Source organism: Bos mutus, chromosome 29 (assembly GCF_027580195.1).
Source record: "Bos mutus isolate GX-2022 chromosome 29, NWIPB_WYAK_1.1, whole genome shotgun sequence".
NCBI lineage: Eukaryota > Metazoa > Chordata > Mammalia > Artiodactyla > Bovidae > Bos > Bos mutus.
Window position 1 is genome coordinate 27,037,488 of NC_091645.1, and position 72,089 is coordinate 27,109,576.

The following is a 72,089-nucleotide window of genomic DNA, read 5'->3' on the forward strand; positions in this document are numbered from 1 at the left end:
GAACCACTTACTGAAGAGACTGTCTTATCTTTACTGTGTATTTTTATCTTCTTGTCATAGATTAATTGGTCAAAGGAATGTGGGTTTATTTCTTAATCACCTATTCTGTTCCACTTATCTATGTATTGGTTTTTTGTGCCTGGGCCATGCTGTTTTGATTGTTGTAGCTTTATGGTGTAATCTGAAGTTTGGGCATGTGATACATCCACCTTTGTTATTTTTTTCTCAATATTGCTTTGGAAAATTGGGGTCTTCTGTGATTCCATATAAATTTTAGGATTGTGAGCTCTATTTTTGTTGGAAATGCCATGGGTATTTTCTTAGGAATTGCATTAAAACTGTAGATTGCTATAGACTTTTAACAATATTGATTCTTTCAATCCATAAACACAGGAAATCTTTCCATTTAATTTTTTTAAAATTTTCAGAGTATAGGTTTTTCACTTCTTTGACTAAGTAAGTTTATTCTTAGGTATTTTATTCTTTCTGATGCCTCATTAAACAGGACTGTTTTCCTGCTGTCTCTTCCTGATAGTTCATTACTACTGTACGGAAAAATAACAGATTTCAGTATATCAATCTTGTATCCTTCAATGATACTGAATTCGTTTATTAGTTCTAAGAGTTTTTTTGGTGGCGACATTAGGTTTTTTTATATATAGTATTATGTCATCTGCAAAGAGGGACAATGTTACTTCTTCCCTTCCAATTTGGGTGATTTTATTTCTTTTTCTTGTATGATTGCTGTGACTAGGATCTGCAATACTATGTAAAATAGAAATGGTGAGAGTGGGCATCCATATCTTGTTCCTGACTTTAAAGGAAAGTCTTTCAGTTTTTCATTTTTGAATACGATGGTATCTGTGGGTTTCTCATACATGGCCTTTATTAAGTTATATTTTCTCTATACAAACATTGATAAGAAATTTTATCATGAATGGGTGTTGCTGCTGCTGCTGCTACTAAGTCGCAGTCATGTCCAATTCTGTGCGACCCCAGAGATGGCAGCCCACCAGGCTCCCACGTCCCTGGGATTCTCCAAGCAAGAACACTGGAGGGGGTTACCTTTGCCTTCTACAGATTGGATGTTAAATTTCATCAAAAATGTTTGCATCTATGTAGATATCATTTGATTTTTATTCTTCCTTTTCTTAATGTTCAGTTCAGTTCAGTTCAGTCGCTCAGTCGTGTCCGAGTCTTTGTGACCCCATGAATTGCAGCACGCCAGGCCTCCCTGTCCATCACCAACTCCCGGAGTTCACTCAGACTCACATCCATAGAGTCAGTGATGCCATCCAGGCATCTCATCCTTTGTCGTCCCCTTCTCCTCCTGCCACCAATCCCTCCCAGCATCAGAGTCTTTTCCAGTGAATCAACTCTTCGCATGAGGTGGCCAAAGTGCTGGAGTTTCAGCTTTAGCATCAAACCTTCCAAAGAAATCCCAGGGCTGATCTCCTTCAGAATGGACTTGTTGGATCTCCTTGCAGTCCAAGGGACTCTCAAGAGTCTTCTCCAACACCACAGTTCTTAATGTAGTGCATCCCATTAACTGATTTCTGGATATTGAATCATCCTAGCAGTCCTGGAATTAATCCCACTTGGTCATGATTTATGATCCATTGCTTTAGTTTAAGAATATTTTGTTGAATATTTTTCGGATCTATATTATCAGAAATATTGGCCTGTAATATTCTTTTTCTTGTAGTGTCTTCCCATGGTTTTGGAATCGGGAGGTGCTTGTCTTGTTGAACGAACCTGGGGTTGTTCTCTGTTCTTCAATATTTTGGAATAGTTTGAGAAGTTAGGTTTTAGCTCTTATTTATATGCTTGGTAGAACTCCCATTTGAATCTGTCCAATCCTAAACTTTTTTTCCTTTGCTGGCATTTTTTTTAATTACAAATTCAAAATTATCAATCAGTTGGTTCAGATTGCCTCTTTCTTCCTGATTCAGTCTCCGGAGTTTCTATGCTTCAAAATGTTGTCCATTTTTCTGGGCTGCCAAATTGCAGGCATATAACTACTTTTTGTATATATACCTTTATGATTTTGGGTATCTCTGTTGTTGGTTGTTATTTCTATTTCATTTTCTCATTTTACTTGGGTGCTCTCTCTTTTTTTCTTGATGAGCCTGGGTAAAAGTTTATTAAATTTTTTATCTTTTAAAAAAACAACTCTTGGTTTCATTGCTTTTTATATATTTTTAATCTCTAATTTATTTAGTTTCAGAATTTTATTATTTCCTTCCTTCCCCTGACTTTGAACTTTATTTGTTCTTTTTTTCTTATTTCTAGGTTGTTGTCTGAGATTCTTCTTCATTTTAAGGCATACCTGTATAGCTATAAACTTACCCCTTAGAACTACTTTTGTTATATCCAAAGAACTGCAAAAAAAAAAAAAAAAAAAAGTTGCACTTTTATTTGCATTTGTCTCAAAGTATTTTCTGATTTCCTATTTGATTTCTTCTTTGACCCATTATGTTTTTTAGTAGCAGGTTGTTTAGTCTGCATGTGTTTGTGGTTTTCCCATTTTTCTTCCTGTAGTTTTGTACTGGAGTGCTCAAAATAGATGTTTGATATAATTTTTTTATATAATTATAATTTAAGATATCCTCTTAAATTTGTTAAGATTTGTCCTGAGGCTTAGCATGTGATGTATCCTGGAGAAAGTTCCATTGGTACTTGAAGATAGGGTGTGACTTCCCCTGAAGTGTGATGGCAGCCAGTGCATTGGTGGGATGTAGGGCTGGAGTCGGTGGGGTTAGAGCCAGAGCCAGGGGTGAGCAAGAGCTTCAATTTTCAGTGGCTTTCACCACTGAGGTGCTGGAATAAGAGCCTTGAGAAACTGGGTTTCTCCTGTCTGTAATGGCAGTCTCTGATTTATTCTGGGACAGGACCAAGCCCTGAGAGCTTGGGGCTGTGCTTCTGGGCTGGTTTCTCGTTTTCCCCAGTGTGTATGTCTCAGTGAGACTCTGGGAAGGACTGGGGGGTTGGTGCCATACCACTGAACTGGCCCTGCTCCCTCCTAAGTACACAGAGGGATATACACTCTGTTGATAATGTTCTCTTCTCTGGAGCTAACTTCACTCCTCCTGGAGTGTGTGCAGAGACATATGAGTTGACAATGGCTCCGTTGCAGGACCAGTGTCCAAGTTACCTCTGTTGTGTCTAAGAGTGCACACTTTCTTTAGCAATGGTGGCCTCCCCCTTAGGGGGCAGCAGCCACAGGAACAAGAGGGACTGGAGCAGAAGCTCAGTTAAGCCTTGGTGGGAGTGTTGGAGTGGTCCCTACCAGCTGCCCAGAGTCCCAGGCAGTTTTCAATCTGCTGCCTTCATGCTATGACTGGGAGTGAGCAGTTCTGGTGCATACCCTTCAAGAGCAGAGTCTCAGTTTCTTACAAACTCAGGTAAACCTTCACTGGTTGTCAAACCAGATAAAGCAGCTCATTTTCCTGTTAAACCCCAGGGCTGGTGTGCCTAAAATCTGGACCAAAATCTTTCCTCCTCTGGGAGGATTCCCTAGCCTGTGATATCCCCTTCCTCTTCTCTGTCCCAGGCTAGGTGTATATGCTCTGACCTGATGACTTCCCTCCACTTCCTGCAGATTCCATGTGGATCATTCATTACAGCCTTGGTTGTAGAACAGCTGTTCTGCTAGTGCCTAGGTTAATATCAGCGAGAGTTGCTCCATATGTAGTTGTACTTTGGTGTGTTCCTGAAGAGGGGTGAGCTTAGCATCCTGCCACTCTGCCATTTTGACCTCCTTTCTTATTTTTTATAGTTTCGATTGTTATAGGCTACCTCTGTGTGGAAGATCAGGCTAAGGTAAAAATTTAAGTTCTTCCCTGGTCTTTCTGAGTCTGCATTTTGTACAAGCATGGTGTACAAGCATGGGGACTTTCTAATTATCTCTGGACGTGCTTCTTGCTTTTTAAAAGCCTTGGTCTTTGTGTCTGACTCCCACAAGACAAAAAAGAGAAAAATAAAGATAAGAAGGATAAAGGATAATGGCCTTTAAATCCCCTGGAAATCACTTCAGCTGTATCAGGAGGGGATTATAGCCACGGTGGGGAGGTGCACCAACAGTGGCTGCTCCCTCTGTGTCTGCATGTCTGATTCAGAAGCAACAATTAGGAGGCAGTCCTAAGATGGTGGAGGAATAGGACGGGGAGGCCACTTTCTCCCCCACAAATTCATCAAAAGAACATTTAAAAGCTGAGTAAAATCCACAAAACAACTTCTGAATGCCAGCAGAGGACATCAGGCACCCAGAAAAGCAGCCCATTGTCTTTGAAAGGAGGTAGGAAAAATATAAAAGACAGAAAAAGAGACAAAAGAGGGAGGGACAGAGCTCTGTCCCGGAAAGGGAGTTTTAAAAAGAGAGAAGTTTCCAAACACCAGGAAACACTCTCACTGCCGAGTCTGTGCTGAGCCTTGGAAGCACAGAGGGCAACATAATAGGGAGGAAAAATAAGTAAATAATTAAAACCCACAGATTACGAGCCCAACGATAACTCCCCCAGCAGAGAAGCAGCGCAGACGCCTGCGCCCGCCACTAGCAAGTGGGGACTGGGCAGGGAGGCATGGGCTGCACTGCTTAGAGTAAGGATCCGACCTGAATGCCCCCGAGGGTAATCAGAGCGAACTAATTTGAGCTAGCAAACCAGACTGTGGGATAGCTACCACGCGAAAAGCCCTAAGACACCGCCAGGCCCGCACACAGAACAAAGGGTGGAACAGAACTAGCTGGCTGCAGACCATCCCCCTCCGGTGACAGGCAGCCAGAGCTGGAAGGGGGCAATCGCAGCCCCAGAGAGACATTATCTACCAAACTGCAAGCAGGCGTCTTTGCTTACTAAGACTTCTTGGGGTTCTGGACAGTCATCCACCTGAGAGGGTGCGCCGATTGTACACGCAGAAAACCGAGCGGCAGGGACAGGAGAGGCGATAAGTCACAGTGACCCCGCGCTCGCCAAACACCTCATCACCAGAGCTGCTCGGAGCTAGGAAGGGCACAAAACGCAGGCCCAACAGAGTCTGCGCCTCTGAGGACTACTCGAGTGCCTGAACCTGAGCGGCTTAGACTGGGAGGCGCATGAAGCCCAGGGCCGGCCTCAGACGGTTCCCGGGGGAGCAACCTAGAGCCTGAGCTGTGTGGGCAGGAAGGGTGCACGCGCCGTGAGCAGGGGCCGGCCCAGTGTAGCTGAGACAGTATGAGCACACGCCAGTGTTACTTGTTTGTAGTGTCCCTCCCTCCCCACAGCGCGACTGAACAAGTGAGCCTAAAAAAGTGCCCACCACCGCCCCCTTGTGTCAGGGCGGAAATCAGACACTGAAGAGACCAGCAAACAGAAGCTAAAACTGAGGGAACCACCTTGGAAGAGACAGGTGCAATAGGTTAAAACCTGTAGTTTTACCGTACTAACTACAGTACTAACCTGTAGTTAGTACCGACTACATAAGAAGGGGCCTATAGAACTTGAGAAATATAAGCTGGACCAAGAAACTATACGAAAATGAACTGACCCCACACTGCCCACAACAATACCAGAGAAAGTCCTAGATATATTTTTACTATTTTTACGATCATTCTTTTCTTTTTCTCTTCTTCTTTTTTTTTCTTTTCTTTTTCTTTTTATATTTTTTCTTTTCTTTTCTTTTCTTTCTTTTTTAAACTTTTTAAAAATTTTTAAGTCCTCTATTACTCCTTTAATTTTCATTTTTATAACCTACTATTACTTTTCAAAAAAAAAGACTATTTTTTAAAGCAAACTTCATATATATTTTTAATAACTTTTGTAACTTTGTTTTTTTCTTCTTCTTCTTTTTCTTTTCTTTAATATTGTATTTTCAAAAATCCAACCTCTATTCTAGAATTTTAATCTTTGCTTTTTGGTATTTGTTATCAATTTTGTACCTTTAAGAACCCAACATTCAGTACCCATATTTACTTGGGAGCGAGATTACTGGATTGACTGCTCTCTCTCCCTTTGGACTCTCCTTGCTCTCCACTAGGTCACCTCTGTCTCCTTCCTCCCCCTTCTCTTCTCTATCCAACTCTCTGAATCTCTGTGTATTCCAGATGGTGGAGGACACTTAGGGAACTGATTACTGGCTGGATCTGTCTCTCTCCTTTTCATTCCCCCCTTTTATCCTCCTGGCCACCTGTCTCCTTCCTCCCGCTTCTCTTCTCTGTATAACTCCATGAACATCTCTGAGAGGTCCAGACTGTGGAGCGCACATAAGGAAATGATTACTGGCTAGCTTACTCTCTCCTCTTTTGATTCCACCTCATCTCATTCGAGTCACCTCTAACTCCCTCCTCCCTCTTCTCTTCTCCATGTATCTCTGTGAACCTCTCTGAGTGTCCTTCACTGTGGAGAAACTATTCATCTTTAACCTAGATGTTTTATCAATGGTGCTGCACAGAAGGAGAAGTCTTGAGACTACTGTAAAAATAAGACTGAAAACCAGAAGCAGGAGGCTTAAGTCCAAATCCTGAGAACATCATAGAACACCTGACTCCAGGGAACATTAAGTGATAGGAGCTCATCAAACGCCTCCATACCTACACTGAAACCAAGTGCCACCCAAGGGCCAACAAGTTCCAGAGCAAGACATACCAAGCAAATTCTCCAGCAACCCAGGAACACAGCCCTGAGCTTCAACATACAGGCTGCCCAAAGTCACTCCAAACCCACTGACATCTCATAACTCATTACTGGACACTTCATTGCACTCCAGAGAGAAGAAATCCAGCTCTACACACCAGAACAACACAAGCTTCCATAAACAGAAATCCAGCTCTACACACCAGAACAACACAAGCTTCCCTAAACAGGAAACCTTGACAAGCCACCCTTACAACCCCACCCACAGCAAGGAAATGCCACAATAAAGAGAACTCCACAAACTGCCAGAATACAGAAAGGGCACCCCAAACTCAGCAATATAAACAAGATGAAGAGACAGAGGAATACCCAGCAGGTAAAGGAACAGGATAAATGCCCACCAAACCAAACAAAAGAGGAAGAGATAGGGAATCTACCTGATAATGAATTCCAAATAATGATAGTGAAAATGATCCAAAATCTTGAAATAAAAATGGAATCACAGATATATAGCCTGGAGGCAAGGATTGAGAAAATGCAAAAAAGGTTTAACAAGGACCTAGAGAAAATAAAAAAGAGTCACTATATAATGAATAATGCAATAAATGATATCAAAAACACTCTGGAGACAACAAATAGTAGAATAATGGAGGCAGAAGATAGGATTAGTGAAATAGAAGATAGAATGGTAGAAATAAATGAATCAGAGAGGAAAAAAGAAAAACGAATTAAAAGAAATGAGGACAATCTCAGAGAACTCCAGGACAATATTAAACACCACAACATTCAAATTATAGAAGTCCCAGAAGAAGAAGACAAAAAGAAAGACCATGAGAAAATACCTGAGGAGATAATAGTTGAAAACTTCCCTAAAATGGGGAAGGAAATAATCACCCAAGTTCAAGAAACCCAGACAGTCCCAAACAGGATAAACCCAAGGTGAAATACCTCAAGACACATATTAATCAAATTAACAAAGATCAAACACAAAGAACAAATATTACAAGCAGCAAGGGAAAAACAACAGATAACACACAAGGGGATTCCCATAAGGATAACAGCTGATCTTTCAATAGAAACTCTTCAGGCCAGGAGGGAATGGCAAGACATACTTAAAGTGATGAAAGAAAATAACCTACAGCCCAGATTACTGTACCCAACAAAGATCTCATTCAAATATGAAGGAGAAATCAAAAGCTTTACAGATAAGCAAAAACTGAGAGAATTCAGCACCACCAAACCAGCTCTCCAACAAATGCTAAATGATATTCTCTAGACAAGAGACACAAAAAGGGTGTATAAACTCGAACCCAAAACAATAAACTAAATGGCAATGGAATCATACTTATCAATAATTACCTTAAACGTAAATGGGTTGAATGCCCCCAACCAAAAGACAAAGACTGGCTGAATGGATACAAAAACAAGACCCCTATATATGTTGTCTACAAAAGACCCACCTCAAAACAGGGGACACATACAGACTGAAAGCGAAGAGCTGGAAAAAGATATTCCATGCAAATACAGATCAAAAGAAAGCAGGAGTAGCAATACTCATATCAGACAAAATAGACTTTAAAACAAAGGCTGTAAAAAGAGACAAAGAAGGACACTACATAATGATCAAAGGATCAATCCAAGAAGAAGATATAACAATTATAAATATATATGCACCCAACATAGGAGCACCGCAATATGTAAGACAAATGCTAACAAGTATGAAAGGGGAAATTAACAATAACACAATAATAGTGGGAGACTTTATACCCCACTCACACCTATGGATAGATCAACTAAACAGAAAATTAACAAAGAAACACAAACTTTAAATGATACAATAGACCAGTTAGACCTAATTGATATCTATAGGACATTTCACCCAAAAACAATGAATTTCACCTTTTTATAAAGCGCACATGGAACCTTCTTCAGGATAGATCACATCCTGGCCCATAAATCTAGCCTTGGTAAATTCAAAAAAATTGAAATCATTCCAAGCATGTTTTCTGACCACAATGCAGTAAGATTAGATCTCAATTACAGGAGTAAAACTATTAAAAATCAACATATGGAGGCTGAACAACACGCTGCTGAATAACCAACAAATCACAGAAGAAATCAAAAAAGAAATCAACTTATGCATAGAAATGAATGAAAATGAAAACACAACAACCCAAAACCTGTGGGACACTGTAAAAGCAGTGCTAAGGGGAGAGTTCATAGCGATACAGGTATACCTCAAGAAACAAGAAAAAAGTCAAATAAATAACCTAACTCTACACCTAAAGCAACTAGAAAAGGAAGAAATGAAGAACCCCAGGGTTAGTAGAAGGAAAGAAATCTTAAAAATTAGGGCAGAAATAAATGAAAAAAAAAAAAAAAAGGAGACCATAGCAAAAATCAACAAAGCCAAAAGCTGGTTCTTCGAAAGGATAAATAAAATTGACAAACCATTAGCCAGACTCATCAAGAAACAAAGGGAGAAAATGAAATCAACAAAATTAGAAATGAAAATGGAGAGATCACAACAGACAACACAGAAATACAAAGGATCGTAAGAGACTACTATCAACAATTATATGCCAACAAAATGGACAACGTGGAAGAAATGGACAAATTCTTAGAAAAGTACAACTTTCCAAAACTGAACCAGGAAGAAATAGAAAATCTTAACAGACCCATCACAAGCACGGAAATTGAAACTATAATCAGAAATCTTCCAGCAAATAGAAGCCCAGGTCCAGATGGCTTCACAGCTGAATTCTATCAAAAATTTAGAGAAGAGCTAACACCTATCCTACTCAAACTCTTCCAGAAAATTGCAGAGGAAGGTAGACTTCCAAACTCATTCTATGAGGCCACCATCACCCTAATACCAAAACCTGACAAAGATCCCACAAAAAAAGAAAACTACAGGCCAATATCATTGATGAACATCGATGCAAAAATCCTTCACAAAATTCTAGCAATCAGAATCCAACAACACATTAAAAAGATCATACACCATGACCAAGTGGGCTTTATCCCAGGGATGCAAGGATTCTTCAATATCCACAAATCAATCAATGTAATATACACCACATTAACAAACCATACACAAAAATAAACTCAAAATGGATTAAAGATCTAAATGTAAGACCAGAAACTATAAAACTCCTAGAGGAGAGTAGGCAAAACACTCTCCAAACATACATCACAGCAGGATCCTCTATGACCCACCTCCCAGGATATTGGAAATAAAAGCACAAATAAACAAATGGGACCTAATTAAAATTAAAAGATTCTGCACAACAAAATAAACTATAAGCAAGGTGAAAAGACAGCCTTCAGAATGGGAGAAAATAATAGCAAATGAAGCAACTGACAAACAACTAATCTCAAAAATATACAAGCAACTCCTACAGCTCAACTCCAGAAAAATAAATGACCCAATCAAAAAATGGGCCAAAGAACTAAATAGACATTTCACCAAAGAAGACATACAGATGGCTAACAAACACATGAAAAGATGCTCAACATCACTCATTATCAGAGAAATGCAAATCAAAACCACTATGAGGTACCTTTTCGTGCCAGTCAGAATGGCTGTGATTCAAAAGTCTACAAGCAATAAATGCTGGAGAGGATGTGGAGAAAAGGGAACCCTCTGACACTGTTGGTGGGAATGCAAACTAGTCCAGCCACTATGGAGAACAGTGTGGAGATTCCTTAAAAAACTGGAAATAGAACTGCCATATGACCCAGTAATCCCACTGCTGGGCATACACACTGAGGAAACCAGAATTGAAAGAGACACATGTACCCCAATGTTCATCGCAGCACTGTTTATAATAACCAGGACATGGAAGCAACCTAGATGTCCATCAGCAGATGAATGGATAAGCAAGCAGTGGTACATATACACAATGGAGTATTACTCAGCCATTAAAAAGAATACATTTGAATCAGTTCTAATGAGGTGGATGAAACTGGAGCCGATTATACAGAGTGAAGTAAGCCAGAAAGAAAAACACCAATACAGTATACTAACACATATATACGGAATTTAGAAAGATGGTAACAATAACCCTATATATGAGACAGCAAAAGAGACACTGATGTATAGAACAGTCTTTTGGACTCTGTGGGAGAGGGAGAGGGTGGGATGATTTGGGAAAATGGCATTGAAATATGTATAATATCATATATGAAACGAGTCACCAGTCCAGGTTTGATGCACGATACTGGATGCTTGGGGCTGGTGCACTGGGACGACCCAGAGGGATGGTACAGGGAGGGAGGAGGGTTCAGGATGGGGAACACATGTATACCTGTGGCATATTCATGTTGATATATGGCAAAACCAATACAATATAAAAAATAAAAAAGAATCCAACAACACATTAAAAAGATCATACAACATGATCAAATGGGCTTTATCCCAGGGATGCAAGGATTCTTCAATATCTGCAAATCAATCAGTGTAATACACCACATTAACAAATTGAAAAATAAAAGCCACATAATTATCTCAATAGATGCAGAGAAAGCCTTTGATAAAATTCAACATCCATTTATGATAAAAACTCTCCAGAAAGCAGGAATGGAAGGAACATACCTCAACATAATAAAAGCTATATATGACAAACCCACAACAAACATTATCCTCAATGGTGAAAAATTGAAAGCATTTCCCCTTAAGTCAGGAACAAGACAAGGGTGCCCACTCTCACTTCTACTATTCAAGATAGTTTTGGAAGTTTTAGCCACAGCAATCAGAGCAGGAAAAGAAATAAAAAGAATCCAAATTGGAAAAGAAGAAGTAAAACTCTCACTGTTTGCAGATGACATGATCCTCTACATAGAAAACCCTAAAGACTCCACCAGAAAATCACTAGAGCTAATCAATGAATATAGTAAAGTTGCAGGATATAAAATCAACACACAGAAAACCCTTGCATTCCTATACACTAATAATGAGGAAATAGAAAGAAATTAAGGAAACAATTCCATCCCCCATTGCAATGAAAAGAATAAAATAATTAGAAATATATCTACCTAAAGAAACTAAAGACCTATAAATCAGAGCAGATCAGATCAGATCAGTCGCTCATTCGTGTCCCATTCTTTGCGACCCCATGAATCGCAGCATGCCAGGCCTCCCTGTCCATCACCAACTCCCGGAGTTCACTCAGACTCATGTCCATCAAGTCAGTGATGCCATCCAGCCATCTCATCCTCTGTCGTCCCCTTCTCCTCCTGCCCCCAATCCCTCCCAGCATCAGAGCCTTTTCCAATGAGTCAACTCTTCGCATGAGGTGGCCAAAGTACTGGAGTTTCAGCTTTAGCATCATTCCTTCCAAAGAAATCCCAGGGCTGATCGCCTTCAGAATGGACTGGTTGGATGTCCTTGCAGTCCAAGGGACTCTCAAGAGTCTTCTCCAACACTACAGTTCAAAAGCATCAATTCTTCAGTGCTCAGCCTTCTTCACAGTCCAACTCTCACATCCATACATGACCACAGGAAAAACCATAGCCTTTACTAGACAAACCTTTGTTGACAAAACAGTGTCTCTGCTTTTGAATATGCTATCTAGGTTGGTCATAACTTTCCTTCCAAGGAGCAAGTGTCTTTTAATATCATGGCTGAAGTCACCATCTGTAGTGATTTTGGAGCCTAAAAAATAAAGTCTGACACTGTTTCCACTGTTTCCCTATCTATTTCCCATGAAGTGGTGGACCGGATGCCATGATCTTCGTTTACTGAATGTTGAGCTTTAAGCCAACTTTTTCACTCTCCACTTTCACTTTCATCAAGAGGCTTTCCTATAAATAGAAAACTATAAAACACTGATGAAAGAAATCAAAGAGGACACTAATAGATGGAGAAATATACCATGTTCATGGATCGGAAGAATCAATATAGTGTAAATGAGTATACTGCCCAAAGCAAGCTATAGATTCAGTGCAATCCCTATCAAGCTACCAATGGTATTTTTCACAGCGCTAAAACAAATAATTTCACAATTTGTATGGAAATACAAAAAAACCTTGAATAGCCAAAGCAATCTTGAGAAAGAAGAACGGAAATGGAGGAATCAACCTGCCTGACTTCAGGCTCTACTACTAAGCCACAGTCATCGAGACAGTGGCACAAAGACAGAAATATAGATCAATGGAACAAAATAGAAAGCCCAGAGATAAACCCAAGCACCTATGGACACCTTATCTTTGACAAAGGAGGCAAGAATATACAATGGATTAAAGACAATCTCTTTAACAAGTGGTGCTGGGAAAACTGGTCAATCACTTGTAAAAGAATGAAACTAGAACACCTTCTAACACCATACACAAAAATAAACTCAAAATGGATTAAAGATCTAAACATAAGACCAGAAACTATAAAACTCTTAGAGGAGAACATAGGCAAAACACTCTCCGACATACATCACAGCAGGATCCTCTATGACCCACCTCCCAGAATATTGGAAATAAAAGCAAAAATAAACAAATGGGACCTAATTAAAATTAAAAGCTTCTGCACAACAAAAGAAACTATAAGCAAGATGAAAAGACAGCCTTGGGAGAAAATAATAGCAAATGAAGGACAGACAAAATAAAAATATACAAATGACAGCTCAATTGAAAAATAAACAATCAAAAAATGGACAAACTAATCATTTCACAAAAGAAGGAAATGGCAACCCAAGTATTCTTGCAGAGAACCCCACAAAAAAACCTGCTCAAGTTCATAACAGAAAAACAACCATAACAACAAACACACAATCAAAAATTATGATTCAAAATACCTTTCCACTGTGGGCATAAAATGGAAATGAAGAGACCTAATGTAGAGTTTTGTAAGAAATTAAAATGTGTGTATAGAATAATAGTTGTTAATATTCATTTGGCTACAGGAAAAAAAAAAAGACATTTCACCAAAGAAGACATACAGATGGCTAACAAACACATGAAAAGATGCTCAACATCACTCATTATCAGAGAAATGCAAATCAAAACCACAATGAGGTACCATTTCATGCCAGTCAGAATGGCTGTGATTCAAAAGTCTACAAGCAATAAATGCTGGAGAGGGTGTGGAGAAAAGGGAACCCTCTGACACTGTTGGTGGGAATGCAAACTAATCCAGCCACTATGGAGAACAGTGTGGAGATTCCTTAAAAAACTGGAAATAGAACTGCCTTATGACCCAGCAATCCCACTGCTGGACATACACACCAAGGAAACCAGAATTAAAAGAGACACATGTACCCCAATGTTCATCGCAGCACTGTTTATAATAGCCAGGACATGGAAGCAACCTAGATGTCCTTCAGCAGATGAATGGCTAAAAAAGCTGTGGTACATATACACAATGGAGTATTACTCAGCCATTAAAAAGAATACATTTGAATCAGTTCTAATGAGGTGGATGAAACTGGAGCCTATTCTACAGAGTGAAGTAAGCCAGAAAGAAAAACACCAATACAGTATACTAATGCATATATATGGAATTTAGAAAGATGGTAAAGACAACCCTGTATGTGAGATAGCAAAAGAGACACAGATGTATAGAACAGTCTTTTGGACTCTGTGGGAGAGGGCGAGGATGGGAAGATTTGGGAGAATGGCATTAAAACATGTATAATATCATATACGAAATGAATTGCCAGTCCAGCTTCAATGCAGGATATAGGAAGCCTGGGACTGGTGCACTGGGATGACCCAGAGAGGTGGTATGGGGAGGGAGGTGGGAGGGGGGGTTCAGGATGGGGAACACATGTACACCCATGGCGGATGCATGTTGATGTATGGCAAAACCAATACAATATTGTAAAGTAAAAATAATAATAATAATAATAATTTAAAAAGAAAAAAAAAAGAAGCAACAATTAGTAATCAGGGAACAGACATGGGATATTTGAGGGGAAAAGCCCTACTTTCTCACTCTGGCTACCGTAAGCTTTGTGGAAGCTTCTCCTGAACATGTGCATGCCTGCCAGCCATGCAGAAAATATTTACATTATCCTGTGACAGAATATACTGAGGACTTTTAAGGTAGAATATTTAACTAAGAAAAATAATAGTTCAGCATCCTTTTCAGTAATGACAGGGCCAAAATTTGTGTATTCACAAAATATTTGTTTCAAGATGTCATTATATTGCCAGCTGACCTTTGAGGTTTAGTAACTTAAAATATTTATGGAAGTACACAAAATTGGTAGTGATTTAATTGTTCCCAGGGCCTTAAGCTCTGTTGGCTTAACTTTGTTAAGTATCAAATAACTTAAGCTGGTGTCCTTTCCAGAGAAACCCTGTGATAATGGATTAGGTAGTCATTCCTCAAGGGGATCTTCTCAAACCAGGGACTGAACCCTAGTCTCTTGCACTGGCAGGCAGATTCTTTACCCTCTGAGACATCAGGGAAGCCTGAAACCCTGTGAGCTCTGAATGTTTCTAGGACCTTCCAGAAAGAAGAGGAGAGTAACAGGTAGGGACTTTAATTATCCATCATTTTACTCTCTAAATTTCATCTTTCTAACTTGAATTCAAATTATTAACTATTTTATTACTTGTATCTGCTGCCTCCTTTTTACCTGGTTCTAAATGTGACCACGGTGTTTTCACCTTCATTTTCCCAAAGCAGTACTAATTTAAGGTCATGTACTTTATAGTTTTACCAAAAATTTGAAGACATTTACAGTCCTATACAGAAAGGCTACAGTTTCAGAATAAAATGTTTCCCTAAGCCTCATGAACACATGGTCTCTTTTTTGTTGACCATGTGCCTTGCTGAGGTCTGTCCTAATGACATGATTCTGGGCTCCTTTCTCACCCAGGTCCTATTCTTTTAATAATAGATACTTTCAAACATCCCAAATTCAGTTTTCTTAATTTTGCAGAAAAAGTAACCTCCTAATTTGAGTCAATCATCTCACCAATATACAAGCCCAAAATGCCTTCCTTTCCCAACCAATGAAACTCTTTGCTAAACAAGCAAGCATCAACAAAAAAGGTAACACATGGCATGAGAGAAATTCTGTAATAAATAATAGTCAAGCTACAAGTTAAAAATATTTTCTCAAAGTACAGTCTTACTGAAACAGATAGAACAGAATGAATTTGATATAAGCAGTTTACAAATTAGTAGACTTGAAATTAGAAGGCTAACAGTTTAGTCTAAATTTTTTTTTTAAAGCTGTGACTTTAAATCATTAACCGTTCTGAACTTGATTTTACTATTGATGAAATAAATATATTTATATGATGTGTGTGTACTGGTTTCACTGCACAAAGGTAAAAAGAAAATACTTGCCAAAAGCTACATTTAAAATATTTACAGACGTAAAATGAATTATAGTCAAAGCTGTTTTAGAAACTTCAGTATCTGGCATTTAAAGGAAACATTTTTTCATAGAGAGTGGATACATGGGAGTAGAAATCAGAGATTACGATGCATGCTTCTAAAAGTAAGTGGCAGATAAGCACAACTCCAATGAAACAGTGCTACTCTAGTGTTATCTAGGTGATTTTCTTCATTTGTTGCTCATTATATCAGAGGTATCTCAAATTTGAGCACTTGAAGACCATTTTCTTTTTCCAGTAAAAACTAAAAGTTTGAAATCACAATAAAGCACAGATAACATTTCTAATTTAATGTTATTATTTAATAGGAAAAATGGGGAAGGGGTAGGATATTGTGTAAATAGTTAGAAAAAGAAGTTTCAGATAGAAAAATTGGGAGCAAATTACTGAGAAACAGCACATATTTTCTTAATCATTTTATGGAAAAAAAAAGGATAATAAGGCTGAAACTAAAAATATTTAATTAATTTTTAATTAGCACAGAATCTCCTTGTCATATCAATAACTGCATAGAAGCATACTCTCTGATCAAAACCATCTAGGCAGGGTTTTTTTCAGAGCAAGTTTAACATCTTTTTTCCTCAAACTGTAGATTAAGGGGTTCAGCAAAGGAACCGTATTGGTGTAAAAAACAGAAGAGATTTTTCCTTCATCCATAGACACAGCAGAAGATGGTTTGAGATACACAAATGAAATTGATCCAAAGAAGAGAGAAACAGCAATGATGTGGGAACTGCAGGTGCCAAAGACTTTGGATCTGCCCTCTTTGGAGCTGATCTGAAGGATGTTGGAGAGGATGAAAACATAAGAGACAAAGATGGTGATACTGGGCACAATGACATTGAACCCTGCTGTAATGGAATCTACCAGCTCATTGACATAGGTGCTTATGCAGGAGAGCTTGAGCAGAGGCATGATATCACACATATAATGGTTGATGGTGTTTGCCTCACAGAAGGTCAGTCTCAGCATGCATTCAGTGAGAACCATGGCACCAGCAAATGCCATGAAGTATGAACCGAGCTTAAGGCTGGAACACACTTTAGGGATCATGGCAACATTATACAAAAGTGGGTTACAGATGGCCACATAGCGATCATAGGCCATTGAGGTCAGCACATAGCATTTGGAAATGACAAAAAAAAACTGAGAAAATAGAGCTGGGTCATGCACCCCATGTAAGAAATAATATTCTTCTTTGATATGAAGTTAATCAGCATTTTGGGTGTAAACACAGAAGAGTAACACAGATCTATGAAGGACAAGTTAAAGAGGAAAAAGTACATGGGCATATATAGGTGTGAACTCAGCCCAATAAGGATTAACAAGCCCAAATTTCCCATCACAGTGACCATATACATTACTAGAAAGAGGAAGAAGAGCGGGAGCTGGAGATCTGGTTGGTCTGTTAATCCCAAAAAAATGAACTGAGTCACGGAAGAGCCATTTCCTGGAGCCATTCTTCTCTAAGTAAATCTGTGAGCACAGGAGAAAAGGTTGACATAGAGGAAAAACAGCTTTTCTCACAGCAATTCTTCTCGCATAGTGATGTATGCACAGGGAATGACTAAAACTATCTAAAACTTGACCCATAGAATTTCTTTACCATTACCATGGAGATGCGAGACAAGAGTTTTCCCTTCTAAGGTGTTATAAACTAAGCAGCAAAAAATCACCAAAGTTTAACCTACAGAGTGAAGGGAACAGCTGCCATATGCAAACATAACTGTTGGGGGGGAAAAGGGGGCAGGGGAGGGAAAAGAAGTTTGAACCAGGACAGAATTTTCCTTCTCTCATCTCACCATTTCTTATTCATGCACTTGGACCCACCCCTTACAAGTAAATTGAACCCCGTGAACCAGAGTCCACTAGGCTCCTCTGTGCATGGGGATTCTCCGGGCAAGAATACTGGAGTGGGTTGCCATTCCCTCCTTCAGGGGATCTTCCCAACCCAGGGATGGAACCGCTCTCTCTCGGTCTCGTGCATTGACAGGTAGGTTCTTCACCACTAGTGCCACCTGGGAAGCCCAAAATTGAAGGCAGCAGCCCTCAGACCCCGATGCTTTTCTCTAATGAAGATTAGATCTGATGGAGTAGGAGTCAAAGAAACTGTCTTATATAAGATCCTTGGTCTCCATCTCAAACAAGGAAAAGGCGAATATAAATGGAATTCAGAAATTCACCCTCCATAAGACAGAAAATCCAAATTCTTTCTTCTTATTATTGCTATACCCCTGATCCAGGAAGGTCAACTTCAGATTCATAGGTTTTGGTTTCTTTGATTCTAAGAAAATGCCACCTGCAATTAATCTCTGATATTTCCTGGAAAGTATACTCAGAATTATAGATCATCATCTTGAGTATGACTTTTCACTCTATCAAGGAGCAGAAAGCAATAATGGCCTCTATTAATACCATTCTTGCCACGCAGTAAGTCACAAAAGATATATTGTGAGTGCAATGGTATAATGTACTCAGATATAAAAAGGGCAGCAGCTTCCTCAGTCTCTTCCCCCAGGGAACAGTTTCTGGGTGTAATAGGTAACTAAGGGGATTATATTTACACCTAGACCACAATGTGTCTTTTGTTCATTATGCAATCAACATTTCATTCAAGTTTTTCCTTCACTGCAGGGATTGTTAACCCTCCAAGGACAAGCCAAAATTGACAACCATTTCCCATTAGTGACACGCAGAAGACCAAGCCCCAGAATCTCCTCCTCTGTATGACCACACTGATTCAAAAACAATTTCTGTACAAATTCCCTTCGTAAGAAACCCAAAACTTAGTTAAAAGGATCCTGCACATGGTTTGAGCATGATACCAGTTATGTTGAAGTTGTTAGAAATTTCAAAATAAACTCTTGCCATATACCTATGGTGGTCCAAAACCACATGACTGGAACAAACTTCCCCCAGTTCCCAGATCTTCCTGGGGAGAGAAAGAGATGTACAACATATTCAAAGCCCCAATTTTTCTAGAGGCTGTTGTGAAGACTGGCTTCAGGATAGCCTGTGCCAGAAAGCTGAGGGGACATAAGGTATGGCATAGTTTAGCTGCCTGAGGTGAGAGAAAGAATTGAGATAGCAGTCTGGGCTAGAATTCACCTCCCCTTGGCTTAACACAGCTAGCTGTAGAAAATACTTTTCCTACAGCTTCTCCTTGATTAAGGAAAATGTGCTTTGTACATCCAATGACCCGATTTATCTGGGGGCTGCTTGAGGAATTGACTTTAGTCTTCTTTGTTTTAAGAGCCTGATGGGATTCTGCTGCTGCTGCTGCTGCTAAGTCGCTTCAGTCCTGTCTGACTCTGTGCGACCCCATAGACGGCAGCCCACCAGGCTCCCCCGTCCCTGGGATTCTCCAGGCAAGAACACTGGAGTGGGTTGCCATTTCCTTCTCCAATGCATGCAGTGAAAAGTGAAAGTGAAGTCGCTCAGTCGTGTCTGACTCTTAGCGACCCCATGGACTGCAGCCCACCAGGCTCCTCCATCCATGGAATTTTCCAGGCAAGAGTACTGGAGTGGGGTGCCCTTGTCAAGTACCTGAGAGCCACTATAAATAAAGTGGATTGTACTTTTACAAAGTTAAAGAGGTTTGCTTTTTCTAGCCAGGCTTAATGATGTGGGTCTTCTCAGTACAAAGCCAGTTCATGAGGACTAAAACAGGTTACTATTTGTCTATATATAGACACAAATGCAGAAAGTCAAGGTAAAATGAAGGAAAGTCCAATTACATTTAAAAAAAAAAGTCTTTCCAAAAGAGCCTAAAAAGTGGCCCTAATGAAATGGATACATGATTTACATGACAGAGATTTCATTTAACTGCCATAAAGATGCTCATTGTAGTCACAAAACAATACATGAACAAAGTGAGAATTTTAGTGTTATGAATACTAAGCAGAACATTCTTTATGAATCTTTATGAATCCAAAAAACACAATAACTGAACGGAATAATTCACTAAAAATTCAAAACAGCAGACTAAACAAACTGAGGAAAGGAGTCTAAAATTTGGGGGAAAAAAGAATTGGAAATAATTCAGTAAATGGAGGAAAAATAAAAAAGAATGAAAAATAGTGGGTAAAGCCTAAGGGATTTATGAAAAATGTCACCTGGACCATATAGGCATTATAGAGATTCAGAAGAAGAAAGTGAGAAATGAAGCAAAATGTTTCTTGAAGAAAAATTGGCTGAAAAATCCCTGCATCTGTGCAAGGAAATGTATATCCAGAACCAGGAAACAAAAAGGATCCCAAAGAAATCAACAGAAAAACACACTTTACAATCAAGTTATAAGAAATCAAAGACAGAATTTTTTTTTATTGAAGTGTAGTTGATTTACAGTATGTTGTAAGTTTCAGATGCACAATATAGTGATTCAATATTTTTATAGGTTATACTCCATTTAAAGCTATATTAAAATACTGACTGATTCTCTATCCATATATCTTTATTTTATACATACTGATCTGTATCTCTTAATCCCCTCCTTCCTTTACTGTCTGTCACATCTTCCCTCTCCCCACTGATAACCACTACTTTGATCTCAGTATCTGTGAGATTGTTCCTGTCCTATTATATTAACTTTTTCCTTTTTATTTTTTATGTTCCATATATAAGTGGTAACACAATATTGGTAATTCTCTGTCTGCCCTATTTCACTAAAAAATATTCTCTAGGACCAACCACATTATTGCAAATGGCAGGATTTCATTATTTTTATTGGCTGAGTTATATATTATGCATATTAATATATACATATATAGCCCAGCTTTAAAAAATATTATATATGATACTTTGCCATTAAATATATGTGTGTATACATATATATACACATGTGTATATATATATATACGTATATATACATTTTTGCTGTTATTCGGTCACTAAGGGCATATCTGACTCTTTGCAACCCCATGGGCTGCAACACACCAGGCTTACTTGTACTTCACTATCTCCCGGAGTTTGCTTAAACTCATGTCCATTGAATCAGTTATGTCATCCAACCATCTCATCCTCTGTTACTCACTTCTTCTCCTGCCCTCAATCTTTTCCAGGATCAGGGTCTTTTCCAATGAGTGGGTTCTTTGTATTGGGTAGCCAAAGTATTGGAGCTTCAGCCTTCCAATGATTACGGGTTGATTTCCTTTAAGATCAACTGGTTTGATCTCCTTGCTGTCCAAGGGACTCTCAAGAGTCTTCTCCATTACCACAATTCAAAAGCATCAATTCCCCTAGATCATTACCATTAAAGCTCATCACTTACTTTAGGTTCTCTTTTGATGTATATTATATGGGTTTGAACAAACTTATAATGACATATATCCACCATTATAGTATAATACTGAGTAGTTTCATTGGCTAAGAATTAATCTGTGCTCTGATCCTTCTCTCCCCTGGCAACTAATGATGTTTTTACTGTCTCCATAGTTTTGCCTTTTTCAAAATGGTATGTAGTTGGAGTCATATAGTAGGTAGCCTTTTCAGATTGACTCTTTCATTTAGTAATATGAATTAAGTTTCCTCCAGTCATTTCATAGCTTGATGGCTCATTTCTTTACAGTGCTGTATAATATAACTGTCTGGATGTGCCACAGTTTATTTATCCACTCACCTTCTGAGGGGTATTTTATTAGCTTCTAGGTTTAAGTGATTATGAATAAATCTGCTATAAAGATCCATGTGCAGGTTTTTATGTGGATGTAAGTTTTCAATTAATTTGGGTAAATTCCAAGAAGTGTAATTTCTGGATCTCATGGTAAAAGTAGGATTAGTTTTGTAAGAAATTGCCAAACTGACTTCCAAAGTGGCTGTACCATTCAGAATTCCCATCATCCATGAATGAGAGTTCCTGTAGTTCCACATTCTCTCTAGGAATTCATGTTGTTTATATTCCAGATTTCAGCCATTCTAATATCGTGCACTAGTATCTCGTTTATTAAAAAGTATCTCATTTTATTAAATCATGATTGATTTATAATGTTATGTTAATTTCTGTTGAATAGCAAAGTGATTCAGTTATACATATCTCTGTATATATATTCTTTTTCATATTCTTTTCCATTATAGTTTATTATAGGATAGCAACTGTAGTTCCCTGAGCTATACAGTAGGGCCTTGTCTATCCATTTCCTATATAATAGATTGCACATGCTAATACCAAACTTTCAATCTATCCATCTCCAACCACCACTCCCTTCCCCTGGCAACCATGAATTTGTTCTTTATATCTGTGTGGTTCTATTTCATTGTTGCTTTCATTTGCATTTTCTTGATGCCATATGATGTTGAGCATCTTTTCACATGCTTATTTGTCAATTGTTTATCTTTTTGGTTAGATATCTGTTAAGGTCTTTGACTCATTTATAAATAACCTTGTTTTCTATTGTATAGCACATGGAACTCTGCTCAATGTTATGTGCCACCAGGATGGGAGGTGGATTAGGGGGAGAATGGGAACATGTATATTTGTGACTGAGTCCCTTGGCCATTCACCTGAAACTACCACAACACTGTTAACCAGCTATACACCAATACAAAACAAAAATTTGAAAAAAATAAAGAAAGCATCAAGTACTTGGAAGGATCTAGAGAATTTTATGGTTAGTGAAATATCTCATATAGAAACATAGAATAAGATACCAGTTACATGGGAATCTAAAATATAAAACAAACAAAGTAAAAAAATTACAGGTGACTAGCAGGGAGAGAGGCAAGATGAGGGTACAGGATTAAGAAATGAAAATTACTATGTATAAGGCAGATAAGCAACAAGGAGTTACTTTATAGCACAGGGAATTATACAATTACCTTGTAATAATTTTATTGGAGTATGATCTGTAAAAACACTGAAACGCTATGCTGTACACCTGAAAATAATGTTATAAATCAACTATATTTCAATAAAAATGCATTTAAAAATAAATTCCAGCATGCAAAGATGTTTGCAGTTAGAAAATTATAATAAAAGAGTCTTGGACAAACCAAAAGGAGTTAATACTATATTTTGAGTGGCCTGATGTAAGATTTCAGGCACAGGAATCAAGGGAGGTAAATAGAACTGGCAAGAGAACATTTAGAATGAAAGACCTATATAGCTATCTACTACTACTACTAAGTCACTTCAGTCGTGTCCGACTCTGTGCGACCCCACAGACAGCAGCCCACCAGGCTCCGCTGTCCCTGGGATTCTCCAGGCAAGAACTCTGGAGTGGGTTGCCATTTCCTTCTCCAATGCATGAAAGTGAAAAGTGAAAGTGAAGTCGCTCAGTCGTGTCCGACTCTTCGCGATCCCATGGACTGCAGCCTACCAGGCTCCTCTGTCCATGGGATTTTCCAGGCAAAAGTACTGGAGTGGGTTGCCATTGCCTTCTCCAATATAGCTATCTAATCTTATCTAAATAATTTATTTCCAAAATATTTTGTATACAATATTTACATGATTCTGTGTACTCTTAAAGTATGTCTACCAAGTATTTAATTAAGAAGACTAGCAAGAACTCACAAAGCTATATGTCATCACAGTTTTTAATTATAAATAGGTCTATTTATACAAATAATTTTTCCAGTAAAAAGACAATCAGCAAAATCAATGACAGCACCAAATTCACTCACACTAATTTGACTAAATTCAAAACTTATCTATCTCATAACATTTAGCTAGATTTTTTACAACAAATACACATGGGGGAAAATATAACTATAAGTACTGAATCAACTATGTTGGAAATATTTTATGACCATGGTAGATATTAAGTCAAATGTTTAATTATTTATTAAACCATAAATGAATGTCCAGGGAACATCTAGTAAGTCTGTTATGTTTGATGATAAAAAAGAAAAACAGGTATTTTCAACCTTTATCATATTAACATAATTATCTAAAAATTGAAAATATTCTTATATTTAAAGATGAATTATGATATGATTTTATCTACTAGATAACATTTCCAAATAAAATCATCAAAATTCTAATGTAAATATGTGCTTGTTTGTGGAATGTAATTTTTCTATCAGGTTTTATGAATGAAATATCAATTACTGATCAAAAATTCTCTTTTAACTTATTTTATTGAAGTGTAGTTATGTACAATATTATATGAGTTACAGATGTACAATATAGTGATTCACAATTCTTAGAGATTACATTCCATTTATAGTTATTGTAAAAATACTTGTTATATCTCCTGTGTTGTACAATATATCCTTAAAGCTTATTTTATACATAATAGTTTATACCTCTTAATCACCTATCCTTTTATTGTTTCTTCCCACTTCCTTTTCCCCACAGATAAACAAATTTGTTCTCTACATCAATGAGTCTATATCTCTTTTGCTGTATTCACTAATTTTTTACAGTTTTCTGATTTCACATATAAGTAATATCATCTTTATCTTTTTTGCCTGACTTAAATAACTTAGCATAATACCCTCCAAGTCCATTGATGTTGCTGTAAATGGGAATTTTTCATTCTTTTGATGGATGAGTAATATTCCATTGTATATATTTGCCACATCTTATCCCTTCAATCTGTTGGTGGAGATTTAGGATACTCCCGTATTGTGGCAACTGTAAATAATGCTGCACTGAATATTGGGGTACAAATATCTTTTTGAATTAATGCTTTCATATTTTTAAGATATATATACAGGAGTGGAATTACTGGACATTTGGTATTTCTATTTCTAGTTTTCTGAGATAACTCCACACTGGAAAATTCCCACTTTCAAGCTCATTCAGAAACAACTCTCCAGAAGTTCTCTCTGGCCCTTCACAGTTCTTTCTTCCATTTTTTTCACAAGATGAACAGTGGCTGCAAAAACTGTCTCTGCAATTTTAGCTGTGTGATTCTGAGCAAGTCACAGAACTGTTTCCTCAGCAAAGAAAAATCAGATAAGGAGATTTATTTTTTAGACCATTTGTAAAATTCTATAACACATTATTTTCTACCGATTTAAATTTTCCTCTAATAGAGGGAAGGAGTCAAATTTATGAACTAAAAGAGTAAATATCAACAAGACAATGTTTCTGCCAAATACTTTGTTTTCTTTTGAAAAGTGGGAAACACATCTTTCTTTGCAAAGGGGAAGCCCTCTTACATAGTTAGACAATGAATCCTGACCTTATGTTTGATAACATACTCTGTAGTCAAATATACCACTGTGCAACTTTTAATCACAATTACAATCCACTGATAGGCAAGTTGATAACAATTTCAATTATGTTTATGACAACATATCAATTGACCAATAAACTAAAAACAGGCATTTTTATTGGTGTGGATTGAGAACGGTAGATAGAATAGTTTAGCTTATTCATTCTCAAGTACCCTCAAGAATAAAAGAATTATGGTTCAACAAATTATTCAGTTTCATTATCTTTTTTTATGTGGCACCTAAAATACAGAACAGGAGCTATTACTAAAAGAAAATCCAGAAAGTTTTTGGGAATTTTTACATCTTTACCGTGTCCACATTTTTGTCATTACTTCTCTGTGTTAATGGAGTGGTAACTAATGACAGCACTGATACAGGAAAGGGCTCTATGTAATTGAAAGCAAGAAAGAAAAAAAATGGTCAAACAGCATACTACTCTATGGCATACCTTGGATGAGCTGACACACAAGGGAAATAGTAGTGTTATCATCAGGTGGGAAAGGTTATTGGTCCCTACTCTCCAAATGCTATGGGATCACTTAGGGCTGAGGATGATTCTCCAGCCAAATAGGCCCACAGTGTTACATTATGGGGCAAGAGAAGAATAGGCATCAGACATTAGGCACGAATCCTGTCAAGAAGACATGAGGAAGACAAAGGAAAATGTGAAAAAAGAACGAGCAGGAAAAAAAGAAAGACAACAAAGAAAAGGTGGCCTAAATGGTTTGGTTCCGTTTGTAATTCTCTTCAGGATTTTCTTCACAGCAATTTTGACATCCTTGTTCCTGAGGCTATATGAGAGGGTTCAGCACGGGTACCACATTGGTGGAAATGAGTGAGAAAAAGTTTCCCTCTTCCACAAATCCAGAGGATGATGGTTTGACAGTGAGCAGCCCAAATCCATAAAATAGACCAACTGTTGTAATATGGGAAAACAAGTGCTCAAGGCTTTGGACCAACCTTTAGATGATGGTATACGAAGAATATTGGAAAGAATCAAAGTGTAAGAAATAAAGATAATGAGGCTAGATACTATTACAACTGTCCCCACAACAGCAGAAACTAAAATCCTGTTGGCATAAATGCTGCTGCAGGTGAGCTGTAGAAGCGGGAAGATGTCACACATGAAATGGTTGATGATGTTGGAATCACAAAAGTTCAGCCTCATCATACACCCTGTGTGGACCGTGGCTCCAGGAAACCCCATCACATATGAACCAGGCATCAGCAGAGAACACACCTGAGGGACACGGCCATTGTGGGCAGCAAGGGCTTACAGATGGCCACATGGCGATCATAGGCCATGGCTGTCAACACACAGCACTCAGAGCTACAAAAAAGCAGAAGAAAACGAGCTGAGACACACATCCTGTAAAGGAGATAGCATATTCTCAAAAATAAAGCTCATTAGAATTTTGAGGGTAAAGACAGATGAGTAATGAAGATAAATAAAAGAGAGATTGAAGACAAAAAAGTACATGGGGGTGTGCAGGTGTGAATTTAGACAAATTAGATTCATTAAGCACAAATTGTCCACCATAATGATCATGTAGTTCAGCAGAAACAGGAAAAACAGAGGTAGCTGGAGTTTAGGTTGTTCTGTCAATCCCATAAGGATAAACTCAGTCACAGAGGGCGCATTTTCCATATTCATTTACTACACAGTCGTGATCTGTAGGAACAGGGGCAGAAACTCAGATTCACAATGGACCTTCATGGACTTTCCCTGTTTCCCGAGTGAGAGCTGGATCTTTTTATAACCACAGGGTTGTCTAAAGAGACTCATCAAAGCATCCAAAATACAAGACTTGTAATGACTATTCCCGCAGATTCCTCATTTTCTTCTTTCTGCCCTTACTCCTCCTGTTTGTCTCTGTGCTTAAAAAATACCGGTAGACTCCCAGTGTCTCTGCACATCATTCTTCCTTCTCTTCAGGCTCTGTTCAGGATCTGGGCTGAAAAGAACAGTAAATAGGTGGTGTTCCCCAGAACCCTCAATTTATACAGTCTGAAGTTTGAAAGGAATTGAGACAAAGGTGATTCAACCCTCACCTTCTTTTTCCTCGATGCCTCACTGACACTGAACCATAGGACTCCTTCTACCCTATGATGCTTAGAAGGTCAAAGTTTCTCACAAGGAAGAAAACAGTATCCATCACTGTGGTCATCAGTCTTTGACAAGCTAAGGGAACAGGCCATAATTTTTATATGAAAATTCTCCCAGAAGGTTTTCTTCACTTGCAAGGACAATATCCACCTTTAGTTCAATTCAGTTCAGTCGCTCAGTCATGTCTGACTCTTTGCAACCACATGGACTGCAGAAACCCAGGCCTCCCTGTCCATCACCAACTCCTGGAGTTCACCCAAACTCATGTCCATTGAGTCAGTGATGCCATCCAGCCATCTCATCCTCTGTCATCCCCTTCTTCTCCTGCCCTCAATCTTTCCCAGTATCAGGGTCTTTTCAAATGAGTCAGCTCTTTGCATCAGGTGGCCAAAGTATTAGAGTTTCAGCTTCAACATCAGTCCTTCTAATGAACACCCAGGACTGTTCTCCTTTAGGATGGACTGGTTGGATCTGCTTGCAGTCCATGGGACTCTCAAGAGTCTTCTCCAGCACCACAGTTCAAAAGCATCAATTCTTTGGTGCTCAGCCTTCTTCACAGTCCAATTCTCACACCCATACATGACCACTGAAAAAACCATAGCCTTGAATAGATGGACCTTTGTTAGCAAAGTAATGTCTCTGCTATTTAATACGCTATCTAGGTTGGTCATAACTTTCCTTCCATGGAGAAAGTGTCCTTTTTTTTAATTTATTTATTTTAATTGGAGGCTAATTACTTTACAATATTGTATTGGTTTTGCCATACATGAACATGAATCCGCTATGGGTGTACACGTGTTCCCAATCCTGAATCCCCCAACCTACCTCCCTCCCCATACCGTCCCCACGGGTCATCCCAGTGCACCAGCCCCAAGCATCCTGTATCCTACATCGAACCTGGACTGGTGATTCATTTCTTATATGATATTATACATGTTTCAAGTATCTTTTAATTTCATGGCTGCAGGCACAATCTTCAGTGATTTTGGAGCCCAAGAAAAATAAAGTCAGCCACTGTTTCCCCATCTATTTACCATGAGGTATGGGACCAGATGCCATGATCTTAGTTTTCTGAATGTTGAGCTTTAGGCCAACTTTTTCACTCTCCTCTCTCACTTTCAACAAGAAGCTCTTCAGTTCTTCTTCATTTTCTGGCATAAAGGTGGTGTCATCTGCATATCCGAGGTGATTGATATTTCTCCCGGCAATCTTGATTCCAGCTTGTGCTTCCTCCAGCCCAGCATTTCTCATGATGTACTCTGCATATAAGTTAAATAAGCAGGGTGACAATATACAGCCTTGACGTATTCCTTTTCTTATTTGGAACCAGTCTGTTGTTCCATGTCCAGTTCTAACTGTTGCTTCCTGGCCTGCATACAGGTTTCTCAGGAGGCAGGTCAGGTGGTCTGGTATTCCCATCTCTTTCAGAATTTTCCACAGTTGATTGTGATCCACACAGTCAAAGGCTTTGGCATAGTCGATAAAGCAGAAATAGATGTTTTTCTGGAAATCCAGCTTTTTTGATGATCCAGTGGATGTTAGCAATTTGATCTCTGGTTCCTCTGCCTTTTCTAAAACCAGCTTGAACATCAGGAAGTTCACAGTTCACATATTGCTGAAGCCTGGCTTGGAGAAGTTTGAGCATTGTATGAGATGAGTGCAATTGTGCAGTAGTTTGAGTATTCTTTGGCATTGCCTTTCTTTGGAATTGGAATGAAAACTGACCTTTTCCAGTCCTGTGGCCACTGCTGAGTTTTCCAAATTTGCTGGCATATTGAGTGCAGCACTTTCACAACATCATCTTTCAGGATTTGAAATAGCTCAACTGGAATTCCATCACCTCCACTAGCTTTATTCATAGTGATGCTTCCTAAGGCCCACTTGACTTCACATTCCAGGATGTGTGGCTCTAGGTGAGTGATCACACCATCGTGATTATCTGGGTCATGAAGATCTTTTTTGTACAGTTCTTCTGTGTATTCTTGCCACCTCTTCTTAATATCTTCTGCTTCTGTTCTTGCATGAATGGTCCCTTGGTATCTCTAATTTCCTTGAAGAGATCTCTAGTCTTTATCATTCTATTATTTCCCTCCATTTCTTTCCACTGATCACTGAGGAAGGCTTTCTTATCTCTCCTTGCTATTCTTTGGAACTCTACATTCAAATGGGTATGTCTGTCCTTTTCTCCTTTGCTTTTCACTTCTTTTCTTTTCACAGCTATTTGTAAGGCCTCCTCAGAAAGCCATTTTGCTTTTTTGCATTTCTTTTTCTTGGACATGGTCTTGCTCCCTGTGTCCTGTACAATGTCACGAACCTCCATCCATAGTTCATCAGGCACTCTATCTATCAGACCTAGGCCCTTAAATCTATTTCTCACTTCTACTGTATAATCATAAGGGATTTGATTTAGGTCATACCTGAATGGTCTAGTGGTTTTCCTTCCTTTCTTCAATTTAAGTCTGAATTTGGCAATAAGGAGTTCATGATCTGAGCCACAGTCAGCTCCTGGTCTTGTTTTTGCTGACTGTATAGAACTTCTCCATCTCTGGCTACAAAGAATATAATCAATCTGATTTCGGTGTTGGCCATCTGGTGATGTCCATGTGTAGAGTCTTCTCTTGTGTTGTTGGAAGAGGGTGTTTGCTATGACCAGTTCATTCTCTTGACAAAATTCTATTAGCCTTTGCCCTGCTTCATTCTGTACCCTAAGGCTAAATTTGCCTGTTACTCCAGGTGTTTCTTGACTTCCTACTTTTGCACTCCAGTCCCCTATAATGAAAAGGACATCTTTTGGGGCTGTTAGTTCTAAAAGGTCTTCTAGGTCTTCATATAACCATTCAACATCAGCTTCTTCAGCGTTACTGGTTGGGGCATAGACTTGGATTACTGTAATATTGAATGGTTTGCCTTGGAAATGAACAGAGGTCATTCTGTCATTTTTGAGATTGCATCCAAGTACTGCATTTCAGACTCTTTTGTTGACTATGATGGCTACTCCATTTCTTCTAAGGGATTCTTGCCCACAGTAGTAGATATAATGGTCATCTGAGTTAAATTCACCTATTCTAGTCCATTTTAGTTCGCTGATTCCTGGAATGTCGATGTTCACTCTTGCAATCTCCTGTTTGACCACTTTCAATTTGCCTTGATTCATGGACCTAACATTCCAGGTTCCTATGCAATATTGCTCTTTACAGCATAAGACCTTGCTTCTATCACCAATCACATCCACAGCTGGGTATTGTTTTTGCTTTGGCTCTGTCCCTTCATTCTTTCTGGAGTTATTTCTCCACTGATCTCCAGTAGCCTATTGGGCACCTACCGACCTGGGGAGTTCATCTTTCAGTGTCCTATCTTTTTGCCTCTTCATACTGTTCATATCCACCTTAATGAGCTCCAAAACAGTCAGTTGACTCAAGTAGAATTCATTTCATACACTGTAGTTCTGGGGAAATTGATTAGAAGCACAGAAAATAATTCTCTCCCTCGTGATTTCCTTTCAAGTTAAATGAGCCCACTGACAGTAGAAATTAATGGGTTTTTTTTCCATTCTGTGTCACAGATCTTTTGAGACACAATATACTACTCAGTTTACAATTTTAAAATAAGTATTCTCCTTAATCCCCAAGGCAGAGGAATGTGTGTTCCAATATTTACTTTTTTTATCATCTCTTGGAGTCTATGCCCAGTTCCTAAAACAAAAGAATAGGTGGGGCATTGTTGCTTTACCATGTAGTGTTGGCTTCCAGGTACAGTATTGCAAATCAATAATAATTATATATTTATCCTCCCTCTTGAGCCTCCCTCTCCTCATCATCCCACCCATCCAGGTTGTCACAGAATGCCAGTCTGGGCAGTGTTCATATAGTGCTATGTAGCAGCTTCTCACCATCTACCCATTTTACATATGATAGGGTATATATGTCAATCCTATTCTCTCAGTTAGTCCCAACCTCTCTTTTCCCCTTTTTGTTCACAAGTTTTTTCTGTACATCAGTGTCTCCATTCCTTCCTTGTAAATAGGTTCATCAGTACTGTTTTTCTAGATTCCATATATATATGTGTGTGTGTGTGTGTGTGTGTGTGTGTGTGTGTTAATCCTGGTAGCTCAGCTGGTAAAGAATCTGCCTGCAATGCAGGAGACCCCTGTTTGATTCCTGAGACAGGAAGTTCCCCTGGAGAAGGGATATGCTACCCACTCCAGTATTGTTGCCTGGAGAATCCCCATGGACAGAGGATCCTGGTGGGCTACAGTCTATGGGGACACAAAGAGCTGGACAAGACCGAGCAACTAAGCACAGCACACATATAGTATTTGTTTCTCTCTTTCTGACTTACTTCACTCTGTGTAATTGGCCCTAGGTTCATCCAGCTCACTAAAACTGACTCAAATGTGTTCCTTTTTATGGCTGAGTAATATTTCAGTGTATATATGTACCACAACTTCTTTATCCATATACCTGTCGGGAACAGTTAGGTTGCATCTGTGTCCTGACTATTGTAAATAGTGCTACAATAAAATTGGGGTATATGTGTCTTTTTCAATTATGGTTTTCTCAGGGTATATGCCCAGTAGTTGGATTGCTAAGTCAGTGGTAAAGAACCTGCCTGCCTGCCAATGCAGGAGACATAGATGCAGTTTCAATCCCTGGGTCTGGAAGATACCCTAGAGGAGGACACAGCAACCCATTCCAGTGTTCTTGTCTGCCGAATCCAAAGGACAGAGGGACCTGGTGGGCTACAGTTCATAAGGTCACAGAGAGTCAGACACAACTGAAGTGACTTAACTTGCTTGAATCCACAAGGTTGTTTTATTCCCAGTTTTTAAAGAAATCTCCATACTGTTCTCCATAGTGGCTATATCAATTTATGTTCCCACCAACTGTGCAAGAGGTTTTCCTTTACTCCACATGCTCTCTAGCAATTATTCTTTGTAGATTTTGATAATGGCCATTCTGACTGGTGTGAGGTGATACCTTATTGTAGTTCTGACGTGCATATCTCTAATAATGAGCTATGTTGAGTATTTTTTTCATGAGTTTATCAGCCACCTGTATATCTTCTTTGGAGGAATGTCTATTTAGGTCTTCTGCCCATTTTTTGGTTGGGTTGTATATTTTTCTGAGAGTGAGTTGTATGAGTTGCTTGTGTATTTTGAAGATTAATCTTTTGTCAGTTGTCTTATTTGCAATATTTTCTCCCATTCTGAGGGTTGTCTTTTCATTTTGTTTATATTTTTCTTTGCTGTGCAAAAGCTTTTGCATGCTTAGCTGCTCAGTCATGCCTGACTCTTTGCAACCCCATAGGCTGTAGCCTGGTCTGGAGTCCTCCAGGCTCCTCTCCATGGGACTTTCCAAGCAAGAATACAAGAGTAGGGTGCCATTTCCTTCTCCAGGGATCTTCCTGACCCAGGGATCAAACTTGCATCTTCTTCCATGTCTCCTGCATTGTAGGCAGGTTCTTTACCTGCTGAGCCATTGGGGAAGCCCTAGTTTAATCCCATTTTTTAATTTTTATTTTTATTTCCATTACTCTAGGTGGTGGGTCAAAGAGGATCTTGCTGTGATTTATGTCAGAGCGGTCTGCCTACATTTTCTGAGTTTATAGTTTCTGACCTTACATTTAGGCCTTTAAGTTTATTTTTGTGTATGGTGTTAGGAAGTGTTCTAATTTCATTTTTACATGTAGCTGTCCAGTTTTCCCAGCACCACTTATTGAATAAGCTTTCTTTTCTCCACTGTATAGTATATTATTGCCTCTTTTGTCAAAGATAAGGTGCCCATAGGTGTGTCGGTTTATTTCTGGGCTTTCTATCTTGATCCATTGGTCTATATTTCTCTTTTTGTGCCAGTACCATACTTTCTTGATTACTCTGGCTTTGTAGTATGTTATGAAAGCAGGAAGGTTGATTCTCCAGTTCTATTTTTCTTTCTTGAGATTACTTTGGCTATTTGAGGTCTTTTGTGTTTCCATAAACTTGTGAAATTTTTTGTTCTAGTTCTGGGGAACTGTCTTTGGTAATTTGATCAGATTTCATTGACTCTATAGACTGCTTTAGGCAGTATATTAACTCTCACAATATTGACTCTTGCAATCCAAGAACATGATACATCTCTTCATCTGTGTTGTGTCATCGTTCATCAGTATCTTGTAGTTTTCTGCATACAGGTCTTTTGTCTCCTTAGGTAGGTTTATTCTGAGATATTTTATTCTTTTAGTTGCGATGGTGAGTGGGATTTTTTTTTCCTTAATTTTTCTTTCTGATTTTTTGTTATTAGTGTATAAGAATGCAAGGGATTTGGGGGTATTGATATTGCATCCTGTGACTTTACTAAATTTATTGATTAGCCCTAGTAATTTTCTGATGGTATCTTTAGGATTTTCTATGTACAGCATATCCTCTGCAAAGAGTGAGAGTTTTACTTCTTCTTTTCCAGTGTATATTTCTTTTATTTCTTTTTCTTCTCTGATTTCCATGGGTGGACTTCCAAAACTTTGTTGAATAACAGTGGTGAAAATGGCTATTAATTGTAATTGTCTTGTCTTGTTCCTGATCTTAGAAGAAATGTTTGCAGTTTTCTACCATTGAGAATAATGTTTGCTGTTTTTTACATATTACTTTTTAAAGAACTTTATGAAGTCATTTTAACAGAGAAAAACAAATCAAAGGGAAAATCCATTATCCCACCACCACCACCAAAAAAGAAAAGAAAAACCCTCAACATTAAAATAATCATTGCATATGTATTATTAGATATTTCAGATGTAACAGAAGTATTTGGGGAAGTCTCCAGTTTCAAAAGTTGTTTACTAGTAAGCAAACCCTGCTGGATCTTCCCCATTGGCTCCTTCAGATCCCCACTCCATCCTTCTGCAACGTTCTCTGGACCCCTCCCTGAAGGCTGGCTTTTGTGGGCTACATCAGTGGCTCCCTGGTTACCTGGTGTCTACTTGGGAACTGTCAGGGGAGGCACTAGCTGAGAGGGAAGAAGGGAGAGGCAAATTACATGCATGGGACTAAGACATACAAACTACTAGGGAAAACAGATAAGCAAAAAGAATATATTATATAGTAATTATGACTATTAATTGTGATAATTTTTAACAGAGTAGAGCATATAAAAGTAACAACATATCATGCTGTACACATGAAATTAATATGAATATGTAAATCAACTATGAAAGTGAAAATGAAGTCGCTCAGTCATGTCCAACTCTTCGCAATCCCATGGACTGAAGCCCACCAGGCTCCTCCATCCATGGGATTCTCCAGGCAAGAGTACTGGAGTGGCTAGCCATTTCCCCAGGGATCAAAGCTGGGTCTCCCACATTGTAAGCAGACGCTTTACCATCTGAGCCACCAGTTTGGGCAACGAAGTGAGGGAAGACAGAATATTTGCTAAAGGACTATTGTCCAGCTCCTAAGTATACATCTAAGGGACTGCACCAAGTTAGGCCTATTTCCATGTGCTTACTGGCCATTTATACATGCCATTTACACACATGGATGTGTCTTTCAAATGATTTGCAAATATATGAAACTGTATTTTATCATTGAAATATATTTGTTATTAAATTGCCATGTATTTTGGATACAATAAATTTATCAAATCTATGCACTGCAAATATTTTTCTAGTACACGGTTTGCTTATGAATATTTTTATATGTATTCTAATTTTAATGAAGTTTACCTTTTTTCTCCTCTTTGGGATCTCCTGTTTACTAGATGTCTAAGAAATCTAGGCCTACACGAAGACATTTTCCTATGTTTTTTTTTTAGACACATTTAAGTTTTGTGTCTATTGTTTTGATCCACTTTAAATTAATTTTTGTGTATGTTGTTAAATAGAGATCAAGTTTAATAGTTTTCTCATGAAAGTTAATATTTCCAAGCATCAGGTTCTTAGTTTTTCTTTCTCTCTGGAACTGGCTTATTACTTGGTTAAAAAACAATTAACTGTATAGATAAGGATCTTTTTCTGAATCTTCTATTTTATCTGTTATTCATTCATTTGTTTTATAACGAGAAACTCTGTCTTTATTTGAACATTACACTAAGCTTTAAAATCAGTAAGTTCTTTGTGTCACTTAAAGTTCTCCAAGGAGCAAAGGCCAAGAAATATTAGATTTGCAAGACATTTATTACTTCCCTGATAGCTCAGTTGGTAAAGAATCTGCCTGCAATGCAGGAGACCCTGGTTCAATTCCTGGTCAGAAAGATCCGCTGGAGAAGGGATAGGCTACCTACTCCCATACTCTTAGGCTTCCCCTGTGGCTCAGCTGGTAAAGAATCTGACTGGAAGGTGGGAGACCTGGGTTCGATCCCTGGGCTGGGAAGGTCCCCTGGAGAAGGGAGCGGTTACCCATTCCAGCATTCTGGCCTGGAGAATTCCAGGGACTGCATAGTTCATGGGGTCTCAAAGAGTCAGACACGACTGAGGGACTTTCACTTTCTTTCACTTTCAAGACACATTATAAAAAAGTCAATGAAGGCTAAAATAGGCAGCTGAAAATCCATGAGAAAGGGCTTCAGACCTCAATGAAAATCTGACATCTAAGAAAGGAGACAGAGAAGGAAAATCCCAGGCCACAGTGCAGTTCTATAATTCTCATTAATAATGATAGAAAGTCTCTAACCAAAAACTGTCTATCAGGAGATACATGTATAATATATAACATATAAAATGGCCAGCTCCTGTGTGACCCACCAAGCTAAACTGTTGGCTGAGGACATCTCAGAGTAAGCATGGACCCTGCCTGAACACTGGTGGATCCAAAGCAGTATAAGCTATAGACAGTGACTGATGCTCCCCACAGCTGCTTATCTTGACTGGGAGCTGAGCATCATGTCTAGAGCTGTGAAAGTCCACCCTCAAAAAAATAAATGATACCCCAAAGTTCTCTCTGATTTATTTAGTTACTAGTATTTGTATTTATTATAATATTCCCTTAATTATTATTTATAACAATAAAATTTATTATTGTTGTTACTCAAACAAGATAACACAATTTAACAAGTATTTCTTATCCTGCAAATACATTTGATATTCTAAATATACAAGCTGAAAAGGCACTGGAGAAATAGGAAACTTACAGAAAACAGCATCTACTTTAAATCTGTTAATTACCTTATCAGTGAGACAAGGTGCTACAATCAAATGTTGAAATCCTAACGCCCCAATGATGATGATATTAAAAGAAGGGACCCTTAAGAGGTACTTAAGTCATGAGGATGGAACCCTAACAATTGAGATTAGTGCGTTGTAAAAGACATTTCACAGAAATCACTAGCCCCTTCCACCAAGTAAGCATATAATGAGAAAGGTGTAGCCCAGAAATGTGCCCTCACTCATTTATGCTGTTACTCTGATCCTAGACTCCCAACATTCAGAACTGTGAGAAATAAATTTCTGTTATTTATAAGTCATTGAGTCTGTGGTATTTTGTTACACTACCCTGAATGCACTGAAACAGGTTTAAATAAGCTCAAGAACCATTGAAAGGAATACAGTTTATTATCATTAGCATATGACTTTTTTCATGATAAATCTCATTAGATGAATAAAACAATGTCTAACATATTTCTCCTAACTTAATGTGCAATATTTTCCTTTAAAGTGATAAATAACAAACTCTGCAGTAAGAACTATATGCTATTTTTCAAAATATTTTATGTCATTTTATATAATAATGAATGCAAGTTTTATAATAAAGCAGCCAGTCCCCTTACTGGGATCCTAAGGTACATGTGTTTTATTCCTTTAATTGTATTCTGTTAATGCCATCTTTGGCAATAAAAGACGGAACTACATATATTCTCTTTAATATTACATGACCTGGCCTGATGGAGGCTCTCAAAAACAGGTGATACTATGGTACAGATATTGCAATTTGCCAAGGGCATAAGAAAGGACAAAACTAAAAAGTAAGTTGATAAGAAACAGAACAAAAGGAAAAGATCAGAGACTATGATAACATTTTAAGCTATATACTAGTTTGTATTAAGACAATTTATTGAATCCTGTTGCCTATACCAGCAATATTATCAACAAGCATGAGAATGCTTCTGTAGTATTTGGCACTTCTGTGTTTAGATAGGCAAAGTGTAATTTTAAATTTCTATGATTTACACTTTATCACATTTGTACAGAGTAGGAGTAACACAGAAGATGGAAGTATAAAAAATTGTATTTAAAAAAGTCAGCATATTTGTTCCTTTTATAAACAAGTTACTATTCAGTAAACTGATATGAGGTACAAGAAATACAGGGGACAAATATGAGATAAGACCAGCAATGAGGGAGTAATAAGACAAGTCTATTATTCCAAATATAACACAATCTGTAGAAGCAACATGGTGATAAACAAAGAATCTTCCTGAAAAACAACAATAAAAACTTGAGTTGTTTTATAATATTGCCACTTCAAATTAGAACATGGTTCTCCTCTGGGTTTGTTTTTTTTTTAATTTAAATTTATTTATCTTAACTGGAGGCTAATTACTTTACAATATTGTATTGGTTTTCCCATACATCAACATGAATCTGCCACGGGTGTACACATGCTCCCCATCCTGAACCCCCCTCGCACCTCCCTCCCTGTACGATCCCTCTGGGTCATCCTGGTGCACCAGCCCCAAGCATCCTGAATCCTGCATCAAATATGGACTGGCAATTCGTTTCTTATATGATATTATACATGTTTCAATGTCATTCTCCCAAATCATCCCCCACTCTCCCTCTCCCACAGAGTCCGAAAGTCTGTTGGATTTTAAACAGGGATTTCCTCAGTGTCACTTTGATATCCTTGTTCCTTAAACTATAAATCAAAGGATTGAGCATGGGTACCACATTAGTATAAAAAACAGAAGAAATTTTTCCCAGGTCCATGGATTCAGGAGAAGAATATTTAAGGTACATGAATGCTGCTGAACCAAAAAAAAGAAAAAGAGAAATCACATGGGAGCTACAGGTACTAAAGGCTTTCGATCTTCCTTGAGAAGATTTGATATGAAGAATGCTACTAAGGATGAAGATGTAAGAAATTAGGATGGTGAAACTGGGTACTGTGATGTTAATACCCACGACAATGAGAACTACCACCTCATTGACATAGGTGCTGGTACAGGAGAGTTGGAGGAGTGGGAGGATGTCACACAAGTAATGGTTGATGACATTCACATTGCAGAAGGTTAGTCTAAGCATGCACCCTGTGTGAGCAGACGCTCCAGCAAACCCCATCACATATGCAGCCAAAGAGAGCACCAAACAGACATGATGGGACATGGAGACCTTATACAGCAGGGGATTACAGATGGCCACATAGCGATCATAGGCCATTGAGGTCAACATATAGCACTCAGAGATGACAAAAAAGAGAAAGAAAAACAGCTGAGTCATGCACCCCACATACGAGATGGTATTCTCCCTGAATACAAAGTTCATCAGCATCTTGGGGGTGAAAACAGAAGAGTAACAGAGATCAATGAAGGACAGGTTGAAGAGGAAATAGTACATGGGGGTGTGGAGGTGAGAATTTAGACCAATAAGAATGATCAAGCCCAGGTTGCCCACCATGGTGACAACATAGATCATTAGAAACAGGTGAAAGAGGGGTTGCTGGAGCTCTGGATGGTCTGTTAATCCAGCAAGAATAAATTCAATCACTAAGGAGTCATTTCTAGCCAGCATTCTATTTTCAACTTCAGAAATCTGTGAGAACAGAAGAAAATTTCATTAGCAGGAAAAACAGCTCTTTCCTTACAGAATCACTTTTATATGAGTTTTACTTATGAGACACCATCTCAGACTGGCAGAAATCATGTAAGTCCTCCTCTGCTTCATAGTGTCTGGAGGCACGCACATCTCAACATTTAAATCACTCTTTTTTATTAAATTTATTTATTTATAATTGAAGGATAATTGCTTTACAATATTGCATTGTTATCTACCAAACATCAACATGAATCAGCCATAGGTTTACCCATGTCCCCTCCCATGTCTTTTGCTTTCATGAGTTGTATGGGACAAATCATGGCTCTAACTTTATTTTTACTAAAAGATAGAGGGATGGGGTGGAGAAGGCAATGGCACCCCACTCCAGTACTCTTGCCTGGAAAATCCAATGGAAGGAGGAGCCTGGTAGGTTGCAGTTCATGGGGTCGCTAAGAGTCAGACACAACTTCACTTTCACTTTTCACTTTCATGCATTGGAGAAGGAAATGGCAACCCTTTCCAGTGTTCTTACCTAAAGAACCCCAGGGATGGGGGAGCCTGGTGGGCTTCCGTCTATGGGGTTGCACAGAGTTGGACACAACTGAAGCAACTTAGCAGCAGCAGAGGGATGGGGTAGCTGAGGAACAAATTTACCTGTTGATGAGTTTCAGTGGTGGGAATGTATCCCCATCTCTCTAACCTACTCATCTGACCAGTCATTTTTCATTCCTACTCAAGTTTCCATCACTCTACTAGATATCTCAGTTTCCCTATGATGACCTTCAAAAAAGAGAGAATTCCTATAGAGCAGAGGCCACGCCAATATTCTGCTTCCTGGAAGAAAGTCGTTAACAGTCTATAGGATTTACAGATACTTACTACAAGATATTACAAGCTCAATAATTGGTAACAGGTATGGAGGAGAACCTTGGTGGCCTAAACTTTATTCTTAACCATATACTCCATTGTTTCTACCCATTTTCCTGCTCTATTCCATCCTAGAAGAACAGAGGATGAATAAAACAAGGTGGATGTACTTTACCATGTTTTGTAGGATGGCATGAAAGAGAAATAAATTAATTTGGGTGCTGATTAAATAAGCCATTAAGTTAGTGAAAACAAACCAAGCTGTATCCTTATTATGACGTATAAAGTTGTATGATACACATATTTCAACAAAAAAAATTTAGGAGAAAAATATTTTCTTCCTCTGATATTGCTATGTTCTGGATTTGTCACTTGGAACTGCTATAGTTCCCCTGTTACCAGAACAAGGACAAAGCCAACACAGAGGATATGCTCAGAACAATAAAAGCAGTTGAGTCAGAGATCCAGACCTTGGAGTTTCTTGTTAGTCAATATAAATACTTTTCCTCATTTTTTAGCTACAAGAGAAAAAGAAATCTGGTTAACTCACATTCCTTCCGTTGAGGGAACTCAGAACCGAGGGAGCTTCACATGTGTTTCACCTCCACTCCTCTGGAAGAGCTGGCTTTGGAGATATCGACGCTGAGCAGATGCAGTCACAGAATCTTCTCCCTGTGTTGGCAAAAGAGTCAGAGCACTGATATGACAGTCTGAATGACAGGAGTTAGTCTAAGGTTCAGGTTAAGTTGTACCTATAAATCTATTAGGAGACTGTAAAGGGAAACCATAGACTTGGCAGCTACATCACCATGTTATAGAGCACATGGCATTTGCTTAAGGCTTGTAATTTTTTTTATATCTGATTAGAAATCCAGGGGTAAGTCTCCCCTAAGACCTTCCCATTGTGATACGCTCTGCAGGCAAGAAATTGGTGTCTATTTTTATACCCTAATCATGATAGTAAATGTTAGTTTTCCTTCAGGGAACATACATCCCCTGGGACATAGAAAAAGATCCTCTCTGTGCTTCATAAAAATGAAAATAATTAATGTCACTGAAAATTTCATTAACTGTCATTCCAGGTAACATATTAATTTTTGTAAAAATTTATAAACACTTCAGTAAAGGTTATTTGCTTTGTAAAATAGATTGAGTATCTTTAAATATTTATGAACATTTTATAGACATATAGTAAAAGGATATTTTTATTGCTTTTAGACATTAATGTTTCAGTAAAATGCTATTAGGTATAATTCTAATCCAACATTTAGTTTGGGCTGTTCTGACTCAGTATGTCTTTGCTTTTAATAAATTAAGTCTATAAGAAAATCAGGGGCTTCCCTGGTAGATCAGCTGGTAAAGAATATGCCTGGAATCCAGGAGACCCTGGCTCAATTTCTGGGTCAGAAAGATCCCCTGGAGAAGAGATAGGCTATCCACTCCAGTATTCTTGGGCTTCCTTGGTGGCTCAGACAATAAAGAATCCACCTGCAATGTGGGAGACCTGGGTTCAATCCCTAAGTTGGGAAGATCTCCTGGAGGGGGGCACGGCAACCCACTCCAATATTCTTGCTTGGAGAATCCCCATGGACAGAGCAGCCTGGAGGGCTACAGTCCATGGAGTCACAAAGAATCGGACATGACTGGGTGACTAAGCATAGAGCACATAAGAAAATCACTGTTCAAAGACTTCTATTTCTTTTTTTATATAAATTTATTTAAATTGGAAGCTAATTACTTTACAATATTGTATTGGGTTTGCCATACATCAACATGAATCCACCACAGGTATACACGTGTTTTATTTCAAGAAAATATGACTTTAGAATTTCTAGATATGTATTACAGAGAAAGCAATGGCACACCACTCCAGTACTCTTGCCTGGAAAATCCCATGGATGGAGGAGCCTGGTGGGCTGAAGTCCATGGGGTTTCGAAGAGTCGGACACAACTGAGTGACTTCACTTTCACTTTTCACTTTCATGCATTGGAGAAGGAAATGGCGACCCACTCCAGCGTTCTTGCCTGGAGAATCCCAGGGACGGGGGAGCCTGGTGGGCTGCCATCTATGGGGTCACACAGAGTCAGACACGACTGAAGCGACTTAGCAGCAGCAGCAGATATGTATTAATTTCTATGTGTGCTTCTGAGATTGCAGCTAACATTTATTTTGAAATAAGTATAGATTCACAGGGTGTTGGCTAAAATAATGTAGAGTCCCTTGAACTCCATCTAGCTTCCTATCATGATGACATCTTTCGCAATTGCTGTGTAATAGTAAAACCAGGAAACGGACACTGGTTTAGTAATGGTAACAAGACTTCGGGACTGCAGACAGTGAGGTTTTAGCAGTTTTATATGCACTGAGTGTATATATTGTGTGTGTGTACGTGTGTAGATCTATGCAATTTGATCCTTTGTATATATTCATGTAGCAACACCACGACTGGATACAGAACTGTTTCACTGCCTTTAGAAATTCTTATACTACTCTTTTATAGTCACACCCACCCCCTTCCACCTTCATCTCTGTTTTCTCCATCTCCATCTCTTTCATCTTCACCTCGATAGTCAAGTCATTTGGCGGATAATAAATGAAATCAAACAATATGCAATCTCTGAGACTGGCTTTTTTCAATAGTCATGATGCCTTTAATGTTCATCCCATTTGTTGCATGTATCAATAGCCATTTCCTTTGCTGTTGAGTAGCATTCCATTTTTTTACAATTTAAGTTTATTCCACCTTCTTGTATTTATACAAAAGTAAATCTGTTTTATTTATGGAAAATGTTTCAGGCACAGAGGCTAGAAATCACAGTTGAAGCTGGTTCTTCTCTGAATCCTCTTTAAGCCAATATGAGTCAAGGCTCTCATTCTTCCTTCTCTAGGAATAAAGACTGAGACATCCAGATTTTTAGCAGGTTTTTAATAACTGGTCAAAGACAAGGGGAAAGCAAGGAATGCCCTTCCACTACACTTTGTGAGAGTGTACAGCATCATTACCAGTCATAAGCAAGTTAGTCAGGGAAAGGCATTTGGTTATAACAAAATTTCTATTATCTAAATTTATTATCATTCATTCAATCCCAGTACACATGTGGTAGAATTGCACATCAATACCAGTGTGAGAAACACATTTACCATCTGGAGTACAGTGCTTGTGTACAGTTTTCTTTTCCCCCTTTTCTCCTTACAATATACAGTCAAATAAGTAGATGACACCATCAAAGAAAGAATTTACAGATACACAAAAGGGAAAGTCTACCATGAATCCTATGATGCTAGATTAGAGTCACAGATAACATGTTTCTATTAAATATATATTAAGATTCATTGTTATTCAGTCACTAAGTCATATCTGACTCTTTGAAACCCCAAAGACTTGCAGCACACCATAGGAGCCACAGTTTTAGGGGACTGCCTCACTTTCTTGGATTTTACCTTCAAAACACCCCAGCAGGTTCTCACAGTGAAGATCTGAGAAAGAACCACCTTGGCTGTCACAGGGAAGGGAAAGAGTGATATTTGTAATAATTACTAGTAACAAATAGTACTAATTATTGATAACAAATACTACTAATTATTAGTAACAAATAGTACCAGCAAATAGTACAATAAAGTTCCACTTAGAACACTCTTTTCCTCAAAGTCTTACTCAGTGCAATTTGGACATCTTTGTTCCTCAAACTGTAGATGAAAGGATTCACCATTGGCCCCACAATGGTGTAAAAAACTGTGGACACTTTCTCTTCATCCAGAGACCCAGCGGGAAAAGGCTTGAGATACATGAATGCAGATGATCCAAAGAAAAGAGAAACCACGATTATGTGGGAGCTGCAGGTACTGAAGGCTTTGGACCTGCCCTCTGCAGAACGGATGTGGAGGATGTTGGAGAGGATCAAGGTGTAAGAAATGAAGATGGTGACACTGGGCACTATGACATTGACACCCACCACAATGAAAACCACCAGCTCATTGATGGAGGTGCTTGTGCAGGAGAGCTGGAGGAGAGGTGGGATGTCACACATGTAGTGATTGATGATGTTTCCATCACAGAAGGAGAGTCGCAGCATGCACGCAGTGTGGGCCATGGCACCCACAAGCCCCATCGCGTATACACCCACCGTCAGCATGAGGCAGACCTGACGGGGCATGGAGACCTTGTACAGCAGGGGCTTACAGATGGCCACGTATCGGTCATAGGCCATTGACGTCAAAATACAGCACTCATCAATAACAAAGAAGGAGAAGAAGCAGAGCTGAGTCATGCACTCTGCATAAGAGATGATGTTCTGGCTTACGAAACTCATCAGCATTTTAGGGGTAATGACAGAGGAGTGGCAGAGATCAATGAAGGAAAGGTTGAAGAGAAAGTAGTACATGGGAGTGTGCAGGTGAGGGTTCAGACCAATAAGAATAATCAAGCCAACGTTCCCCACCACAGTGACCGCATAAACTGCTAAGAAAATGAAAAAGAGAGGCAGCTGGAGTCCTGGCTCTTGTGTTATACCCAGCAGGATAAACTCAGTCACTGAAGATTCATTCCCTGGGGCCATTCTTCCCTAGGACATACCTGGAGAATAGGACAGAGGGTAATGTTAAAACGAGTACCCCACTCTCTCCACCCAACACCACTCTAATGAGACAGACCCAGAATGTGAGAAGGAACCCCGACCCACCCCTCTGTGCCTTTGTTTTCTTTTCTGTATAAAGGCTGAGGGAATTTTTAAAGATGGGTATCAAAAACACTAATGGGCAAGTTCTACAGGGATAAGATTCAGTAACACTGTGACCTCATGACAACAGCATCTCTGCTCCACTTCTGCTCTGACAGTTTACCAGGCCCACCCAATGATCAGTGATCATCTCAGCAGAGAGAAGGCACATCATTTCAGGGTGTCCCAGGCTTTCACAGATGAGGTTTGGAAGACGAGTAACAGGACAGATAAAATTCAACACTCACCTCATGAGGACCTCAGTCCTGCTGGATTAATTGAGCTCAGAGAAACAAAGTCACTTTCATCCTTCCCAAATATCAGATAAAGGACTTCTACAAGCTCTCAGAAAGGTCCTAATGTCTCTCCTTGCTAAATTCAGCACAGAATCAGATCAAAACTCAGATTTGGGTCAGTTTTGGAAGCTTCCAAATGACAAAATCAAGGTCAGCTCACCTTATTAACTCTTCTCCATCATTTGCATGGAAGGGCAAGTGGCTCTGATGAATTTTGAGGGAGAGCAACCTAAAACAGAGTTTTCTGTTGTTTTGTTTTCAGTGAGTTTCAGACTAATGAAGCCAGAGCACAGACCTCAGTGGCTCTGGCTCTGAGATGCCACGAGTTACAGGTCATGATTTCTGATGGTGGCTCTGCAAAGTGTCCTCTTCAAACTAGAGGGTGTAAATAGTATCTGCTGGTGCCCAGGGAGCCACCTGCTAATATGACCCATGGGTTTTTATGAATTGGGAAATCCTAGGAACCTGATTAAAAGTTAAAAGACCTATGGTTTCTTAGTGTTTTCCCCAGAGGTCAGACTTTGAGGCAAAAAGAAATTACCTACTTCGCATATTCAGCCTAGTTCATGATAACAACACCGAGTTACTGGAAGTATACCATTTTACAGACCTTTTAGTTTCTTGTAAAATAGGACGCATCCCCAAATAGAAAAGCTGAATCTCCCCTGCATCCACGTGGTTTCTTTCTAGCATCTATCACTATATGAAATACTATACATTTATTCGTTCCTTGCATGTTCCCACCACACATAAACACACATTTATGTACTCACAAACGTTTGAATCTAAGCTATATTTTTTTTCTATTTTCTTCAGAGTTATTTCTGCAGCACCTCAGAGCAATACTTGGCACATAATAGGCACCCAATAAATATTTGTATAATAAAAGAATAAAGGAATGAGGATCCCTTTCCCATCTTTCCTGGAACCTATGTTGGACACTACAACAAAATTCTTGCCCTGCAGGCAAAGGCTTATGTAGTACTGGTGTTTTTCTTTGCAGACCTGAGTGTGAGACAGGAGAGACATCAGTAAGGCCTGTAAGGTCACTGCTAAACTCTTAGATGTCATCTAAGAGCACTTCAGATCAAAACTGCTGAATTCAGAGAAAATAATATAATTTTCATCTTCCCTGAATGTCGCAAAGAGGATTTCCACAAATTCTCAGAAATGTCTCAATGTCTCTCTCTGACAGCATAGATCAAAAGGCAGATTTGGGTCAATAGAAGGTTTCAAATGCCAAAATCAAGGTCAGCTCACTCTCGGAAGCCGTTAGGAACCATTCGAGATTTTTATTTCTATTTTTGACATAGGATTGAAATCATCTAAGTGCAAGCTTAGAAAGGTTAATATGGCAATGGCTGGTAGAATGGCCTGGTGTAAGAGTGACTAGAGACAAGGAGACTCACAAGAGGCAAAAAAAGATCAATGAATGATAAAAATGCTCTGAATTAACTGTGCTACTGTGAATAATTCCAAGAAACAAACACATGCAAGAGATACTGAAAGGAAAGTCAGTAGAGCTTCTCACAAATGGGATAGAAATAGACAAAAATCCCAAAGATATTAGCCTAGGTGCTAGGTTAAACTATGATGTTACCACAAACAGAAAATTCAGAAAGAATAGGAATGTTCACAAACATTATGCATTCAGTTGTGAACATGCTGATCTTGAGTTCCCAGCTGGACAAGCAAGTAGAAGTATGGGAACCCACAGCAGTATTTTTGCCTGAAAAGTCCCATGAACAGAGAAGCCTGGTGGGTTACATAGTCCCTGGGGTCACAAAGAGTTGGACACAACTGAGCAACTAAAAAGAAGTATACAACCCAAATAAGGCTAAATAATGCTCAAGAGGAAGACCAGAATCTGATAAAAAGATCTGGGGACCATTCCCACAGAGTCATGGAGTCGGGCGAACTCAATAAGAAAGAATAAAGAGAGCAGAGACACAAGAAAAATATTTGGAAAATCTTTCGTATGGATTACACATAGGATAATTGAAAACCCAATCATTACTAAAATGAGTCCCAACTATTATTACTAAATCCTTAGAAATAACAAGAGTACCAAAAATTACTCAGGACAAAATTGAAATGTGTCCCACAAGATAAACATTTTTGGGCTTAGTCTTGATGAGGACCTTAGAGATTCATTAAAGCATGTGTTTTCTATGAAAATGTTAGAAGTTTTATTTAGGTGATGCAGGAAACAGAAACACTCCCTCCAAGTTTATATTACATGAAGTCACATTACAAGAAAGTTTATGGCAAAGTGCTAAGCTAAAGTTAAAGGTCATTCTTTCATCTTTAACACAACCAGTATAAATACAGGCAGAGAAATGATTGTAGAGATACTCAGCTTATTTCTAACATTGCAAAACTAACTCATTATCCTCCTTTCTTCTATCTACATAATGGTCACAGTAGCCTGATGTAGTTATAACAAAATGTGTCAAACAGTTATCCTTTTCACTGAGCTATATCTTTGGCTAATTTCTGGTTTGTTTTCTTAACTCAAGCCCAATATGTTCTAACTTAACGAAGTCAGCAGTAAATTAAGTTTCATACTAGACTATCATGCTGCTGCTGCTGCTAAGTCACTTCAGTCATGTCCAACTCTGTGCGACCCCATAGACGGCAGCCCACCAGGCTCCCCCATTCCTGGGATTCTCCAGGCAAGAACACTGGAGTGGGTTGCCATTTCCTTCTCCAATGCATGAAAGTGAAAGTGAAGTCGGTCTGTCGTGCCTGACTCTTAGCGACCCCATGGACTGCAGCCCACCAGGCTCCTCCGTCCATAGGATTTTCCAGGCAAGAGTACTGGAGTGGGTTGCCATTGCAAGGTGCATAAAATGTAAATCTTTTTTTAACTAAATAGGATTTTAATTTGCAGTATTATGTCACACTGAGCTAAGCTGCTGCAAACATCCAGAATCATTGGCAACCTAGATGTCCATCAGCAGATGAATGGATAAGAAAGCTGTAGTACATATACACAATGGAGTATTATTCAGCCATTAAAAAGAATACATTTGAATCAGTTCTAATGAGGTGGATGAAACTGGAGCCTATTATACAGAGTGAAGTAAGCCAGAAAGAAAAACACCAATACAGCATACTAACACATATATATGGAATTTAGAAAGATGGTAATGATAACCCTGTATGCGAGACAGCAAAAGAGACACAGATGTATAGAACAGTCTTTTGGACTCTGTGGGAGAGGGAGAGGATGGGATGATTTGGGAGAATGGCATTGAAACATGTATAGTATCATATGTGAAATGAGTCGCCAGTCCAGGCTCGATGCATGATACTGGATGCTTGGGGCTGGTGCACTGGGATGACTAAAGGGATGGTACGGGGAGGGAGGCTGGAGGGGGGTTCAGGACGGGGAACATGTGTACACCTGTGGCAGATTCATGTTGATGTATGGCAAAACCAATACAATATTGTAAAGTAATTAGCCTCCAATTAAAATAAATAAATTTATATTTTAAAAAAAGAAAGAAAATTAAATCTACAAGTGCCAGAAAGGAAATGGGAAGGCAGAATCTAATTCAGCAGATCTGAGGTGGGGTTCTAGATTCTGATTTTTTTTTAAGGTGTAAAGTCTGGTATAAATTCATGTTTTTGCATAGGGACATCTGGTCTTTCTAGCACCAATTGTTATGAAGACTATCATTTCTCCATTGATTGCTTTTGCTCTTTTGTCAAAGGTCGGTTGACTATATTGTGTAGGTCTACTTCCAGATTCTTTTAATCCACTGTCTTTTCCTTCAACACCACACTGACTTGTTGTCTATAGTTTTATAGGGAGTCTTGGGCTTCCCAGGTGGCACAGGTGGTAAAGAACCCGACTGCCAATGCAGGAGACAAAACAGACACAGGTTCATTCCCTGGGTGGGGAAGATCCCCTGTAGAAGAGCATGACAACCCACTCCAGTATTCTTGCCTGGAAAATTCCATGGACGGAGAGCTTGATGGTCCTCGGTCCATAGGGTCCCAAAGAGTCTGATACAGCTGAACTGAATTAACATGCACACACACATAGAATCTTAAAATTGGACAGTCTCTCTCCTGTAACTTTGTTCTCATTCAATGTTGTATCTGATATTCTGGGTCTTTTGCCTTTCTATATAAACTTTAGAATCAGTTCCTTTTTTTATTTCTTGATTTTATTTATTTGGTTGCTCCAGGTCTTAGTTGCTGCATTGTTGTTGCTTAGTCACTAAGTTGTGTCCAATTCTTTCGTGACCCCATGCACTGTACCCCACCAGGCTCCTCTGTTCATGGGATTTCCCAGGAAAGAGTACTGGAAAGGGTTGCCATGTCCTTCTCCAGGGGATCTACCCACCCAGGGAGCAAACTCGCATCACCTGCATTGCAGGCAGATTCTTTACCACTGAGCCAACTTTTGTTCATTTGTTTGTTTGGTAGTTCTCACTGTCAATTTTGAGGGATTGTCTACAGAGATAATCATATCATCTGAGAACATAGGCAGCCATATTTCTTTTTTTCCAGGATGTATTTAAAAACTGTTTAAAGTTATCATTCCAAGATATAGGCTCAAATATTGATATGTTTGAAAAAATGTACCTCTGCATCCTTTGTCCTAAGGAAAATCAAACCAAAATTATAATGAGATACCACTGCATATACACCAGAATGGTTAAAATTAATAAGACTGTCTACACCAAGTGTACATTTGGATGTGGCACTCCTGGAGCTTTCATACACTGCTGTTAGAAGAGAAAATTTGGATAGATACTAACGCATATATATGGAATTTAGAAAGACGGTAACAATAACCCTGTGTACGAGACAGCAAAAGAGACACTGATGTATAGATCAGTCTTATGGACTCTGTGGGAGAGGCAGAGGGTGGGGAGGTTTGGGAGAATGGCATTGAAACATGTATAATATCATGTATGAAACGGGTCGCCAGTCCAGGTTCGATGCACGATACCGGATACTTGGGGCTGGTGCACTGGGACGACCCAGAGGGAGGATATGGGGAGGGAGGAGGGAGGAGGGTTCAGGATGGGGAACACAGGTATACCTGTGGCAGATTCATTTCGATATTTGGCAAAACTAATACAATTATGTAAAGTTCAAAAATAAAATAAAATTTTAAAAAATTTAAAAAAAGAAAGCAAAATGGTATTTTCTAATAAAGCTGCACACATAGGTAGCATCTGATCCAGACATTCCACCACTGTTATACACCCAGAAAAATTAGTGCATGTAAAAAAAAAAAAATACTTGTACAAGAAAGTTTACTGAGCTTTTACTTTAATAGTCAAATTTCCATCAAGGAAATCAAATTGTAGAAAATACATTCAATGAGATATTTCTCAGGAAAAAAAAATGCTCTATCACATGTGCCAATGTGGTTGAAATACAAAAATCATTATGTAGAACAAAGACAGAAGACCCCAAAAGAGTATAAACAGTATGATTTTATTTGTAAGATTTTTGTTGTTCTTGTTGTTGATACAAGGAATAATGACTTTATTCAGGAAGCCAGCAGACCAAGAAGATGATGGACTAGTGTTCCAAAGAACCATTTTACCTGAGTTAGAATTCAGGCTTTTTTTGTACTAAAAGGAGAAGACGTGTGACTGGTTGTTGCGGACTTTTTTTTTTTTAATATAAATTTATTTATTTTAATTGGAGGCTAATTACAATATTGTATTGGTTTTGCTATACATCAACATGAATCCGCCACAGGTATACACATGTTCCCCATCCTGAACCCCCTCCCTCCTCCCTCCCCGTACCATCCTTCTGGGTCATCCCAGTGCACCATCCCTGAGTATCCTGTATCATGCATTGATCCTGGACTGGTGATTCATTTCACATATGATATTATACATGTTTCAATGCCATTCTCCCAAATCATCCCATCCTCTCCCTCTCCCACAGAGTCCAAAAGACTGTTCTATACATCTGTGTCTCTTTTGCTGTCTCACATACACGGTTATCATTACCATCTTTCTAAATTCCATATATATGTCTTAGTATGCTGTATTGGTGTTTTTCTTTCTGGCTTACTTCACTCTGTATAATAGGCTCCAGTTTCATCCATCTCATTAGAACTGATTCAAATGTATTATTTTTCATGGCTGAGTAACACTCCATTGTGTATATGTACCATAGCTTTCTTATCCATTCGTCTGCTGATGGACATCTAGATTGCTTCCATGTCCTGGCTATTATAAACAGTGCTGCGATGAACACTGGGGTACACATGTCTCTTTCAGTTCTGGTTTCCTCGATCTGTATGCCCAGCAGTGGGATTGCTGGATCGTGTGGCAGTTCTATTTCCAGGTTTTTAAGGAATCTCCACACTGTTCTCGGAGAAGGCAATGGCACCCCACTCCAGTACTCTTGCATGGAAAATCCCATGGACTGAGTGGCCTGGTGGGCTGTAGTCCATGGGGTCGCTAGGAGTCAGACACGACTGAGCGACTTCACTTTCACTTTCATGCATTGAAGAAGGAAATGGCAACCCACTCCAGTGTTCTTGCCTGGAGAATCCCAGGGACGGGGGAGTCTGGTGGGCTGTAGTCCATGGGGTCGCTAGGAGTCAGACACGACTGAGCGACTTCACTTTCACTTTCATGCATTGAAGAAGGAAATGGCAACCCACTCCAGTGTTCTTGCCTGGAGAATCCCAGGGACGGGGGAGTCTGGTGGGCTGTTGTCTATGGTGGTCGCATGGAGTCAGGCACGACTGGATGGACTTAGCAGCAGCAGCAGCAGCAGCAGCAGCAGCAGCAGCCGCCGCCACACTGTTCTCCATAGTGGCTGGACTCGTTTGCATTCCCACCAACAGTGTAAGAGGGTTCCCTTTTCTCTACACCCTCTCCAGCATTTACTGTTTGTAGACTTTTAGATAGCAGCCATTCTGACTGGCGTGAAATGGTACCTCATAGTGGTTTTGATTTGCATTTCTCTGATAATGAGTAATGTTGAGCATCTTTTCATGTGTTTGTTAGCCATCTGTGTGTCTTCTTTGGAGAAATGTCTGTTTAGTTCTTTGGCCCATTTTTTGATTGGGTCGTTTATTTTTCTGGAATTGAGCTGCAGGAGTTGTTTGTATATTTTTGAGATTAATTCTTTGTCAGTTGCTTCCTTTGCTATTATTTTCTCCCATTCTGAAAGCTGTCTTTTCACCTTGCTTATAGTTTCCTTCGTTGTGCAAAAGATTTTAAGTTTAATTAGGTCCCATTTGTTTATTTTTTATTTCCATTACTCTGGGAGGTGGGTCATAGAGGATCCTGCTGTGATTTATGTCAGAGAGTGTTTTGCCTATGTTCTCCTCTAGAAGTTTTATAGTTTCTGGTCTTACATTTAGATCTTTAATCCATTTTGAGTTTATTTTTGTGTATGGTGTTAGAAAGTGTTCTTGTTTCATTCTTCTACAAGTGGTTGACCAGTTTTCCCAGCACCACTTGTTAAAGAGATTGTCTTTAATCCATTGTATATTCTTGCCTCCTTTGTCAAAGATAAGGTGTCCATAGGTGCGTGGATTTATCTCTGGGCTTTCTATTTTGTTCCATTGATCTATATTTCTGTCTTTGTGCCAGTACCATACTGTCTTGATGACTGTGGCTTTGTAGTAGAGCCTGAAGTCAGGCAGGTTGATTCCTCCAGTTCCATTCTTCTTTCTCAAGATAGCTTTGGCTATTCGAGGTTTTTTGTATTTCCATGCAAATTGTGAAATTATTTATTCTAGCTCTGTGAAAAATACCATTGGTAGCTTGATAGGGATGTAAGATTTTTTAAGAACAGGAAAAATTACTCTGAAGTGACAGAAATGAGACTTGTTTCCTCAACTGCATGGGAGTTCCCTATTGATTAGAAAGTGACATACAGGAAATTTATGGGGTCATGGAAATGTTCCATATCTTTTTCTGGGTGGTGATTAAATAAATTTATACTTAGGTAAAAAGTCATTAATCTGTATATCTCATATTTTTATATTTTATTATATGTAAATTAGGCCTCATAAATTACAATTTGAAATGTTTTTATAAAACTTTATAAGTAAAATTTGTGTAAAAACTTATAGAGCTTAAAATTTTAAACAATATATTGTTCAGCAGACCACTTAGCAATTATTATGGAAGACTAGTCTGTTTCAGCAATACATCTCTAATCTGTAACATTAGTATGGGGTAGACTCATCTACACCTTTCCACACCACCCTTAGAGACAGACCAGATGGGTCAGTAGTCTTATACAAGATTTTGCTTGGGTGTTTCCATAAAGGATATTCCGACTTATATTGAATCCATGTCCCAAACCCGAGGAAATTCAATGAAGTTGACATAAAGTAAGAAACCCTAGAAAAAGAATAATCAGAATCAACTGGGACATTAACTTCTTCCCATTTAATCTTGTGCTCCATAAGCTCTGCCAATTGTCACTGTTGGCATTTCTATCACCAAGAGTGACAGTCAAGCTTGTCTCCTTAAAAAAAAAAAATTACAAATAATTTTAGTTCAAAGATATGGCAACCTTCATGTTTAACAGCAAATCCGACTGAAAACTAGCTTAAAACCAAGTATGCAAAAAACAGGAAAACTCAATCCAATGAGGAAAAACCTCAATCTCTAGAAACATGCTAAAAATAACATATATTTTAAAGTTAATAGATAAGAAAAAAGAGCTGTTATTAATATATGTTATACATTCAATGAAAACTTTGCATGTTAAGGAAAGACATAAAGATATGGGAAAAAAAAAACTGATTTCCTTGATCTGAAAAATACAATGTATGAAATGGAAAAATGTGCCAAATCCAAAAAAATACATAATCCCAAAATAATCATGAGAAAAACACTAGAAATCCCAATTGAGGGATATTCTACAAAATGTTGCTCTTGTTGTTTAGTCGCTCAGTCTTGTCTGACTTTTTAGTGACCCCCGTAGACTGTAGCTTGCCAGGCTTCTCTGTCCATGGGACTTTCCAGGCAAGAATACTGGAGTGGGTTGCCATTTCCTTCTCCAGGGGATCTTCCTGACCTAGAGATGGAACCTGCATCTCCTGCCCCTGTCTCCTGCATTGCAGACAGGTTCTCTTGCTGCTGAGCCACCAGGGAAGCCCATTCTACAAAATACCGAATACTCTTCAAAACTGTCAAACTCATCCAAAACATGGGAGGTCTGAGAAAAGGCACCAGCCAAGAGGAACCCAAGGAGACATAATTAATCAATGCACTGCAGTATTCTGAATGGGATCTTAGGATGGAAAAAGAACATTAGGTAAAAACTAAGAAAATTGAGATAAAGTATGGACTTTAATAATAATGTATCACTATTGGTTCATTAACTGATGAATGTATCACACTGCTAAGCCATGAGGGAAGCCCGATGTAAGATAGCAAGAGGAACCAACTCTCTACTACATTAACAATTTTTCTGTAAATTTAAAACAATTTCAAAATAAAAAATGTGTGTAAAAATAAATGTGTTGAATGGAGTTAACACCACATCAGAAGAAATGATGAGCTGATGGGTAAACTTAAATAAGAGCAATAGAAACTACCCAAAATGAAATCCAGAGAGAAAAAAAGAACAACAAAAATATGAACACGGCATCAATGAGCCCTAAGACATCAAGCAACCTCCTATGTTTGTAACTGGAGTTTCAGACCACAAGGAGGAGGAGTGGGAGAAAAATACTTGAAGACATAACAGCTGAAGACATTCACCTAAAGTATACAGTGAACACCCCCTGACCGCCTAATCTGAGAACAAAGTTGACTACATAAGCTATTTAACAATTGTCATTTCTGGTATCGTTGGGCTAGGTTATTGGATCTACCACCTACTCAAAACCAGCTAAAAATACTGAAAAAAAGTATTCTATTTTATGAATGGCTTTTGATCACATAAATTTTGGATTATTTATTAATTGTAAATACATGTTTTAGAAACTATTTAGGGTCATATTTGATGGTAAAATCAGAAAAGCTGGTATATTCATTATATGCTTCTGCTGCTGCTAAGTCACTTCAGTCGTGTCTGACTCTGTGCGACCCCATAGACGGCAGCCCACCAGGCTCCCCGTCTCTGGGATTCTCCAGGCAAGAACACTGGAGTGGGTTACCATTTCCTTCTCCAATGCATGAAAGTGAAAAGTGAAAGTGAAGTCGCTTAGTTGTGTCCGACTCTTAGCGGCCCCATGGACTGCAGCCCACCAGCTTCCTCTGTCCGTGGGATTTTCCAGGTAAGAGTACTGAAGTGGGGTGCCATTGCCTTCTCCCATTATATGCTATAGTAAAGTAAATTAACCAAAAAACCAAAAACATCTCTTAAATGAAATGTAGGATTTTTATTAGATAAAAAACCCAAATAAAATATATTCATAATTCTAAATAAAAATTTGTACTTGCTTTCAGAATACAATTTTTTTGTATCAGGCTTTGTAGTTGAAATAGTCATTTTCAATTCTTGATCAATAGTTTTTAATTTCTTTTATAACCATCAATGAGAAACTTTATATGTGTAAGAGACAGAGTTTAAATCATTCTTGCCACCATTGAAAACTTTGCTCTCAAAATCATATTTAAATAATGTGAGTTATTTTCTTTTTACTTACAAATTTAATGTTCAACAAATTTAGAACTAATTTTATTTTTTCATTGCCAATATTTAAAAATAACAAATCTAATTTTCAGGAGTCTTATGCATTCTTAGAGCAATCACACTGCATCTAGTTTACATGCCATGAAAAGGACAAATTGGCTGGAGATAGATGGAAGTATCCGACATGGGGAGACAGAGACTGGAGCACCTACTTGGAGATGGAATCCCAAGCATCAGGATTCCCTGCCCAGCCTCCCACCACCGTAAGCTGAGCACCACAAGTCTGAGCACCTGAAACAAACACCTCCAGCAGCTGTGTGGAACTCCTGACCACAATAGGCACTGTCCCCTTTGTGTGTGACTGTCGTGGCTGGTGACCAGGTGGTGGAGTACCGCTTTGGTTGAGCTGTTGAGATAGAGCAGAGAATGCCTCACTTGGCTGACCATGCTTGTCGCTGACCAGAGTATGGTATATGCCACCACATCAGACACACTCTGTTCTTACCCTTCTGAGGGCATCTATCTAGCATATATTTTAGGCTCTGTTCATCTAGGGATTCCACATGAATAAAACAAACTTTTTTCCCCAAAAAAAATAGTATGCATGAAGCATATGCAGAAGGACAATAAAGCCATATATGACATTACTTGTATCTTCAAGAAATTCATCAATTTACAGACATAATACTTCCAAATATCCTAAAGGTGTCTTTAAAATGCTTAATATATTGAAATAATTTTTACATCAAATTCTATAGTTATAATTATTTCTAAAACACTACATTTAAAGCTTCAAACATTTTAATTTTATATGAATTGTGGTTTTAATATTTTTAAATGATCAATTTAGACAGGCTGATCTACAGAATATAAAGTCATCCTGCAAAATAAGCCTGCTGAATCACAGACCGGGCCAGGCATTTGCTAACTCATACTTCCAGCAGTGTGTTCTGGGCACTTGGATATCACATTCAGAATGCAAGCCATGTGTCATGCCTGCAACTATATTTTGCCTAGATAAACCAACATACTCCCCAAAAGTGTGTGAAACTGGTAAGCCACAAATATATATGGCCCTTTACTTGGCTGGACAGGGCCAACCACTCATGGAAGTGTGTCTCTCCCCCCATGTTCTGTTTGCCTGGTTCTACTACACCCTCAGCTAAATCCTCCCATGCAGTGAAAATAGGACTACCAGAATACCTAGATTTAATCTTACCAATTCAATAACTTCAAAGAGAAAAGCCTGTTTAAACAATTTTGGCAGAAAAGACTAAAGCCAAATAACTGTTCCTGATTAATCACTGTCATCAAGGTTAGACTGGATATGTTTTGTGAAGGGTCAAGTCAGTCCAACACATAAAATGTGTTCCATTTCAAATTCCAGTCAAAAAATATAGCATACTACACACATCCTACAGAGGACATTTTTTTAAAAGAGAATTGGATATATAGACACAGAGTATGAGAAGCAGCAGGGAAAAATATAAAGACTAATATCCTATTAAAAAATAAATACTACTTTCAGGACTGATGGAACAAAAAGAAAGAGTAAGAAGCATTACCAAATTCTAGAATCTCAGAGGAAAAGCTCTACAGGATTGGTGCTTGGATTAATGGAGGGTTTGAAGATGCCCCACAGCTGGTACCTGGACCTCCGAAATAGAGACTCCACCAAGAGGTTGCAAGATCTAACATGGAGGGAGACCCTGAAGAAAACCTGACAAGTGCTTGAGCCACTCAAGGGGCAAAAGTCTGGACAATGATGTGAGGGAGCACAGTACCACTGGTAAGGGACTGTTGAACAGCTATCTACCATATCTAAGGGGTGCACCAAGTTAAGCACATTCCCATGGGCTTATTGGCCATTTGCACGTTCCTTTGGGATATGCCTTTCAAATCATTTGAGAACATATGATATGGTCTTTTTATCACTGAGACAAATTTTAATTAAATTGTTACATATCCTAGTTATAATACCTTTATTATATATATGTATTGCAAATATTCTTCCAATCTGCAGCTTGCCTCTAAATATTTTTTGATACATAGATGCTCTAATTTAAATGAAACTCATTTTTTTTTCTTTTAGGTTTAGTGTTTTCCAGAATATGTGCAAGAAATTTGTGCCTACATTAACATATTTTCTATGTTTTCTTCTAGAAGCTTCAAATGACAGTTTTATGTATATAGTTTTGATCCATTTAAAATTAACTTTGTGTATGACGTGAGGTAGAAATCAAAGTTTACTTTTCCTCATGATTAATTAGCATTTTTCAGCATCAATTGCTTAATTTGTCTTTACCTCCAGGTTAACATAGTTGCTTGGCTAAAAGTCAATAAACTATGTAAGTAAGGATCTGTTTCTAAATATTCTGTGTGTCCCATGGATTTATTTGTCTATATTTATAACAAAACCAATCTGTTTTAATTACCATATCCTAAAAATAAGCTTTAAAATCAGTTAGTGTTATATGTTATTTTGAGTTCTCCAAGAAACAGATGCTAAGAAATGATTAGACTTCCAAGACATATACTGTGGTAAGTATCTGTGAAAGATAAAATGGGAAGGAGTGGGTGTCAGCAAAAAAGTTTTCAGACCAGGATGAAAGTGTGACACCTACGAAAGGAGAGTGGGAAGGAAGAATTTGGTAGAAAAAGCTCAGATTACAGTGTGGTTCAAAAAAAATCTCAAATAGTATGATAAGAAGTCCCTAAGCAAAGACTGCCTATCAGAAGATATCTATGTTACAAAGATAATGGCCAGCTCCATTATGACCCACCATGCTAAGTCAATGGTTGAGAACATCTTAGAGGAAACATGGACTCTACTTAAACACTATGTTGGATCCAAGGGAATATCAGTTACAGACAATGATGTGCCCCACAAATGGTTCTGCTAAAAAGGGATTAGCAGCACTTATCCATGGCTGCCACATTTCACTCCCCAAAAGAAATTAAATCCCAAAGTTCCTTCTTATTTCTTATTATTGTAATTATATTCTATTATTATTTATAACATTTTATTTATTAATAAATAAATTTATTATTGTTATCCAAACAAGATAATCCAATTAAGAATTTTGTGACCCACCACTACATATGATACTCTACATATATGAATGGGAAAACTATAGGGAGAAACATCTAGGTAAATGTATTTATTATCTCATTGGTGAAACAACATTTAAGTAATTTCAGGAAATGTTGATATAGTTTATTGTATTAATACACACCTTTGATAATACTTCAGTGGATAAGTGAAACGGCTAAAATGTTTTTCCTAACACTATGTGTAGTATTTTCCTAATGTGATGATGAAATTTACAGTAAAACCATATGCCTTTTTCAAAATATTTTGTGTCAAGTAGATAGTAATAAATACAAATTTGATGACAAACTGCCCATCATACTTATTGGGATCCTGAGATACATATGTATTATTCCTCTAATCACCCTCTCTTAATGCTATGTTTGACAATAAATGGTAGGATTGCATGTATTCTCTTGAGTACTAAATGCATTTGCCTGATAGAGGTTCTCAGAAGCAGGTGGCAGATGAAACAGATTTTTGTTATTTTCAAAGAGAACAAGAAAAGCAAGATCAAAGGAAAAGTGTTACAAAAAATAGAACAAAATATCAAATATGAAACGACGCCAGTCCAGGTTGGATGCAGGATACAGGATGCTTGGGACTGGTGCACTGGGATGACCCAGAGGGATGGTACAGGGAGGGAGGTGGGAGGGGGGTTCAGGATGGGGAACACATGTACACCCGTGGCAGATTCATGTTGATGTATGGCAAAATCAATACAGTATTGTAAAATAATTAGCCTCCAATTAAAATAAATTTATATTAAAAAATAGAATGGAATGACATCAGGTGGACCTGTTTCTACATTAAGCTGTTTACAATTTGCAATGAAGACATTTCTTTAAATCCCTCTGACTATCATTTTGGTTCAGCCACTCAGTCATGTCCAACTCTTTGTGACCCTATGGACTGCAAGCTTCCCTGTCCACCACCAACTCCCGGGGCTTGCTCAAACTCATGTCCATCGAGTCACTGATGTCATCCAACTCTCATCCTCTGTCATCCCCTTCTCCTCCTGCCTTTAATTTTGCCCAGCATCAGGGTCTTTTCTAATGAGTCAGTCCTTCACATCAGGTGGCCAAAGTATTGGAGTTTCAGCTTCAGCATCAGTCCTTCCAATGAATATTCAGGACTAATTTCTTTTATGATTGACTGGTTTGAATTGCCTGCAGTCCAAGGGACTCAAGAGTCTTCTCCAACATCACAGTTCAAAAGCAAAACTTCTTTGGCGTTCAGCTTTCTTTATGCTCCAACTCTCACATCCACACATGACTATGGGAAAAACCATAGCTTTGACTAGATGGACCTTTGTCAGCAAAGTAATGTCTCTGCTTTTTAATATACTGTCTAGGTTGGTCACAGCTTTTCTTCCAAGGAGCAAGCATCTTTTAATTTCATGGCTTCAGTCACCATCTGCAGTGACTTGGGACCCCATGCCATTGTTTCCATTGTTTCCCCATCTATTTGTCAAGAAGTGATAGAACCCAAAGCCATGATCTTATTTTTTAGAATGTTGAGTTTTAAGCCAGCTTTTTCACTCACCTTTTTCACTTTCATCAAGAGGCTCTTTAGTTCCTCTTCACTTTCGGTCATAAGGGTGGTGTTGATTACGTACCTGAGGTTATTGGTATTTCTCTCAGCAATCTTGATTCCAGCTTGTGTTTCATGCAGCCTGGCATTTTGCATGATGTACTCTGCATAGAAGTTAAATAAGCAGGGTGACAATATGCAGCTTTGACATACTCCTTTCCCAATTTGGAACCAGTCCATTGTTCCATGTCCGGTTCTAACTATTGCTTCTGGATCTGCAGAGAGATTTCTCAGGAGGCAGGTCATGTGTTCTGGTATTCCCATCTCTTGAAGAATTTTCCACAGTTTATTGTGATTGACACACTCAATGGTTTTAGGGTAGTCAATGAAGCAGAAGTAAATATTTTTCTGGAACTCTTGCTTTTTCTGTGATCCAACGGATGTTGGCAATTTGATCTCTGGTTCCTCTGCCTTTTCTAAATCCAGCTTGAATATCTGGGAGTTCTCAGTTCATTTACTGTTGAAGCACAGCTTGTAGAATTTTGAGCATTACTTTACTGGCGTGTAATATGAGTGCAATCATGTGGTAGTTTGAACATTCTTTGGCATTGCCTTTCTTTGGGATTGGAATGAAAACTGACCTTTTCCATTCCTGTGGGCACTGCTGAGTTTTCCACATTTGCTGGCATATTAAGTGCAGCACTTTTAATAGCATCATCTTTTAGGATTTAAAATAGCTCAGCTGGAATTCCATCACCTCCACTAGCTTTGTTTGTAGTGATGCTTCCTAAGGCCCACTTGACTTCTCATTCCATGATGTCTGGTTCTAGGTGAGTGATCATACCATTGTGGTTATCTGGGTTATGAAGATCTTTTTTGTATAGTCCTTCTGTGTATTCTTGCCACCTCTTCTTAATATCTTCTGCTTCTGTTAGGTCCATACCATTTCTATTCTTTATTGAGCCCATATTTGCATGAAATGTTCCCTTGGTATCTCTAATTTTCTTGAAGGGATCTCTAGTCTTTCCCATTCTATTTTTTTCCTCTATTCCTTTGCACTGATCGCTGAGGAAGGCCTTCTGACTATACCAGTAACAATATTGTTTCATAAAAGAATTATTCTGTAGTGTTTGGCACTTTTGTGTCTAGACCATCAAACTCTAATTTTATCTTTATGTATTTAAGAAACACCACACTTGTTCAATTTGGAATAGCCCATTAGTCAAAGGTAGTTTGACAAAAATCAATTCATATTTTCCTTTTATAAAGATGCCATTAGTTGTTTACTAAAACTGTTACAAGTTAGAAGAGATATGTAGGAATGAGACAAGAACAGCTACAAGAAAAATGATAAGACAAGTCTATTACAGCACACATAATATAATCCGTAGAGGTAATGCAATTTTGAACAAATCTCATGATAGATAATAAAAATTAAGTACAAAATTGAATGTCTTTACATTATTGTTACTAATTAGAACATGTTTATCCTCTGGATTTTAAATACGGATCTCCTCAGTGCAACTTTTACATCTTTGTTTCTCAAACTATAAATCAAAGGATTGAGCATGGGCACCACATTAGTATAGAAGACAGAAGAAATTTTCCCCTGCTCCATAGAACTGGGAGAAGAATATTTAAGGTATATGAATGCTGCTGAACCAAAAAAAAAAGAAAGAGCAATCATGTGGGAGCTACAGGTACTAAAGGCTTTCGATCTTCCTTGAGAAGATTTGATATGAAGAATGCTACTAAGGATGAAGATGTAAGAAATTAGGATGGTGAAACTGGGTACTGTGATGTTAATACCCACGACAATGAGAACTACCACCTCATTAACATAGGTGCTGGTACAAGAGAGTTGGAGGAGTGGGAGGATGTCACACAAGTAATGGTTGATGACATTCACATTGCAGAAGGTTAGTCTAAGCATGCACCCTGTGTGCACAGACGCTCCAGCAAACCCCATCACATATGCAGCCAAAGAGAGCACCAAACAGATATGATGGGACATGGAGACCTTATACAGCAGGGGATTACAGATGGCCACATAGCGATCATAGGCCATTGAGGTCAACATATAGCACTCAGAGATGACAAAAAAGAGAAAGAAAAACAGCTGAGTCATGCACCCCACATACGAGATGGTATTCTCCCTGAATACAAAGTTCATCAGCATCTTGGGGGTGAAAACAGAAGAGTAACAGAGATCAATGAAGGACAGGTTGAAGAGGAAATAGTACATGGGGGTGTGGAGGTGAGAATTTAGACCAATAAGAATGATCAAGCCCAGGTTGCCCACCATGGTGACAACAAAGATCACTAGAAACAGGTGAAAGAGGGGTTGCTGGAGCTCTGGACGGTCTGTTAACCCAGCAAGAATAAATTCAGTCACTAAGGAGTCATTTCTAGTCAGCATTCTCAACTTCAGAAATCTGTGAGAACAGAAGAAAATTTCATTAGTAGGGAACACAGCTCTGTCCTTTACAAACTCACTTTCACATGAGCTTTATTTATGAGAAAGAATCTCAATCTGGCAGAAATCATGTAAACACTTCTTTGCCTCATAGTGTCTTGAAGCCACACAGTTCTCAACATTTAAATTACTGTCTTTTGAATGAACTGCATGTGACAAACAACTGTTCTATCTTCACTAGAAAACAGAGAGATACAGTAGCTGAGGAACTTGCTGATGGGCTTCAGCAGTGGGAAGGTATCCCCAGTTCTCCCCATATTCATCTGATTTACCACTTCCTACTTTCTACTCATGTTTCCACCATCCTACTACACACTGCAGGTTCCTTCAAAAAGGGATTCCTACAGGGAAAAGACCATGCAGATATTCTGCAACCAGGAAGTCTCTCATAGTCTCTAAAGTTTCAGATACTTAAAGAATCCAGGAAGTAAAAAATTGGTAACAGATATTGATTTGAACCTTGATATCTGAAATTTTACACTTAACCATACATTTCAGGGTTTCCACACACTGCCCTCCTCTGTTCTGTCCTAGTTGCACAGAGACTGAATAAAGGAATTTGGATGTTCTTTCCTAGGTTTTATAGGATGGCAAGAATGAGAAAATAATGAATTTGAGTGCTGATTAAGTTAGTTGTTAAGTTTCTGAAAACATTTCAAGCTGTATACTTACTAGCAAAGGATACCTTGTTATATCTCAGTGAAAAGGATAACTGTTTGACACATTTTGTTATAACTAAATCAGGCTACTGTGACCATTAAGTAGATAGGAGAAAGGAAGGTAATGAGTTAGTTTTGCAATGTAAGAATAAGTTGAGTATCTCCACACTCATTCTCTGCCTGTATTTATACTGGTTGTATTAAAGATGAAAGAATGATCTTTAACTCTAGCTTGGTACCTTGCCTAAACTTTACTGTAATGTTGACTTCATGTAATATAAACTTAAAGGGAGTGTTTTTGTTTCCTGTATCACCTAAATAAGAGTTCTTAACATTTTCATAGAAAACACATGCTTTAATGAATCTCTAAGGTCCTCATCAAGACTAATCCCAAAAATGTCAACTTGTTGTTTTTCAGTAACCAAGGCATGTCTGACTCTTTGTGTACAGTACATCTCAATTTAAAAAAAAATTAGGAAAAAAAACAAATCTCTTCTGATATTGCTATGTTCTGGATTTGTCACTTGAAACTGCTATAATTCTCTTGCTACCAGAATGAAGATAAAGCCAAGACAGAGGCTATGCTGAGAACAATACAGGCAGTAGAGTCAGAGCTCCTGACTTTGGACTTTTGGGTTATTCAATATAAATACTTTCCTCATTTTCAGAGGAATTTAGCAAAATACAGAAACTTGGTTAACTCACTCTCCATCCATTGACAGAACTCAGTGCTGACCCTTTATGCATGTTTCACCTCCAATGTCTTGGAAGAAGAACTGGCCTAGGGGATATCAAAGCCGAGTGGATGTACCCACAGAATCTTCTTCCTTCACAGGCAAAGAATCATGGCATAAATCTCACAGTCTCAATGTTCCAAGAGTCAGTCTATGATTTATATCAAACTTGTAGCTATAAATTTACCAAGAGATTTTGAAAGGAAACCACAGGCAGACATCTGAATCATCATGTCATAGAGCACATGGCATTTGCTTAAGGTTTATAATTCTTTTGAACCTGATTAGAAATCCAGGTACAGGTGCCCCCAGGGACCTTCCCATCATGATAAACTCTGCAGGGAAGAAATCAGTGTGTATGTTTACACCCTGACTGTGACAGTAAATGTTAATTTCCCATCACAGATTATACATTCCCCAGAGCATAAAAGAAATGATTCTCTGCCCTCCCTTATAAAGATGCAAATAATTCATGTCATTGAAAATTCACTAATTATAATTCTAGGCAACATTAGTTTTAAGAATTTTATTTTTTTTATTTTATTTTTAAACTTTACTTAATTGTATTAGTTTTGCCAAATATCAAAATGAATCCATCACAGGTATACATATGCTCCCCATTTAGTTCATAAAGATATACAAACATTTAAGGAAAGATTATTTACTATGGCCTTTTACAAACTCCCTGGTGGCTCAGCTGGTAAAGAATCTGCCTGCAATGTGAGAGAACTGGGCTTGATCCCTGGGTTGGGAAGATCCCCTGGAGAAGGGAAGGGCTACCCACTCCAGAATTCTGGTCTACAGAATTCCATGGACTCTATAGTCCATGGGATCGCAAAGAGTCAGACACAACTGAGCCACTTTCACTTACAATAATTGAATCTCTTTAAATAATCAGCTTATGAAAATGTTATAGACATAAACCAAAGGATTTTTAATTGATTTCAGAGGTTATTGTTTAATAAATCACTATTTACTATAAGAATAATCCCATAGAAATTTACTTTCAGATATTCTGACTCAATATGTGTTTGATAGATTAAAATTAAATCTATGACAAAAATCACTGTAAATAAGCCTCATTATAAAGAAGTATGACTAAAATTCCCATGTATGTATTAGCTTACAGTTATACTTGTGAGACCATGGAGAAGGAAATGGCAACGCACTACAGTATTCTTGCCTGGAGAATCCCATGGGCCAAGGAGCCTGGTGGGCTACAATCCATGGGGTCACAAAGAGTTGGACATGACTGAGTGACTAACACACACACACACACACACACAAGCTGTGAGAAGAAAATTTTATTTAGAAATTATTATTGAGTCCCACAAAATTTCAAAAACATTGGATAGATTTCCTTGAAATCCACCCAACTTCCTACCACAGCAACTGTAGAATAAAAGGAAAACTATAGACTCTATTTAGCTTTGAGAAATTTTATATGCAGCACATGTTTCTGTCTGACCTATGTGATTTGATGACTTTTATAGATTCATGTAGCTACCACCACAATCATACACAGAACTCATTTACTAACATAAAGGAACTCCCTTACATTACTCCTTTACAGTCACACCTATCCCCTCCCACCTTCATCTCTGTCTTCTAAAAACCACTAACTTATTTGTTCTTCATCTCTATAGGTGGGTTGTTAAGACAACAAATGAAACTATACAATATATAACTTCTGATATTGGCCTTTTCCCCTAAGCATGATGCTCTTAAGTCCATCCTAGTTGTATCAACAGCTTGTCCTTTTATTGCTGAGTGGTATTCCATTTTATACAACCCACATTTATTCAAACTTCTGTAATAAGTTAAAAATTACTAGGTTCTTGTTTAATGCAAAGCTAAATCTGTTTTATTTATGGAAAGTGTTTCAGGGGCAGGGGATATAAGATGTTCAGACTGGTTCTTCTTGTAATATTCTTTTTTAAATAAGTTTTATGGTGGCATAATTTAGATACAATAACATGCTCTCATTTTAAGAATACAATTCAACAACTTTCAAAAGAATACAGTTACATTAAAGACCACCATGGTCAAGAATTAGAGAATTTCCATCACCCCCTAAAGTTCCCTTATCCTCGTTAACAATCCATCCCGTCATTTTTAATCATGAAAGAATGTTGAAAGTTCTCAAATGTTTTTCCTGCAGCTACTGAAATATTATATGATTTTTATCTTTCATTCTAGTAATCTTGTATAGCACACTTACTGATTAGTGTATGTTGAACCACTCTTGCATTCCATGGTTAAATCCCACTTGATTACAGGGCATGATTTTTTAACGTGCTATTGAACTGGTCTGTCAGAATTCTGTTGAGAATTTTTGCATCTATATTCATCAGAGACATCGGCTTGTAGTTTTCTTTTCTTATAGTGTCTTTACCTGATGTTGGTGAGAGGATAATTCTGGTTGTAAAATAGTTTTGAGAGTGTTCTCTTTCTTCCACTTGGGAAAAGTTTGAGAAGTTTTAGCATTTATTCTTATTTAAACATTTGACAGGTGGGAAAGGAGTAACTTCATAGTGTTTCACCAGTAATACCATTTATTTTCTGGTCCTGGGGTTTTCTTTGTTGGGAGGTTTCTGATTATTGATTCAATCTCCTTACTTGTCATTGATCTGTTTAGATTTTTTCTTTTTCTTCGTAATTCAGTCTTGGTAGACTTGTTTCTAAGAATTTATCCATGTCTTCTAGGCTATTCAATTTGTCTGAGTATAACTGTTCATAATAATCTGATCCTTTGTATTATTGTGGTATCAGCTGTAATGTTTCCTCTTCATCATGGTATCATTACCATCTCTGTCTCATTACAATTGTTGAGCTAAAGTTTATTTTGTCTGATATAAGTATGGTTACTGCTGTTGTTTTCTGGTTTCCACTTGCATAGAACACCGTTTCTCATCCCCTCACTTTCAGTCTGTGTGTGTCCTTAAAGCTGAAGTAAGTCTCTTGTGGGAAGCACATAATTGAGTCTGGTTTTTTTGTTTTGTTTTAATCCATCCAGCAACTCTACTTCTTTTGATTGCAGAATTTAAGTCACTTACAATTAAAATAATGATTGACAAGTAAGAAATAATGCCCACCTAATTGTTCTCTTGTGTGGATCACAATAAACTGTGGAAAATTCTGAAAGAGATGGGAATACCAGACCACCTGATCTGCCTCTTGAGAAATTTGTATGCAGGTCAGGAAGAAACAGTTGGAACTGGACATGGAACAACAAGACTGGTTCCAAATAGGAAAAGGAGTATGTCAAGGTTGTATATTGTCACCCTGTTTATTTAACTTTTATGCAGTGTACATCATGAGAAACGCTGGACTGGAAGAAACACAAGCTGGAATCAAGATTGCCAGGAGAAATCTCAATCACCTCAGATATGCAGATGACACCACCCTTATGGCAGAAAGTGAAGAGGAACTCAAAAGCCTCTTGATGAAAGTGAAAGTGGAGAGTGAAAAAGTTGGCTTAAAGCTCAACATTCAGAAAATTAAGATCATGGCATCCGGTCCCATCATTTCGTGGGAAATAGATGGGGAAACAGCGGAAACAGTGTCAGACTTTATTTTTCTGGGCTTCAAAATCACTGCAGATGGTGACTGCAGCCATGAAATTAAAAGACGCTTACTCCTTGGAAGGAAAGTTATGACCAACCTAGATAGCATATTCAAAAGCAGAGACATTACTTTGCGAACAAAGATTCATCTGGTCAGGGCTATGGTTTTTTCTGTGGTCATGTATGGATGTGAGAGTTGGACTGTGAAGAAGGCTGAGCGCCGAAGAACTGATGCTTTTGAACTGTGGTGTTGGAGAAGACTCTTGAGAGTCCCTTGGACTGCAAGTAGATCCAACCAGTCCATTCTGAAGGAGATCAGCCCTGGGATTTCTCTGGAAGGAATGATGCTAAAGCTGAAACTCCAGTACTTTGGCCACCTCATGCGAAGAGTTGACTCATTGGAAAAGATCTGATGCTGGGAGGGATTGGGGGCAAGAGGAGAAGGGGACAACAGAGGATGAGATGGCTGGATTGCATCACTGACTCGATGGACATGAGTCTGAGTGAACTCCGGGAGTTGGTGATGGACAGGGAGGCCTGATGTGCTGCGATTCATGGGGTCGCAAAGAGTCGGACACGACTGACCGACTGATATGATCTGATCTGATCTGAATTGTTCTCTGGCTATTTTGTAACTCCCTTGTTCTTTTCTTTCTCTCTTGCTGTCTTCTTTTATGATTTCATGATTTTCTATAATGGTATGTTTCTATTCCCTTCTCTTTATTCTTTTGTATTAATATAGTCTTTTGTTTTGTGATTACCATGAGACTTACATAAGATATCCTACAGATATAACTCTTAAGGTGATAACACTTTGATAACACACAAAAACACTATGAAGTTACTCTTTTCCCACATTTTATGTTTTGATGTCACAATTTACCTCTTTTTATATTGTGTACCCATTAGCAAGTTACTGTAGTTTTAGCTATTTTTAAATAGTTCTGTCCTTTAACATTTACTAGAGTTGGCTGGTTAACACGTCACCATCTTACAGTATGTATTCTGAATTTGACTTTATATTTATATTTGCCAATATGTTGCATACTTTCTTATGTTTCATGTTACTAATTAGTGTCCTCTTGTTTCAGCTTGAAGAACTCCTTTCAGTAACTCTTATAAAGTCAAGTGCTAATTAATTCTCTCAGATGTTCTTTGGGAAAATCTTTATCTCACCTTCATTTTTGAAAGATAACTTTGCTGGGTAAAGTATTCTTGATTGGCAGGGCAGTTTTTTCTTTCAGCACTTTGAGTATATTGTCTCATTCTATTCAATCTCCTGGCAGTCTAATGAGAGCTCCTTTGTTTTTCCTCTGGAATTTTCTTAAATTCTTTTATTTCAGAGTGCTTAATTATGTGTCTTAGAGAAGATCATTTTGAGTTGAAATATTGGGGTGACCTATTAACTTTATAATTTGGATGTCCAAATATCTCCCCATATTTGGGAAGTTCTTAGCCATTATTCCTTTAAGAATGCTTTCCATTCTCCATTCTTCTTCCTCTGGGACTCTAATATGTCTACAATATTCCTCTTGATGGCATCCCACGTTTCACATAAATTTTCTTCACTCTTTTTCATTTTTTCCCTTTGCTCTCTACTTACTGTATAATTTCAAATGTCCTATCTTCTACCTCACAGACTCGTCCTTCTGCTTGATCTAATCCGCTGCTGCTCTTATCACATTTTTTCACTTCATTCACTGCATTATTAAGCTCCAAGATTTCTTTTTCTTTCTTATGATTTCTATCAGTATCTCTTTATTAAGCTTATCATTTTGTTTTCTGTTTTCATGATTTCACTGTACCGCCTTTCTCTGTTTTCCTGTAGCTCACTGGACTTCCTTAATACAGCTATTTTGAATTCTTCATCAGACAAATCACATATCTCCATTTCCTTGGACTCTGTCTCTAGAAAATTACTGTGACCTTTGTTGATGTCATGTTACACTGATTTTTCAAATTCCTTTAATATTGTTTTAATATCTTCAAAACTGATCAGTCACATGCCTCTGGTCCTTCTGACTAGCTTCAGGAGAGAATCACCTTCTGGCAGTCCTGCTAGTAAGTCTGAAGCTTTCTCAGATCTTTTTTACATGATACCTGCTCTACATTTCCTCATTTCAATTTATAGCAGAACTCTTATACTTATATGCTTTCTTTCAACCTTGCAAAGCTAGGTCAGTTGCTAATAGCCTCCTTTGTGCTTTCCCTAGGGTGGTGCTGCATGCTCAAGTCTGTGGTTTTCCCCAGGCCTGCAGAGCTGGGCCAGAATTTGAGTTGGTCTTATAATTATTCAAAGACGGGATATGCCCCACTATTAACTTTCTGTGAAAATGCACATCATCACTTGTGTGTTTGTGCACTATCTTAACAATAAAATGTGCATAATCACACTTTAGGAGATGTCTTACGCTGCAAGATGTGGGAAGATGAGGACAAGAGGCTCTCAAGATCTGGACTGGGCTCCCAGTAAATGGCCTCTCCATGGGCAGAATGCTCCACTGCCTGTTACAGTTCTCCTTTAGCAACAGGTCTGGAATGGTCATCTCAAAACAGTGACACACCAGGCTACATGAAAACATTTTGGCAGCAAACACATTAAGGTCAAAAAACACTCAAGTTCATCTAGCACCCACTGACCTTTTCCACCTGAACAAAACTCCCTGCTGTCACCACTCCCACCAAGTGAGCAGTGGCATTGTTGAACAAGGAGCTTTCAGAGAGCAAAAGTGCCCCCAAGCCCCACCACCCTCCCTTCTTCATGCTGGGAGACAGAACTGTGACTTTGGCTCAGTGGCCTTGTTTCTTAAATTTTTTTTCCTGAAATTTCTTATAACTAAAATTAAAAACAAAAGTCTATTCATAATGAAATAGCAGAAACAGTATTTTCACAGTACTAGCACCTACATGGCTAGGGTGTGTGTGGGGAAGGGGGCACTTTCTAAACATTTGGTACCAAAGGTATCATTCCAAATCAAAGTTATCCTCTAGAGCTGAAAAAAAAAAAAAAAACAAGAAAGGTAAGAGGACATATTTTGCAGTTTGGTTACAAAGAGGAAAGGCTCCAAAAACAGGATGGAGTTGGGGTCTTCCAGGCACCTGTAAAAGCAGGGACCACTGCCACCTCATGCGGTGCCCATGAAGTGCCCATGAGGACCCTCCTAGTAGTGTCCTGGGGCTCAGCAGCTATCATTCTTGCCTTCACCTATTCAACAACAAGCGCTCCACATTCTGCCCCTTTCCAGGCATGGCTGGGAATGGTATCTGTGTGCCTGTGGGGCATGCCAGGGACTATTCATGGGCAGGGACGTCATCTATCTAGACCAGGTTTGATTGTGTGCAAAACCTAATGTATCCACTCCTCACGACATGCTGGCCAGAGCCTTGGGGTAGGATTCAGCCAGGTTTCTTCATTTGACCTGGACAGGGCAACCCCTTAAGGAGCCCCTGCCCCCTTGTCAATGACCAGTCCTATTGTACTTCCCAAGAAAGGCATTTTTTAATCTGGCTCCACCCCTCCCTCAAAAACTGCCTGAAACAAGCTCTGCTTCCTCATAGCAAAAGGATAAGCCATCAGGAAAGGAAATTAAAAACAACTGCTTCTAGGAAGGAACACTATGACAAACCTAGACAGTGTGTTAAAAAGCAAAGACATCATTTTGCCAACAAAGTTCTGTATAGTCAAGGCTATGGTCTTTACAGAAGTCATGAACGATTTTGAGAGCCTGACCACAAAGAAGGCAGAGGGCCCAAGAATTGATGCTTTCCAACTGTGGTACTAGAGAACATTCTCACTGAGAGTCCCTTGAATAACAAGGAGATAAAACCAATCAATCTTAAAGGAAATCAACCCTGACTACTCACTGGAAGGCCTGATGCTGAAACCAATACTTTGGCCACCTGATGCAAAAAGCAAACTCACTTGAAAAAACCCTAATGCTGGGAAAAATTGAAGGCAGGAGAAATGGGCAACAGAGGATGAGATGGTTGGTTGGCATCACTGATGCAATGGACGTGAACTTGAGCAAACTCCGGGAGATGCTGGGGGACAGTGAGGCCTTGCCACCTGCAGTCCATGGGGTCACAGAAGAGTCAGACACACAACTTGGCGACTGAACAACAAGCAAGAAAGGTGCCTGCAGGCAGGCGGGTAGGCAGTGTGGAAATGGGAACACAAGCATGACAGGAAGTGAGTCTCCATCTGCCTAAAATGCAAGTGGGAGAGAAAGGGCCTGAGGAGGTGGGAAGTCCCAATACAGAGGATGGTGGCTGCTAGAGACAGCAAAGACGCAAAGAGTGAAGAAGCTGTAGAGCCAGGAAATTATGAGCACAGGGAAATCCTGAGAACACAGAAAACTCAAGAGAGGAGGCCTTAAGAAAATGGGGGAACTGAAGTACAGAAAGGTGACCCCTACAAAATGGTGGACTGAGGCACAAAGAGATGGGACCCTGAAGCAAAAGATGGCCCAAAAGGGGCCTGAAGCCCAAAGACATGGTGGAGGCACACGTGTGAGAACAAGAGGCTGAGAGCCCAGATACTGGGGTGTGAGAAGAGACCAGAGTTGGGGAAGAAAGGCCTGGGACAGTGAGGGCCCAGACCCCGGAGACCAGGGAG

At 38.6% G+C, this 72,089-nt stretch overlaps 3 protein-coding genes and 2 pseudogenes across 3 annotated transcripts; all 5 read right to left on the reverse strand.

The window, feature by feature from the left end:
- Window positions 1–16,481: 16,481 nt before the first annotated feature.
- LOC102285377 (olfactory receptor 8B3-like) lies at window positions 16,482–17,413 on the reverse strand (annotated as a pseudogene).
- An 8,333-nt stretch (window positions 17,414–25,746) lies between these two features.
- On the reverse strand, window positions 25,747–26,760 carry LOC102285666 (olfactory receptor 8C8-like; annotated as a pseudogene).
- Window positions 26,761–37,929: 11,169 nt separating this feature from the next.
- LOC138986220 (olfactory receptor 8B3-like) lies at window positions 37,930–38,925 on the reverse strand. The gene has a single exon (XM_070365025.1). It carries the CDS (start codon window positions 38,908–38,910, stop codon window positions 37,930–37,932), a length of 981 nt encoding a protein of 326 aa, XP_070221126.1. The 5' UTR covers window positions 38,911–38,925.
- Window positions 38,926–43,428: 4,503 nt separating this feature from the next.
- On the reverse strand, window positions 43,429–44,373 carry LOC102283991 (olfactory receptor 8B3-like). The gene is given in 1 exon segment (XM_070365065.1): window positions 43,429–44,373. A coding segment is annotated over 1 exon segment (945 nt).
- Window positions 44,374–61,513: 17,140 nt separating this feature from the next.
- On the reverse strand, window positions 61,514–62,464 carry LOC102284269 (olfactory receptor 8B3). Its single transcript, XM_070365055.1, has one exon. The coding sequence runs from the start codon at window positions 62,456–62,458 to the stop codon at window positions 61,514–61,516; it is 945 nt and encodes a 314-aa protein (XP_070221156.1). The 5' UTR covers window positions 62,459–62,464.
- Between the last annotated feature and the right edge of the window lie 9,625 nt (window positions 62,465–72,089).

Excerpts from the sequence above, each read along its gene's own strand:
- LOC138986220 (XM_070365025.1), bottom strand. The coding sequence starts at position 38,910 with ATGCTGGCTAGAAATGACTCCTTAGTGATTGAATTTATTCTTGCTGGA.
- LOC102284269 (XM_070365055.1), bottom strand. The coding sequence starts at position 62,458 with ATGCTGACTAGAAATGACTCCTTAGTGACTGAATTTATTCTTGCTGGG.